Here is a 72,089-nt window from a genome sequence, read left to right as displayed (position 1 = left end):
CTATCTATGAGTATAGCAGAATATCATTAAGAATTATTTTATTATTACTTTTAAAATACAAAGAAACAACCATAACAACAAAAATAAAACAGTAGTGTTCGCTTTTACCCTAGGTCTCTGGACTATCTGGTTTCAGGTTCTTTGTGACTCAAGCAGTATTAGGTATGGGTTCCACCTTATAAAGTGGGTCTTATGTCATTCAGATATTTGTTGGTTACTTCCCCAAGTTTTGTGCCATTATTGCCCTAGCATTTTCTTATAGGCAGGGCAAAAGTAGACCAAAGGTTTGTATCTGGTTTGTGTTTATGTTTCTTTTTTGGTAGTCTTCGCAGTACCTTTCTGCACCAAGGAAACTAGATGATGGGGGCAAAGTTTCTATGTAGCCCAACAACTCAATGTTCAATGGATTGGGTGCATGCTGTCTTCAGCAGTGGACAGTTTACTGAGTGTTTTTAAAGAGAAATTTATTATCTTAGCTACCACCTGGGTTGTTTGGGAATTACCATGAGACTCTTTGCACAAAAACTCAATTGGATGAAATATAGTCCTGGCACTGGAAGCTTCATTTTATGATGAGAAATGTTCAATAGATGTTCTGTCTCAGTCATTGTTTGGAAACTTCAGAAGAATTGTCTTCATGTACAACACGGAGTTTCCACTCTACAAAGATTTCATACAGCATCTCCAAAACCCTTATTCTATCTGTCTTTCCCCACATTCCATGCATCAATCATACCTTCCTGCTCCCTTCCCACCTGATCCTCTCTTTCACAGGCCTCCTAACTCTGGTTCCAATCTATCCATAAAATTTATTCTATTTCCCCCTCCACGTGTCCTAATAGATCCACTTGTCCTAATAGATTCTTCTACCTTCTCTGGGCCTACAGATTGTAAATTGCTTATCACTTATTTAGTGGTTAAAGCCAGATATATACCACAGTAATCTATTTGGGTCTGAGTTACCTTACTCCAGATGATGTGTTTCCTACCTCCATCCATTTGCCTACAAATTTCATGATGCCATGTTTTTAATAGCTGAGTAATACTTCATTGTGTAAGTGTACCACATTTTCTTTGCTCATTCTTCTTTTGAGGGGTATCCAATGTTGTAAACAACAATGTTTCTGGATATTAGGAGTACAGCAGTAATAAATATGGTTGAACAAACGTCCTTGTGGTATGGTGAAGCATCTTTTCATATATGCCCAAGAATGGTGTCACTATATTTTGAGGTAGATCAATTCCCATCTTCCTGAGAAACTGCCATACAGATCTTCATGGTAGCTGTAGATGTTTGTACTCCTACCAGCAATGTATTAATGTTCCCCTTATTCAATATCCTCACTAGTACTCACTTGTGGTTTTGATCTTAGTCATTCTGACAGGTGTAAGGTGAAATCTCATAGTAGTTTTGATCTTCGTTTCCCTGACAGCTAAGGATGTTGAATATTTCTTTTAAGTTTCTCAACTATTTGAGTCTCCTTTATTGAGAATTCTGTTTAGATCTGTACCCCTTAAATTGAATTGTCTGATTTTTTTGATATCGAGTTTCTTGAGTTCTTTATGTATTTGGGATATTACCAACTCAGTTTTTATCAGCTCTTAATCTAGCACTCAATCTAATCCCTGACAAATGTTATTCAATTTTAACCATGTCCAAGAAGAATTGTCAACATTTCCCTGGATCCCCATAATCAAAATATAAAATCTACCCTCTTCATCCTTCCTGCTTATTAAGCATCTCCACTTCTAGTATTCCTGTAACCATCAACCTATAGGAGGATTTGGTTTTAGTTTTGCAGTTCTGGCACTAGAAAAGCAGCTTTTAAACTAACATGGAAGTAAGTGAAACTGTTTAGTGCTCTAGGAAGGGTTAGTATCAGGAAAGTCAAGAACCAGAATTTGAGAGGGAGGAGAAGGAGGAAAAAGCAACAGGGAACATCAAGAAAGTTATCACAGCTGTGGAGTGGTAACTTTGGAAGAATAGTGACTTGAAAGCCAAAGATAGACAGAATTCAAAGGGGACTGGTCAGTCATAAATTTTCAGAGAGAAGAATGAGAAAGATCTGTAAGGCACCTGAGAACTTACATGTTTCCTAATACAGCATCAGTATTGGGATGTCCACAGATACTTAGTTTTTGGAACTCAGAAGTAAGTGACAGGTAAAGTTTGTTTGTTTGTTTAAAAAGGAAAAGTGAATTATATATGAAGCCAATACATTACAAGTGAAACAAACAACATCAGCTTTTTTCCTTTTATCTATTGTTTGTAAGTAGTTTTTAATTATCAAGTCATTCAACATATAAGCAAAGCATCTTATTAGTAGGCTCTAGGCTTCTCCTTTTTTATCTCATGTAATATCACTGTGTTGAATCTGGCGAGACTCATTCACTAATCCAATTGCATTCTCCAAATAATATTTGGTTATTATGTAGAAAATTCATCAGTTTTAAGTTTAAGCTATCTTGGAGTTACAAGAGGTCATAGGATATTATCTAAATCCTATATATTTACGCATTGGATTCAGAGTCGGGTTGATGGTAATGTCATATGCCTGTAATTCTAGTTCTTTGCAGGCTAAAGTAAGAGGATTGTATTATTGAGGCCAGCCAGGCAACTTACCAGACCCTGTCTCAAGAAACGAACAAAAAGTTAAGCAAAATTCACCTATATGAATGTTGTAGTATCAGTACCTATTCCATAGATATTTACACTTAGGCATTGCTTTCCTATTAGCATACGATTCAGATAACCCAGACATAGTACTTGTCTCCACACTTGACTAACACTACAGTATGTTGACCATATGTATAAATGAATAAATAGTTAAGTACTAGTTGTTAGGTTCAAAAGAATAAAAGCTTAATCACTAATTTGAAATTACTATTCATTTACAATATTTTATGGCTTCTTTTGTTGAGTTGCTTTACTGCTTTAAAACCAACATGTCCAGTGTGTGCATTGTTATGTTAATCTGCATGCCAGAGCTGGACTGACTATGCCTGGGCCTCTGTGACCCAAGCAAAGTGGTGTCACTTTCCAATCAATGAAGAAAAATGCACGGTCTCCATGTGCTGACTTTGCGTCCTGGAGCTCAGCCAGCCAGACTGTCAGTAGCCTTCAGAGGATGCAGACGGTTCATTTAATCTTGAAAAGGTCTTTGAAATTAAAATATAAATGAAGGTGGGGGTAAGAGGGAGACAAAAGAGATGAGGCTTTAAAACTGATCACTTGGTTAGATTTGACTGGTAACAAGTATTGATTTTTCTAACAGAAAGCATGTATTTAAAAATAATACTCACAAAAGTCTTAGTTAAAGTGACTAGATACCTGTTTGAACAAATGAAATACCTTGAATGACTGATTTTATCTGAGTGAAACATCTTAAGTATATATTAAAATATATATTCTTGTATTTCTTTATTACCTACAGTGTGGAGCTAAAAGATGAGATCCTCTTTGCTTGCTAGAAATTGAAGACAAGTTTTCCTATACATGCTAAATTCTCCAATGCCTCAAATCACCCTGTTGGTAGATTGAGATAGACAAGTGTGGAACCAAACTCCATGCAATAATATCACCTATTTAGTTTTTACTGGCTGAGTTGTGCATAGAATGTACTTAGGAATTCACCATTGTCTCTCATCCATGGGGAGGAGGAGCTCCCTAAGAGTTTACTAATATCAAATTGATAGAAGTCTAATATTTAATGCACATAGTTTCCTCTAAATATTTTTCAGAGATGCAGATAACTTTCAAAGCACACAACAGACTTAGATTATTTTAGTATTCAGATGAAACACTAACTTTCCATCTGTTTGCTTGCAGAAATTGATGAGGAGAAGATGGAGATAAACACTTTACCAAGTTTCCCTTCTCCATTTCTCCTTCCCTCTCTGTCTTCCAATTACCCCCGTCTCTTTCAGTACTGGGGATGAGTCCCAGTGCCTCAAGTATTCTAGGGATCTTTATTTGCCCATCTTTATTTTTAAACCAGTGTTGAACAAATCAAAAGTGCAGTAGCCATGAAAGTTTTAGCAGAATAGGTTTTCTCCTTTTACTGTGTCAAATTAATTTCTGTAAATGCTGTGTCCAAAGACTTTACAAGAAGACCCATAGTACAGCCATGGTACACATGGATGAGCTGATAACATGAAACCAGAGCATGGAATCTTTTCAACACATCATTAAAAACAGATATTTCTTCCAGTGATGTTAGATTTAACAACAGAAAAAAATTTCTATGCATTGTGTAAATAAATTGATTGAATTATTTCTAAATTCCACATAATAACTTTCACAATGATCATCTAACAGAGGAAGAACCACAAGTTGGTGTTAAATAACTTGCCAGGGGTAATACAGGTATGACATAGACATTTTAAAGTGTATATTTCTATACATTTTAACATTGGATAAATCACAAAAATTTGTTTGTTTAGAAATTATTAAAAGTTTGCCCATTGTTATCTTTTGATGTCATAAAACATTTTGAAGATTTCGGTAATAGTATCCACATATCCACAAGGTTCTCAATCCTCAGATACTAAGCCTCATGTGCAAAAAATAAAAATTAAAAAAATTAAAAAGCCCTTTTCAGACAATCCTAAATACATATACTTCCTCTAGGGAAATTAAACACTAAGCCCTAGTTATAGTGTGGAATGATAGAAGTGGTCAGACTGTAGTGCTGAATAAAGACATCTTGAGAAATCAACAAAGAGGGAGGCATGCCTTGGGCAGCTTCTGTGTGCTTCACTTTGGGTTAATTTGGGGAAATATGATACAGCAAAGAAATAGTTAAGATGGGAAGGATGTCAGGTGCTTCACTGATTGACTCCTACTGTCCAGACTTCCCTTTGCTTTGACCTTATGTTCTTTATCTCATCTTCTACATCATGTTCTCATCAATATAAATCAGGGAGAATTTTCACTGTTTTGCAGGTTTGTTTGGTTTTTTTTTTTTTTTTTTTTCATTCTAAATATAAAGCACTCTGATCTCCTTGAGAAAGGTGCTACAGGACGATCAGAGAGGGATTGACTAAAATTAGAAATATCAGCACATTCACATTTTTTCCCCAATAGTTTGGTACTTTTGACAATGTACTATTTTAGTGTATCATGGGGTTTCACAGTGATTGTAAATTAAAGCTTTCCTTACATAGACTGAAATGTGCCTGACTTGGTAAATTCTCAACTTTCTGAGAACTCCATTTTAGGGAATCAATGTTAACTATGTTTAATTTTAACCTCAGTGGCTTAATGACTGAAATGAATACTGAAAATAAGAAATGTGAGAGTAGACATGTAGATGAGGCCACGGTGCCTGGTGAGTGAAGGAGACCCTTCAACTACCAATTGTAACTAATAATTTTGTCTCAGACTGAAGGAAACAGGCCAAATAGACAATCAGATGCTGTAACTCTCATTCTCCCAATGAACCTGGCTTGGAAGTGCTAACTACAGACCCAGAGCTAACTGTTTTCTGTTTTTACTTTTTAGTAAATATGGGCGTCAGACGGATCCTGAAGGAATGTTTTTCAGCAAGTGTATATTTGCTTTATATCTACTTAAAGTAACCCATTTTACTTAAAATTAGAAATACATTCTTTGACTTTCAAACTTCAAAATTGGCATTTGAAAACACAAAATTGTTTATTGGCCCTCTTTGCAGGATAAATAAATGTCTGTTCAGCCCCATTAGTTTTAAACCCATGATTTAGGATTCTTTTAAATGTGCTAAAATTAACAAGACTTAACGCTGTGGGTACAGAAAATGACAATACGAAATAATAAGTCATGCTGAGAATTGGACATCTGACAGGATTTCAATTTTTAATCTGGCCTCTCAGTTTGGGTGATCCTTTCTTTGTGGCAACAGATCAGAAAATATTTGCTTGTCAATAAACGTAGGCAGTTGCTGTACCATGGCAGACCTGGGTAAGCTTGGAATTTAGAAGGTAATGCCAAGCCAGAAGAATAGCTGGAGAGAATATGGTTTGATTTTCTAAACCACCAAGTGATTTGGTAATTGTAGTTTATATTGGCAACTGAATTCAAGATGTCACAGTTTAGTACACAGTGAAGGTCAGTTATTACTTCATTATAATTATCCAAGGGCATCATTATACTATATTTGATTGAGTTTCTTTTTTTTTTAAGAGCTTAAGAATTGTAAATGCCTCTCACTCTGTATTACATGTGTGTGTGTGTGTGCATGAAAGTAAATAAAATAAAATGATAAATTTAAATCATGTGTGGTATTCACAATATTTAATGTTAAAGTTAACTTTCATTATCTATGCATAAATTATCTTAAACAAGTTTGTGGGTAACAATATATAACTAATTATTTTATGGATATAGCTTTCTAATTAAAAAAATAAACTTTTAAAAAATCATTGAAATTATAATAACATAACCTACTCAGTCAATTAATGTAATAATTATAACTTAGGCTTTCTATTACTTAATATCAAACCATGTAAAGTCACTTCTGAAGTGACAAAAAATATATCTCCATTAAAGTCTTTTTAAATTTGAATAAATGACATAAGGTGGATCTCTTTATAGCATTATTGAGCTGTATGAGAACTTCATTTTAATGGAAGAAGGGGTTATATAATTAACTGTTCTCATTGATGTGCATTGGTTTATTATCACCAGACTGTGAATGAAAAGATCAAGGATGTTTCAAGGTAGGGAATGTTCACAATTTTAAGCTTAAGCAACAATGTGAAGGATATTTACCAATCTGTGAGGATAATCTTGATTGTCAACTTGATCAGATTTGAAGGTATAAGAGATTAGTAAATGTTCCCATGGGTTTGTCTGAGATTTTTATGTCCAGGGATGATTAACTAAAGAGGAGCAACTCTGAATGTGATAGGGGTAGGTCTTAAAATAAGAAAGGTGGATAGGAAAAGGGCAGCAGACCTTTTCTCTTTGATGGTGGTCCAGCATTAGAGCAGTTCCACCCTGACCTGTTCTCCATGCTGGCATGAACCATGATCTTCATTTTCTTCCTTTAGGTTGTTTTTTAATTTAATTTAATTTTATTTTATTTTATTTTTTGCTACTTAGTCACATCAAAAAATATCTAAATTATTATCCGGAAGAGAGTCATGATAACTACCAACTCAGGCAGTTTGGAAGTTTTCAAAACTGTTTTGAGAGATGATTGAGAAGTGGTTTAGTAATTTCCAGAGTGGCCAATAAATGATTTAGACAGGAAAAATGATACTATATTTTATCAAAACCAACTGTCTGCCTTACGAATGTATAGAATGTTCAGTTTAAAAGTGAGGGGTTAACCAATTGGACTGAGGAAATTTCAAGATACCCCACAGTGTACCGATAGTTTGGCATCTCTTTCTTGTCAAGTTTATAAGTGAGGCTTAGGTGAGAGGTAAGGAAAAGTCAAGGAGAAAATGTTAAACACTTTGCAGTTTTCCAGGAAAATAAATACATGTAAGGCTGAGGCTGAGGAAATTGTGATGGCTAAGATGATTAGAGCAAGTAAAAAGAAGGTAAGTGCTTAGCAGTGTGGCAGTGAGAGTGACATCTTAGTGGTCCTGTGATTAAAAATAAGAAGGTACTGGTTAGTTCATTGTTGTTCCCAGAGCTCGTGTCTCTAGCTGCATATGTATCAGAAGATTGCCTAGTCAGCCATCATTGGAAAAAGAGGCTCCTTGGTCTTGCAAACTTTATATGCCCCCAGTACAGGGGAAACACCAGGGCCAAGAAGTGGGAGTGGGTGGGTAGGGGAACAGGGGTGGGGGATGGTATAGGGGACTTTTGGGATAGCATTTGAAATGTAAATGAAGTAAATACCTAATAAAAAATTGGAAACAAAAAGCAAAAAAGACCAAGAAGGTAAGGTTTTTACCTTTATGTGGAAAAAAACTCTGCTTTGAGAAGAGACCTTTGGGATTCCTTGTCCACACAGCACCTTGCAGGCAAGTGGTGGTCCATGTTCATCCATTCAGGCATTGAAAATTTTCTATAACTGTGGTTCAGGGTCTTGCCACTGCTTTTCCTGGAGACATAAATGCAATGATATCCTCTCAGACCTGAAAATGCAATAGAGATGATGTTGTATAGCCTTCCATCTAGATTTCCGAGAAAGTAGAAATGAGACACAGATTCTGTAGGCTTCCCTGGGAAGATGAGCTATGAAATTTTGAAGCAGAAGTTGAAGATGCAATAAAACCTCCAAGAAGATGGAGATGTCAGGAATCTAGAAGCTCTGCTGACAATGACACAGGCAACGAGAATTTGTTTAGAAGACTTATGTGAGCTACAAATAGCAAGAATATAAGGTCAGCTGCCCCAGACCTCTAAGGCTGACATCCCATCAGAATGTGCCTTTATGATATCGTTAATATATGTATTTATTTTTGCTCATAATCCTCATTTTTATACCCCCATTCCTCATTTTTAGAAGGAGAATGTTAACTCTGCAGTACCAAGAATATGAGTCTCCTCTCCCCTTTTTGCACAGAATGTCACTGCTAAAAGTCTGCCTTGAATTTCAAAAAACTTGAACTTTGCAATAATGTTAGCCTTGTTAAGACTTGGGGATTCTTTAAGCTGGAATGTTGTGTTTTGTGTTGTTAGATAGATTTGTGTGGACCAGATGCTTGGGAGTTAAGGTGAACTTCTGATGCTTAATTATACTCTCAGCATTTTTGGTTTGAGAGAGGACTAAAATATTTTCAAAGCACACTTCCATTTGTGTCACCAAGGAAGAAAATTCTATCCTGATGGTGGGTGAAAGCATTTCACAGCCTGGACCAGCCGTTCTCAAATTTTGGTGCCTTTGGGGATTGAATGACCATTTCACAGATGTTGTTAAACACCATCAGAACACACAGATATTTACATTACAATTCATAATAGTAGCAAAATTATAATTATGAAGTGGTTTATGATTGGGAGTCACCACAACATGAAGAACTGTATTAAACTGGTAGGAAGGTTTAGGAAGGTTGAAGACCATGGGTCTGGAGACATTAGTAAAACAAGTTGTCAAGGAGACATTGCTGCTTTTTCCTGTTTCCTCTCTGCTCTTGGGTGAGGTATTCTGCTCTGCCATCTCCTTCCCACCATCACTGATTAAAATTTCTGAAACTGTAAACTAAGACAAATAACTTTTCCTTTAAGTTGTTCACTCTGGTATTTAGTCTTACTGACTAATATAATTATTTCACACACAGTTCTAGTCATTGGCAAAACCAACTAGCAGCAGAAGGATTGTAGCACAGAATTTATAACTGCCAACTTGCCTGCATTCAAATCCTGTTTCATGCTACCATCATTTGATTGGCATGTGTGCTGGGTAGCTTTTTGGCAACTGGAGACAAGCTAAAGCCATCTGGGTAGAGGAGAGTTTAATTGAAGAATTGCCTTTACTGCATTACCTGAGTGTAAGTCTGTGGGACATTTTCTTAACTAATAACTGATGTAGGAGGGACCAGCTGTCATGAACAGTGTCATCTCTAAGCAGGTGGTGCCGAGTGTATAAGAAAGCAAATTAAACACACCATGGATAGTAGTCTAATAAGTAGTATTCATCCACGGTCTCTGAATCTAGTCTTGACTCTAGGTTCCTTTCTTTAGCTGTAGACCCAGTTTCCCTCTATGATGGATAGTAAGTTGTAATATGAAATAAATTTTCTCCCCTGAGTTGCTCTTGGCCATGGTCGTAATAACAGAGATAAAAAGCAAATGTAAATACTATTTTGCAATATTGGATTGAACTTTGATTTATTCTCAGTGGAAAGGCAAACTGTCTGAACTGTCACATTTTAGAAAAAGGGAGGAGGAGGAGGAGGAGGAGGAGGAGGAGGAGGAGGAGGAGAAGAAGAAGAAGAAGAAGAAGAAGAAGAAGAAGAAGAAGAAGAAGAAGAAGAAGAAGAAGAAGAAGAAGAAGAAGAAGAAGAAGAAGAAGAAGCCGCCACAGCAACAGCAGCAGCCAGGGTTTCATAGCAAGACCCTGTTTCAAAAATAAAAGAGGAAATCCACAAACAATAATACATGTTTTTAATTTTGTAAAATTCTTTTTAAAATTGTAAATGTTAGATTGAGGCCTTAATGTGAAATATAAAATGCTGAAACAGAAGAAAACAGAGGCATACTGCAAAGTTTAGTGGAAGGAATAGCATTTCTGACTAAATTCAATTTACTCAAGAATTAAGGCTGGGAAGACAAGTGGAACTTCCCAAACTGAAAAGTCTCTGTACAATAAAAAAAAAAAAAAGGTCAACAAAATGAAAAGGAAGCCCACAGAGGGAGAAAGAATCTTTACTATCTGTAGCAAGGTAGATAATCTGGCAGAAGATTAATATCCAGAATATACAAATAACTCAAAACACTAATGGTCAAAAGAAAAAAAACAAAAAACAAAAAAACAAAACAAAACAAAACAAAAACCCAAAAACAATCAAAGTCCCATTTAAAAAGTAGGCCTAAGATTTAAATAGAGAGATCTTGGAAGAAGAAAGTAATGGTTAAGGATATCACAAAAAAATATTCTTCATCCCTAACAATAAGGTAATTGCAAACAAAAAATCATATTTTATTTTACCATTTATAATGTCAAAGATCAACAAAATAACAAACAACAAATGCTGGGGAACACTACTGAGCTCCAAAGATGAAATCATGAACTTTGCAAGTAAATGGATAGAACTAGAAAGATCACATTGAAAAAAGCTAATCAAGACTTAGAAAGACAAACATTGCATGCTCTCTGCCATCTGAAGCACAGAGCTCCAAAATTTCAGATGTGAGCATATATACTGGAATAGCTAGGAATGTGAAATGGGACCACTGTGAGTAGAGAAAGACATCTAGAGATAGAGATGAATACACATGCTATAAAGAGGGGAATGAGAAAAATGGGGAGGAGAACTTTATATGGAGGAGAAAGAAGAGATCTATTAAGGGAAAGAGATGCAGGAGGAACAAAGCACAATGCGAATGTTTGAAAAAGCCATAGGAATTGTGGTGATTTGAATATGCTTGGCCCAGGACGTGGCGCTGTTCGGAGATGTGGCCTTGTTGGAAGAAGTGTGTCACTGTGGGATGGGCTTTGAAATTCTCTCCATAGTAGCCTAAGAGATAATCTTCTCCTGTTTGCCTTTGGAAAAAGATAGAGAATTCACAGCTCCTCCAGTATGCCTGGATGCTACCATGCTTTTTGCCATGATGATAATGGACTGAATCTCTGAACCTGTAAGTCAGCCCCAATTAAATGTTGTCCTTTATAAGAGTTGCCTTAGTCATGCTGTTTCTTCACAGCAATAAAATCTAAACTAAGACAGGTATTTGTGTTAATTTATGTTTATTTAAAATTACATATAATATATGTAAGTTTAGGTCTATACATCTATCTATCTATAGGTGAAGTTATGCCTTTTGGGATTCCTTCTAAAGACCTAGACTATCTAACAAAAACCTCAGCCACTCATGGTAAACCTCTCTTTTCAAGTCATTGTTCAGAATAGCCCAAGAGGTACCCAAAAGAATATAAGCCATTGGTATTGCTCTTGACTTCTTTCAGAACTTAAAGGTAAGAACAACTCTGTTGATGATATTTGAGACACCAAACTTAGAGAATTTGAAATGGAACTGACACAGAGACCTCTTCTCCACAGATTAGAACTTACAGTTTCTGATTATGTTATGAGAGAAGACAAAAGTCTTTGCAATATAAAGCTATGAACCACAACAATGACCAGTGTGGCAATATAGCCTCAAGAGTGAAATAGTGAGACTTACATTTCCGGGATAACCAGCAGGGATCTAATTGGAAATAAGCCTTGTTCAATGTAAGGAATTCTTGCCTAGCACTCTTACCCTAGCCACTGCTAGCTGATGAGATCATGAACCTTAGAGGAGATCTAACTACTACCACCGTTATAAACTAGTATAATTCCCAACCATATCCTTAACACCTATCCTTATTTTCACAGAAAAAAAATGGAGTACTTTTTACTCCTCGTCAATGAAGTTTTTGGTTTGTTTTTGTTTTTGTTTTTGTTTCTGTTTTGTGGTTGTGTGTGTGTGTGTGTGTGTGTGTTTGTGTGTGTGTGTGTGTGTGTGTGTGTGTATGTGTGTGTCAAATGAAGAGCATCACAGAAATCTACCACTGAACAAAATAGAGATAACACCTAACTGTGGGTTCCCCACCCCCTTAGGATACTTCTACAAGACAACACTTACACACAAGGATACAGGAAAAATATGGGAAAGGGAACAGAAACAATGTAAGAGAGCCAAGGCACCAGGAAGTCTGCTGCAAGATAGTGTCTTGCATATCTGATAGGGAATTGCATCCACAGTATCTGAACAATATGGTTGCCCAAAAAAGACCTGTACATTATTTAAAACTTCAATATAGATGAGGGAACTCCCACAAGCCCCTTCCTAGATGAAATACTACATGTAATTGATGGCTGCTAAGAGAGGAAAAAAAATCAGCTTTCTCCAAGTGATCTTCCTTAAACATGTGTGCATATTAGCAGCTTCAAGAGGTGGTCATTGTCTTTTTAAAAATAAAATCCCAAATGTTTGATTTTACCAAATGAAGTTTCACGAGCCTGCTAGTGCAGAAAGGCAGAGAAAGCACCCAGTTGGCCTTCCTCCTCTACCAAGTTCCCAGAACAAAATAAAACAGTTCACCTTTTCCATACTGTCTTCAAACCCCTTCCAATAGAATGTCCCTCCTTTCTACTTCCTGAGAGTCACTCTATTCATCCTCTTGACTTAGTCTTACACTGTTTTCTCCCCATGTTCACCTCCTGTCAACTGGTTTCTTGCTCCCCCTCTTTTCCTATAGTTGACTTTATTCAATCTTGTTTGCAATAGACAGAAATCTCTTAGATTAAAAGTATATGCTAGGGGTAGACCACACCAAGACTAGAGACAGGATTTTCTAGTATACAATCTTGGGGTTCACAGTGAGATCAAATATCCTAAAATGGGCATGAAGTTGAGATGAAGTAGTTGGGAAACATGGGAGGAGTTGAATGTGGACAGTGTGGGGTAAAAATTGTATAAACACTCTTGTATAAAATTGGAAAAATAAGGAATGAAAATAACTGTTAAAATCATATAAATTATTCATTAATATGATCTCCAAAACAAAGATAAAATATCTTTTCAGTCAGTCCTGGTTGGTTAAGAATTTCTCCACTTATTAGCTTTGTGTGTCTTGGCTCTCTCTGCTTCACTGCTGGGTCTCTGTATCAACTACTCTCATCAACTGCGAGTGAAAGGCTCTCTGAAGATGATTGGGCTAGGCACAGATCTATGAGTACAGCAGAATACCGTTAGGATCATTGACTTTTTCCCCCAGTCATGTTTGCTTCTATCCCTGGTCTCTGGGCTATCCAGTCACCAATTCCAGACTATCCAGGCAATGTTGGGTATTATCTCTCTCTCTCTCTCTTGGCTTGGGTCTCAGATCAGTCATTGGTTGGCCACTCCCACAAGTTCTGTGTTACCATCCCCCCACCACCACATCTTCCAGGTAGGATAGATTGTGAGTGGATGGTTTTGTGGCTGGGTTGGTGTCTCAGTCCAATCAGATTTGGCATTCCTCCTTGGTAGGGTCACCCTTGAAGATTTGAGTTTACACTGCACAAATTTTCTACATTGCATCCTAAATTCTCTCTAATTCCTGTCTTTTCTCCCAAGTTCATACTTTCTTGCTCTATTCCTCTTCCCAAACATCCTCCCTCCTATTCCCACCCCCCACCTGCCACATTCCAGCCCAAAAAAAATCTATTTTATCTTTCTTCCCAAGGAGATTCATGCATTCCTGTCTAGATCACTCCTTCTTAATTAGCCTCTCTGGGCCTGTGGATTGTAGCATGATTATCATTTACATAACAGCTAATATTCATGGATAAGTGAAGATCTATCACATTTGTCTTTCTGGGTCTGATTTACTTCACTCAGGGTGATTTTTTTTCTGGTTGCATCCATTTTTCTGCAAAACTCCCCAATCATTTTTTAAACTACTGAGTAATTTTAAAATAGTTACATGCTTCAAATATTATTCAAGTATCTCACATTTTATGAAAATCACTCCAGGATATTGTTAACTATTCAATAAAGGATTTGGGAATATGAGTAAATTATATTTGTTTATCATATTCACAGTCTTTAAATTGGATATATCACACATAACATGTAATGAATCTGTTATGCCAAATATAGCATTTACTTAATCAGAATAATTTGTTTCAAGCATTTTGAGAAAAATGAATTTTAATATTTTGTAAAGTCAAAACAGTGTGATTCTATATTTAAGTATATATATATGTGTGTATATATATATATATATTTGTGAATATATATTTTGTGAATATGATTACATGCATGTTTATGTCTATTTATCATTAAAATTTCCTAGAATTCTTGCAACTAAAGTAGGAAAAATGGCTCTGAAAAGAAAGATCTATTTTTTATTGGACTATAGTGACAGGTGTATGTCACAAAATGTAACTCCATGACAATATTATCTATATGTCTAAGACTTTGATAGCATTTCCCTATAGCTACACTTTTATTGGTTGATTGGATTGGACATTTCCTTTTCTGCCTCTTTTTGTTTCTTTACAGCACCATTAAACTGGAAGTGAGGGATCCAGGAATTGCTTTCATACCCAGAGCATCGTACCACAATAATAACACTCAGAATTGTGTATAATTTTTGTAGCACTTTGTTACATGTATAAAACATTAATCAGAAATCCAGAAGACACAATCTTCTTTTAAATATAACATTTATTGATTTCTAAAGTTAGTGGAAATTTTCTGAGGAAATGGTTCAACTTGCCTTTCAGGAGACTGAATAAATTTCACGACATCTTCAATAAATCCCGTTGGGGTTTCAGAGCCAACAGTAAACAAATTTCAATGCACTTCGAAGTACCACATCTTTTAAAATCTTTTTAGCATTTCATGTTGCCCTTAAAGTTCTTAGTTATACTAAATATTCTAGGTGATTATGACTATTCTGCTGACAGTTATTCTGATATAATCATAGTAGATTCTACATGTACACTGCTCCTTACTGGTTAAAAGATTAAGACTCTCTTATTTCTGTAACATCAGACAATTTTTATCATATTGGCCATTCAGCTCAGCTTTGCAAGCATCCTCACACATATGCCCTAATGTCAGAATTCCCTCAGGAAAATAACTGGATTTCTAAGGAAACACCACACTACACTATTTTTTTTTAATTGGCAACATACTGATTTCTAGAATCACTAATATCTACAAAATATTCTACATAAACAATGACATCTACACATTCCATTCAAAAGTACATAAAAGATTCTCTAAATTACATCACAACCTGGGACAAATATCTTCACAAATTCAAAATGATTGCTATAAATTCATGTGGTCTACATGATCATGATGCATAATGATACATAAAACTGACAGCAAACAAATCTTTAGTAAATGTTTAAACTCGTGGAGATAAACCAACTCTTTAGAGAAAGATGAATAGGTCAAATAGGATATCAAAAAAGAAAACAAAATCTTCAGAAATTAAAAGAAAATGAAAATGAAGCACAATAAAAGTTCCTGGACATATTTAAATCAGTTCTATAAGAGAAAAAAACTCATAGTTCTAAGTGCTTACCAAAAAAAAAAAAAAAAAAAAAGAAGAAGAAGACTAAAGCACAAATAAATGACATAATGATGCACCTCAAAATTTGAAAAAATGATAACAAACCAAATCTAAACCCAGTCAATAGTTAATAATAAAATTCTGAGCAGACTTTTAAAGAATCAAAGAAAAGGATATAAAGAATCAATGAATCTAAGAGTAGTTCATTGAAAGATAAATGAGACTCTTGACCTAACAGAAAGAGACTATTTCTTGTTAACAGAATCATAAAGGAACAAGAAGCATTACCACATACCACAAAGAAATTCAGAATATTTAAAAAAAATACTTTTTCAGCCTATACTCCATTGAGTTGAAAAATCTAAAAGTAGATAGTTTTCTAGATTCATCCAAACCATCAAAATTAAACCAAGACAAAAATCAAAAACCTAAACATACCCACAAAAAAATGAGATTGAAATGGAATAAAAAGCATTCTAACTAGAAAAACTCCATGGCCAGATGGATTCACAGCTGAATTCTCCCAGACTTTTAAAGAATATCTACAACCAACTCTTCTTACATTTTCAAACAATAGAAACAAAACGAATATCTACAGCCAACGCTTCTTAAACTTTCCAAAACTCCTACAATTCCAGTATCTTTATAATACCAAAATTCTGTAAAAAGAAAACAAAACAGAATTTAAAAAAAAAAAAAAACTACTGGCTAGTATCCCTGAAGAATATAGATTCAAAATTGCTCAATAAAATACTTGCAAACAGAATACTGACATATATCAAAAATGCTATTCATCATGATCAAGTTGGTGTTATCCCTGAAATGTAAGAATGGTTCAATGTATGCAAATCAATAAATATGCATACACACACACACATATACACACACATACACATACACACTTAAAGACAAGATTCACATAATCTTCTCAGTATCTTTAGAGAAAAACCTTTGACAAAATTCAACATGACCTCCTGATAAAAGTACTACAGAATATAGAAAAAATACTTCAAAATAATAAAAGGTATGCATAAGAAACCCACAGCCAATATAATCCTAAACAGAGTAAAGTCAAAGCAATCCCAATAAAGTTGAGACTGTCACAGAGCTTTCTATCCCTAATCTTTTTAAATATTGTGCTCAAAGAGCTACCTAAGAGAGTAAATCAAGAAAAAGAAACTAAAGGAATAAAAATAAAGAAGTCAAACTGTCCCTATCTAAGATGAGATGATTCTATACATTAAGGGCCTCAGTGCCCCTTCTTAGAATTGGGAACAAAACACCCATGGAAGGAGGTACAGAGACAAAGTTTGGAGCTGTGACGAAAGGATGGACCATCTAGAGACTGCCATATGCAGGGATCCACCCCATAATCAGCTTCCAAACGCTGACACCATTGCATACACTAGCAAGATTTTATCGAAAGGACCCAGATATAGCTGTCTCATGTGAGACTATGCCGGGGCCTAGCAAACACAGAAGTGGATGCTCACAGTAAGCTATTGGATGGATCACAGGGCTCCCAATGGAGGAGCTAGAGAAAGTACCCAAAGAGCTAAAGGGATCTGCAACCCTATAGGTGGAACAACATTATGAACTAACCAGTACCCCTGAGCTCTTGACTCTAGCTGCATATGTATCAAAAGATGGCCTAGTCGGCCATCACTGGGAAGAGAGGCCCATTGGACACACAAACCTTCTATGCCCCAGTACAGGGGAATGCCAGGGCCAAAAAAATGCGAATGGGTGGGTAGGGAAGTGTGTGGGGGGTATGGGGGACTTTTGGGATAGCATTGGAAATGTAATTGAGGAAAATATGTAATAAAAAATATTTAAAAAATTCTACCAGAAAACTTCTAGAAATGATAAACAAATTCAACAATGGGGCAGAAGACAAAATTAACTTGTACAAATCAGTAGCTCTTCTATACACTAACAATATATACACAGAGAAAGAGTCCATAGACACACGCCCATCCCTAAAAGCATTAAAAAACAAACAAACAAACAAAACAACCACAACCACAACAATAATGGCAACAACAACCCACCAAGGTGTCTTCACATACTCTTTTTTATTTTCTTAGATATTTTCTTCATTTACATTTCAAATGCTATCCTGAATGTCCGTTATACCTCTCCCCACACTGCTCCCCAACCCACCCAATCCTGCTTCCTGGCCCTGGCATTCCCCTCCTAAACAAGGAAATAATGATCTCCACATTAAAAATCTTAAACCTGCTGGGCATTGGTGGCATACACCCTTGATTCCAGCACTTGGGAAGCAGAGGCAAGTGGATTTCTGAGTTCGTGGTGGCAGGCCTAGTCTACAGAGTGAGTTCCAGGACAGCCAGGACTACACAGAGAAACCCTGTCTCAAAAAAAAAAAAAAAAAAAAAAAAAAAAAAAAAAAGAAAAGAAAAAACAAAACAAAACAAACAAACAAAAAACTTTAAACCTGTGAAGATAGAGATAGTGAAAGATAGAGATAATGAAAATGGAAAGATGCCACATGCTTGTTATTGGCAGTTAATATTGTGAAAATGACCCTTCTAACAAAAGATATTTATAGAATAAGTGCAACCCCTATCAAAATTCCCACCTCATTCTTCAATGAAATAAATAAACAAGAACACCACCACCACCATCAACACCAACAACAACTACAATTTTAAGCCCTAGCCTAAAATTCCTTCAGAACTATAAAAGACACCAGATAGGAGAAACAACGCTGAACCATAGGAGCAATGTAGGGACATTACCACCCTACATCTTCAGCTATATTACAGAGTCATAATAATGAAAGCATGATGCTACTAGCACAAAAAAGACATGTAGACCAGTAGAAAAAAGTCAAACAACCAGAAACAAATGCACATAACTTCAATTATTTAATATTTGACCAAGATTTTTAAAAAATGTACTGTAGAACAGAAAGCATCTTTAACAAATGGTACTAGGAAAATTTGATGTTCACATGAAAAAAAAATGGAAATAGATCTATATCTATCACCGTGTACAAGAAGTAAGTCCAAATATATCAAAGGCATAAAGATGACTGGAAACACTGAAACTGCAAGGAGGAAATATAAGCAGAACCCTATATGATAGGGGAGTGGAGAAGAAGTTTCTAAATAGGACCCCGTTTCTGATATCCCAATCACATTTCCCACAGAAGACCCCTGCTCTACTGGAGGCCACATCGGCACTAGGAACCCCAGGTAAGACATGACTCACCACCCACCAACATTGGTTAGGGCCCACCAAGCTGTCCCCAACAGCACTCCCTTCCATCAGGCCCATATCCCACACAACAACTCTAGCAGAAGATCACTGCTCTACTGTGAGGAGCAGGTGTGGCAGCAGTCCCAAAGGCGCCAGGGACTGCAGCTAAGTCGTATGACTTGCACCTGACTTCCTCATATAAACCATAAACATCTTGAGAGCTGCGCAGGTGTACCAGGATACAGGTGAATCCGTTTTGATGGAGATATGCCCCTGCTGCCCTGATTAGCTGAAGCTGCGTGCCTGGTGAGGTGGCGTGGCCTGCTGTGCGTGGATGAGAACTGAGAGTATTTAAGAGTGAGAGGCCCAGGGTTTCGGGGGAGATATAAACAAGGGAGACATAAACAAGAAGAAACAGGACTGAATAAACGTGTGCAGAAGGATCCTGTTGCAGCGTTGTTCTTCCTGGCCAGTTGGGCGCGCCCAAGACTCTACCAGAAGCCAAGTTGATACTTGGAACCCTACAAGTTTGTGGTAGTTTGACTATGCTTGGCCCAGGAAGTGGTACTACTAGGAAGTATAGCCTCATTAGAGTAAGTATGGCCTTGTTGGAAGAAGTGTGTCACAGTGAGGGTAGGCTTTGAGACCCTCCTTTTAGCTGCCTGGAGACAGTCTTCTTCTATTTGCCTTTGGAACAAGATATAGGATTCTCAGCTCTTCAAGTGCCTTGCCTCCTTGGATGCTGCTATGCTTCCAGGCATGATGAATATGGGCAGAATCTCTGAACCTGTAAGCCAGCCCCAATTAAATGTTTGCCTTTGTAAGAGTTGCCCTGTTTATGGCATCTCACCATAGCAATAGAAAGCCTAACTGAGACACGATCACATAGATAATTAGAACCCCAGAGGACACGGCATTATTCAGAATCCCAGGCATCACGCTAGTACCCAGAACCCCCAAACCCCAGAGTATGGGACAAGTGGAGCTGTGTCACCAGACAGAAAAACTGGTAAGGTGGGAGAGATTAAGTAACCCCAGCAATTTTATAATTGAGAACAGTAGGCATTTGAATTTGCTCTCAAACAGATTTCTGTCCTGGAGCACGTGACCATGACAGCCCCCTAAGAGGACCAAGGCAACCAACCGGTCAATTGGCATAGAGCCCAAAGTTCTCCATTCTAATGATGTATCTTGACGCTTCCCTTCCTCAACATTCCTTCCTGCAAAAGGTATTTAATGCTTAGTACACCCTGAGTAAGACATATGCATCCATTTTCCACTATGAGTAAACAGCTTGTACAAGCGAGGACTGTCTCCTACCTCAAGGACTGCCCACTGGGGAAGCCTTCCTAATACAGAGCTGTGTCTAAGACTCCCCCAGAAGGCCTCACCCCACTCCAGTCACTCACCCTAATCTAAACCGGAATTCCCTGGCGCCAGGTTCATCACAGGCCCCAGGGCTCCCATTCTCAACTCTTTGAAGTTCCCCGTGGTGTCTGGGTGCCCAGGAATATGAGACCCACAGCCTTGGCCACAACCTATGTCTTTTCTCACCCAGAGTAAAACAGGCTGGAGCCTCTATCTCAGGCTATAATTTGCCTCCCATGAGCAGCATGTGCCTGGTACCCGATGGCAGTGAGGGAGGAATGTACATAGCCTAGAGCCTCTGTACTTGCCCAGACCCCTGGCCACAGTGGCATTCTGACAGCCAGTTGAAATGAAGACCCATATCAGAGGTCGTACAGACCATCAAAACCCCAGAAGAGACACCCTCCTGTATGTGAAGACTCACAGGTCACTAGAACCACAGTCATTCAGTCCAGAAGAACAGAGAGGAAACAGAAACCAAGGGGGAAACATTTAGAAAAAATATCCAACAAAGATATCAGCACCGAAACCTATAATTACCTCAAACCCAGATGCCTAGAGGCTAGGATAAGAACACAGTCAACAACAGTTCAGACAGTATGGCAACACAGGAGTCCAACTATCCTATTACAGCAAGCACTGGATATTCCAATGCAGCTGAATGATAAAAAAAAAAATCAACTTTAAAACCACTTTTATAAAAAGGATAGAGGGGCTTAAAGAGGAAATGAATAAATTCCTTAATGAAATCCAGAAAATTTTAAACAACTGAAGGGAATCAATAAAACTGTTCAGCCCTAACAATGGGAATAGAAGCAATAAAGAAAACACAAACTGAGGAAGTCTTGGAGATAGAAAATCTAGGTAAATGAACAGGGACAACAGACAAAAGCATCACCTTGTATATCATCTAGCATAGAATACAAGAGATGAAAGAATCTCAAGCTTAGAAGATACAGTGGTAGAAATTGATATAGTCATCAAAGAGAATGTTACATTTATAACATTCTTGACTTAAAAAAAATCAAGGAAATCTGGCACACTATGAAAAGAACAAATTTAAGAATAATAGGGATAGAACAAAGAGAAGATTCACAGCTTAAAGGCTCAGAAAATATTTTCAACACAATCATAAAAAAATGTTCATGACGTAAAGAAGGAGATACTTATAAAGGTACAATAATGTTATAGAATACCAAATATATTGGATCAGAAGAGATGCCATCTCCAATAATTAAAAATTAGATTTCTCTAGAAGAATCTAACAGTAAATTTCTTTCTTTCTTTTTTCGAGACAGGGTTTCTCTGTGTAGCCCTGGCTGTCCTGGAACTCACTTTGTAGACCAGACTGGTCTTGAACTCAGCAATATGCCTGCCTCTGCCTCCCGAGTACTGGGATTAAAGGTGTGCGACACTACATCCAGAGAAATGCCTCTTTCTTAAGAGCATTTCTCTTGTAGGTAGAATGTCCTGCAGTAAATGGCCAGCACAAAATGAACTCAATGTCATCTTTGTGAGTTCTTTATTTTGTAATGTTAAGTCAGAAATCAGGGTTCTTTGCTTGCTTGTTTGTTTTACTTACAGGTCCTTTGTGTGTGTGTGTGTGTGTGTGTGTGTGTGTGTGTGTGTGTGTTGTGTGTGTTAACTAGTCTTGTGTTTTTATGGTAATACTATATATGTGAAAATGTATATCTCTGCTTTTATATGTGTTTCTTGTGCTTTTTCTTTGGCTTCTTTTATTGTATACTCTGTCCTATTCAGATTTGGTTTTATGTTTGTTTATTTTATTTTGTTTTCTAAGACAGGATTAATGTTAAATTTATAACATTCAAACTCCATCGGGTGGGAAGGAAGTGTTTGAGAGCAGTATGAATCTTTGAGAGGTAAGGTCTAATGAAAGGTCATTGACTGCATGGTACAGAAGACCATGTTCTACACTTCTTGAATTCTATTTAGGGACCTGTCATAAAGGAGCAAATGGAACCTCCCTCTAGTTCTCTCTGCTACCTACATGGAAATGTGACCTCAGGCTCCAACATTCTCTCTCGGCATTGCCCTCTGTTCACCATGAGATTCTCACTTGATCTGAGCTCTTCTCCATGACTTTGAACTGCCAAAATCATGAACAGAATAAGCCTCTTTCTTCATAAGTAGGCTACACCAGATGTTTCATGATAATAATGAAAGAAACAAACAAAGAGAAACAAAAACCAAACAGATCTGGCCAGTGAAATGATTTAGCAAGTTTAAATTTTAGAAAGGATCAGTGTTCCTATGGATAATGGAAGGGATGGGACTCAGCAAAATGGGAGAAGAGTTAGCCTTGGAAGGCAAGCAGCATAGGGGATGGAAACTTGAATAATGTTTAAAGGTATGAAAAAAAACCCAAAAGACTGGATGAACATAGATATCTATGAACTTGGTTTTGAAGATTCTTGTCTCAGCCTAAGCATGAAAGGAAATGCAAAAGCAAATGAGGGGAGGATACAGGTATGGGGCACTCTGTGATAAAATCCCCGAAGGACCATGGTATATACATGTTAGGCACCAACATTATAACATCAACACTTAAACCGTGTGGCCAAAGAGACACAGTATAGTTTTTAGAATAGTGGCAGTACCCGGGTGCATAACACCAAGAGGGCTGATTCTGCCCATCCCTTAATAACATAATACCTTCAACTAAAGAGTTTTTCCAGGAGGAAAGTTCACTTTGGCCTTGGTGAACATTTCAGAAAGGCTTTAAAAATCTTATCTTTGTAAGAATATACCTAAGGTCTCTAATGAAACAAGTATGTGGTGACTAACTTAGGATGGATACAAGAAAGGATTTTAAAATTTTTATACATGTGTATTTTTATTAGTTCTTTCAGAATCTCATGCAACGCAGTTTTTTATTATATTCACCCTCCCACAACTTTTAAGAATATAGAGATTTTCTCAGACTCTAGAAATAGTCTTTGATGGGGTGTCATCCAAATTAGTTAGTCACCTCATATTCTTGCTGCTGGGCTGTCCTGTCTCTCATGCAAGAGTGTTAACACAGTGAAGGACCTGTGCATCAGAGAGTGACCAAGGTTCACTTCTGACATGCATCAAACCCTAATGAAGATATCACCCCTGAGGAAGCTGGCTCAGTAGGACCCAGGGACCACAAAGCACAACAAATACATACACATAACATGAGCTATTATTATAGAGTACTGCCCTCTGGCCATAACATTCAATGTCTTCAATATAGCAGCTGTGAGATTCCAGCTACTCCCTTTTAATCCTCCTAGCTATTTATATAATTCTGAATTAGCTGCACATAGCCTCATGGTTTCAGAATGTGCAGATTGTGAAATATTAGTGGAAAGGGTGATCTCTGTCTTTATAACTATGGGAAAGTTGTCATCCATACAGAGGTGAGGCTTTTCAGTGATGTGATTGCTCAGGGATCAAGTATGCTCCTGAAAGCAACCCCCTCCCCATGCTCTACAGTAAACTCATTAGCATTCCCAAGCTGAGCACTGATGTAATCATACTGTAGATTGTTGTTGGTGTCCTAGCCTGAAGGTCAGGGAGAGTAGAAAGTTTATATAATAGCTATACACTGGAAAATGAATATTTTCACTTAACAATAACTTGTATCTTTACTTTCCTTTTTCTTTTCATCTGTTGGGTACTCACTATGTATCAAGCTTCGGATACAGTGTTACTGAATTTAATACTATTGAATTGCTTATATTTGATCTTTTCTACTTAAATATATCTCAGAATATTTTAGGTTACACATTATTACAAGATAGTGTGATTTAAAAAATTAGAACTACTGTAAACTGCTCATATATAATTCCTCCATTTGTGGGAAGATTTTAACTTTAAAGTAAAAATTTGTATTTACTCTAAATATTATTTGTGGTATGCGTGGTATTTGGGAATCAGCTGTGGTTCCTCCATTTCTTCCCTCTGGGTGTCCAGGCCCTGCTTACTAGTCTGGAAGGATAAAAAGGAGTCTAGAAGGGTTGGGTCTGCAGAATGCCACTCCTGTGAGAGTGAGGGTGGAAGGTAGGAGCTGGGAGGTTGGAGCAAAGGCCTTTTCCAAGGAATGCCTTCTCTTGGGATTTTAGTGTTACAGCTCTTTTAGAGGAAGGCTTTCTCTGAAGATCTTCAGTGAAACAGCTGGTGCTCATATGCTTTACTGGGGTGGCCAAGGGCTATATATGAACCTTGGAGAATAGGAAGGAATTTTTAGGGTAAATGTTATTCATTACCTTGGGTTTAAAGTACTGAGAATGCCTCATTTATAAGGAGAGACATTCCAGAAATTTCAGGTACTTGCTGAGCAGGTTGTTATCCATAAAGAAGAAGTTAAACTTTTAGTATTATTAAGGACTACAGGACCTTCCTCAGGTAGAAATTGGGGGTTGGGCTCTCCAAACAAGGTCAAGGAAAGGGAAGCCCTGCTGGAGGAAGGGAGATCTCTGTATAGCTCACAAGCTTTTTGACCTTAAGTAGCAGAGTTTCCAAACAACTAGTTATATTTTACATACTGACAGTGCTGCTTTTTACATTTTTATTAAAAGTATTTTCATTGTTTTAAATGTCTGGGATTTAGAACTTTTGTATTTGTAAAATAAGGAAGTATTGGCTTTTATTTACAATTCTTACTGAAGAAAAATATCTTCAGATGGACTTATATAGATAAAATCTCATCTACTTCTTAATTACTGTTTACAAATTTTCAATACAGAAGCATTATACCAGAAAAACACTTCCTAAACAGAGGCTTGGGTTCATTTTGATCATTAGGTAGTGTATGCATGATTCTCATAAAGAAGATTTTTAGTGACTATGACTGAAAAAAAATCAAAGAAAGGATCAAAACCCAACACTAGCAAGTCAATCGGGTTTTTTAAATCCCCACAAAGACTTCTTTCTTCCACTCTTTATTAACAGGCTACTCTCAGGAACAAGAACCATCAACTCATAAGGGTAGAAAAATGGCATTCAGGTGTACTAATTAGCCTTCTAACTGCTATCGTCAAATATCTGATAGAAATAATCTAAAAGAGGATTTATTTTACTTGTAGTTTCAGAAGGTTTTGAGCCATTAGTCAGCTGGCTAGACATCTCTGTGCATGAGTGAGGCAGTATTCTATTGTACAGGATTAAGTGGCAGAAGCTGTTTACATTGTGGCAAGCAAGAAGTACACAGCATCTGATAGCTATTGTGGATAATATTATCTTCCTCCAAAGAACCTTCATAGTGACCTGGTCCCACATGCCAGGTAGTCCCACGGATTCCAGAAGTTACCAAATTAGCACCAGCAGTTAGGAACCAATTCTTCAAGAGCCTTTGAAGAAAACACACCATATGTAAACCATAGCAGTAAGTTTGTCAGCTTTCTTCTTCATTCTAGGAAAACCTTGATCAATATTTGCTACAGACATTCAGATTGTCTCTGACCATACTGTACCTGCTATGTAAAGGGACTGCTCTAACTACTGAGTCGTGCATTACATTTCATCTTTGATCTGCCTTTCTTTTTCACTCCATCCTCCTAGTTCTGTGGTTTACTTACAAAATCCTGCTACAAGGTCTGTGTTTTGTAAAACCATAGGGCGCAGAGTCCGTGGAAAACCCCACAGTCCCTAGAGGACTCTCCACAAAATCTTAGGCTCATTGGTGAATAGAACACAAGAAATGTTCCAATCCAATTGTCAAGGGCCTGTGACAGCAGGAACAAGGACACCAGAACACTTCCTAAACAGAGGCTTGGGTTCATTTTGATCAGTTCTGGTTTACATTGGTTTCAAACAGACCAGACAGCTCCACATAACTCAAAGGAGACACCACTTCCAGGCACTGTAACATACGCAGGATCTTAGGACAACAGGATCCCAGGATAACAAGAGCTGTGTCACAAGTATTTCAGGGTCTCAGAGGAGCTTGACTGCCAAGAACTCTGACATACCCAGAATCTCAGGTTCACAGGAGCCCACAATCTAAGTATCACAGAGAAAGCTGGACTCTGAGGAGTTCTGAATCAACTGTGATTATATGAAGGACAGGCTCCAATCAGAAACATTGAGGGCAGCAAGCACTTGAGATGATCAAATGGCAGGAGGCAAGTATAAAAACAGGAGCAACAGAAACCAAGGTTACTTGGCATCATCAGAACCAAAATCTCCCACCATAGCAAGTCCTGGATACACCATCATACCAGAGAAGCAAGACATGGATCTAAACTCACTTCTCATGATGGTAATGGAGAACTTTAAGAAGGAAATACAGGAAAACACAGGTAAAGAGCTAGAAGCCTTTGAAAAGCCTTTGTAGAAAACACAAAAATCCCTTAGAGAGTTGCAGGAAAACACTACCAAACAGGTGATGAAATTGAACAAAACCATCCAGGATCTAAAAATGGAAGTAGAAAAGATAAACAATAAAGAAAACCCAAAGGGAGACAACTCTAGAGATAGAAACCCTAGGAAAGAAATCAGGAACTATATAAGAGATGGAAGAGAGAATCTCAGATGCAAAAGATTCCAAAATGCAAAAAGATCCTAACTCAAAACATCCAGGAAACCCAGGACACAATGAGAAGACAAAACCTACAGATAATAGGAGTAGATGAGAATGAAGATTTTCAACTTAAAGGCACAGCAAATATCTTCAACAAAATTATAAAATAAAACTTTCCAAATCTAAAGAAAGAGATGCCCATGAACATACAAGAAGCCTACAGAACACCAAATAGACTGGACCAGAAAAGAAATTCCTCCCGACACATAATAATAAGAACAGCAAATGCACTAAATAAAGACAGAATATTAAAAGCAGTAAGGGAAAAAGGTCAAGTAACATATAAACGGAGGCCTATTAGAATTACATCAGACTTCTCACCAGAGACTATGAAAGCCAGAAGATCCTGAACAGATGTTATACAGACACCAGAGAAAACACAAATGCCAGCCCAGGCTACTATACCCAACAAAACTCTCAATTAACATTGATGGAGAAACCAAACTCTTCTATGACAAAACCAAATTCACACAATATCTTTCCACGAATCCAGGACTTCAAAGGATAATAATGGAAAAACACCAATATAAGGACAGAAACTACGCCCTAGAAAAAACAAGAAAGTAATCCTTCAACAAACCTAAAAGAAGACAACCACAAGAACAGAATCCCAACTCTAACAACAAAAAATAACAGGAATTAATAATTACTTTTTCTTAATATCTCATAATATCAATGGACTCAATTCCCCAATAAAAAGACAGACTAACAGACAAGCTACACAAACAGGAACCAACATTTTGCTGCTTACAGGAAACCCATCTTAGGGAAAAAGACAGATACTACCTCAGAGTGGAAGGCTGAAAAATAATTTTCCAAGCAAATGGTCTGAAGAAACAAGCTGGAGTAGCCATTCTAATATGCAATAAAATTGACTTCCAACCCAAAGTTATCAAAAAAGACAAGGAGGGGCACTGGATACTCATCAAAGGTAAAATCTTCCAAGAAGAACTCTCAATTCTGAATATGTATGTTCCAAATGAAAAGACAACCACGTTCATTAAAGAAACTTTAGTAAAGCAAAAGCACACATTGCACCTCACACAAAAATAGTGGGAGACTTCGGCACCCCACTTTCATCAATGGACATATCCTGGAAACAGAAACTAAACTGAGACACACAGAAATTAACAGAAGTAATGAAACAAATGGATTTAACAGATATCTACAGAACATTTTATCCTAAAACAAAAGGATATATCTTTTTCTCAGCACCTCATGGTACCTTCTCCAAAATTGACCATATAATTGGTCACAAAACAGGCCTCAACAGATACAAATATATTGAAATTGTCCCATGCATCCTATCAAATCACCATGGACTAAGGCTGATCTTCAAAAACAACATGAATAATACAAAGCCAACATTCACGTGGAAACTGAACAACACTCTCCTCAGTGATAATGTGGTCAAGGAAGAAATAAAGAAAGAAATTAAAGACTTTTTAGAGTTTAATGAAAATAAAACCACAATATAACCAAACTTATGTGACACAATGAAAGCATTCCTGAGAGGAAAACTCATAGCTCTGAGTGCCTGCAAAAAGAAACAAGAGAGAGCATACACTAGCAGCTTGATAGCACACCTAAAAGCTCTAGAACAAAAGTAAGCAAAATCACCCAAGAGGAGTAGAAGGTGGGAAATAATCAAACTCAGGGCTGAAATCAACCAAGTGGAAACAAAAAGAACTATTCCAAGAATCAAAGAAACCAGGAGTTGGTTTCAACCAAGTGAGGAGCTGGTTCTTTGAGAAAATCAACAATATAGATAAACCCTTAGCCAGACTAACTAGAGGGCACAGGGACAGTATTCTAATTAACAAAATCAGAAATGAAAAAGGAGACATAATAGCAGAATCTGAGGAAATCCAAAACATCATCAGATCCTACTACAAAAGGCTATACTCAACAAAGCTGGAAAACCTGGATGAAATGGTCAAATATCTAGACAGATACCAGGTACCAAAATTAAATCAGGATCTGATTAAGGACCTAAATATTCCTATATCCCCCGGAGGGCATCATCCTGAGTGAGGTAACACATTCACAAAGGAACTCACACAATATGTACTCACTGATAAGTGGATATTAGCCCCAAACCTAGGATACCCAAGATATAAGATACAATTTGCTAAACACATGAAACTCAAGAAGAATGAAAACTGAAGTGTGGACACTATGCCCCTCCTTAGAATTGGGAACAAAACACCCATGGAAGGAGTTACAGAGACAAAGTTTGGAGCTGAGATGAAAGGATGGACCATGTAGAGACTGCCATATCCAGGGATCCTCCCCATAATCAGCATCCAAACGCTGACACCATTGCATACACTAGCAAGATTTTATTGAAAGGACCCAGATGTAGCTCTCTCTTGTGAGACTATGCTGGGGCCTAGCAAACACAGAACTGGATGCTCACAGTCAGCTAATGGATGGATCACAGGGCTCCCAATGGAGGAGCTAGAGAAAGTACCCAAGGAGCTAAAGGGATCTGCAACCCTATAGGTGGAACAACATTATGAACTAACCAGTACCCCCCAGAGCTTGTGTCTCTAGCTGCATATGTATCAAAAGATGGCCTAGTGGGCCATCCCTGGAAAGAGAGGCCCATTGGACTTGCAAACTTTATATGCCCCAGTACAGGGGAACGCCAGGGCCAAAAAGGGGGAGTGGGTGGGTAGGGTAGTGGGGGTGGGTGGGTATGGGGGACTTTTGGTATAGCATTGGAAATGTAAATGAGCTAAATACCTAATAAAAAATGAAAAAAAAAAAAGAGTCTCCCAAAAATAACAACAACAACAACAAAAAAGCCCAGGACCAGATGGTTTTAGTGCAGAGTTCTATCAGACCTTTAAAGAAGAACTAATTCCAGTTTTTCTCAAACTATTTCACAAAATAGAAACAGAAGATACTCTACCCAACTCATTCTATGAAGCCACAATTAATCTGATATCTAAACCATATAAAGACCCAACAAAGATAGAGAACTTCAGGTTCAATTTCCCTTATGAATATCGATGCAAAAATACTCAATAAAATCCTTTCAAACTGAATCCAAGAACACATCAAAATGATTGATCATCCATAATGACCAAGTAGGCTTCATCTCAGGGATGCAGAGATGGTTTAATATATGGAAATCCATCAGTGTAAGCCACTATATAAACAAACTTAGTGACAAAAAACACATGATCATCTCTATAGATGCTGAGAAAGAATTTGACAAAATCCAACACCCATTCATGATAAAAGTCTTGGAAGATAATGCCAGGCTCATACCTAAACATAATAAAAGCAATCTACAGCAAACCAGTAGCCAACATCAAAGTAAATGGAAAGAAGCTGGAAGCAAGCCCACTAAAATCAGGGATTAGACAATGCTGCCCACTTTCTCCCTTCCTATTCAATATAGTACTTGAAGTCCTAGCCAGAGCAATTCCACAACAAAAGGAGGTCAAGGGGATAAAAATTGGAAAGGAAGAAGTCAAAATATCACTATTTGCAGATGATATGATAATATATATAAATGACCCTAAAAATTCCACCAGAGAACTCCTAAACCTGATAAACAGCTTCAGCGAAGAAGCTGGATATAAAATTAACTCAAACAAATTAGTGACCTTCCTCTACACAAATGATAAACAGGCTGAGAAAGAAATTAGGGAAACAACACCCTTCAAAATAGTCACAAATAATATAAAATAGCTTGGTGTGCCTCTAACTAAGGAAGTCAAAGATCTGTATGATAAGAATTTCACGTCTCTGAAGAAAGAAATCAAAGAAGATCTCAGAAGATGGAAAGATCTCCCATGCTCATATATTGGCAGGATCAATATAGTGAAAATGGCTATCTTGCCAAAAGCAATCTACAGATTTAATGCAATCCCCATCAAAATTTCAACTCAATACTTCAACAAATTAGAAAAAGCAATTTGCAAATTCATCCGGAATAACAAAAAACCTAGGATTGCAAAAACTCTTCTCAATGATAAAAGAATCTCTGTTGGAATCACCATTCCTGATCTAAAGCTGTACTCCAGAGCAATTGTTATAAAAACTGCATGGTACTTGCCTTAGTTAGGGTTTTACTGCTGTGAACAGACACCATGACCAAGGCAAGTCTTATAAAAAACAACATTTAATTGGGGCTGGCTTACAGGTTCAGAGGTTCAGTCCATTACCATCAAGGTGGGAGCATGTCAATATCCAGGCAGGCATGGCGCAGGAGGAGCTGAGAGTTCTATGTCTTCATCCAAAGGCTGCTAGTGGAAGACTTACTTCCAGGCAACTAGGGTGAGTATCTTATACCCACACCCACAGTGACACACCCATTCCAACCAGGTCACACCTATTCCAACAAGGCCACACCTTCAGATGGTCCATTCCCTGGTCCAGGGATATACAAACCATCACAGTACTGGTATAGCAACAGATGAGTAGAACAATGGAAAAGAATTGAAGACACAGAAATGAACCCACACAGTTATGGTCACTTGATCTTTGACAAGGGAGCTAAAACCATCCAGTAGAAAAAAAGACAACATTTTCAACACATGATGCAGGCACAACTGGCAGTTATCATGTAGTAGAATGAGAATTGATCCATTCTTATCTCCTTGTACTAAGGTCAAGTCTAAATGGACCAAGAAACTCCGCATAAAACCAGAGACACTGAAACTTATAGAGGAAAAAGTGGGGGAAAAGCCTAGATATGGGCACAGGGGAAAAATTCCTGAATAGAACAGCAATAGCTTGTGCTGTGAGATCAAGAAGTGTCAAATGGTATCACATTAAATTGCAAATCTTCTGTAAGGCAAAAGACACTGTCAATAAGACAAAAAGGCCACTAACAGATTGGGAAAGGATCTTGACCAATTCTAAATCAGATAGGGGACTAATATCCTATATATATATATATATATATATATATATATTAAGAACTCAAGAAGATGGACTCCAGAAACCTAAATAACCCCATTAAGTAATGAGGCACAGAGCTAAACAAAGAATTCTCACCTGAGGAATATGGAATGGCTGAGAAGCACCTGAAAAACTGTTCAACATCCTTAATCATCAGGGAATTGCAAATCAAAACAACCCTGAGATTCTACCTCACACCAGTCAGAATGGCTAAGATCAAAAATTCAGGTGACAGAAGATGTTGGAGAGGATGTGGAGAAAGAGAAACATTCCTCCATTGTTGGTGGGATTGCAAGCTTGTACAACCACTCTGGATATCAGTCTGGTGGTTCCTCAGAAAATTGGACATAGTACTACCGGAGGATCCTGCAATACCTCTCCTGGGTATATATCCAGAAGATGTCCCAACCGGTAAGAAGGACACATGCTCCACTATGTTCATAGCAGCCTTATTTATAAGAGCCAGAAGCTGGAAAGAACCCAGATGCCCCTCAACAGAGGAATGGATAGAGAAAATGTGGTACATTTACACAATGGAGTACTACTCAGCTATTAAAAAGAATGAATTTATGAAATTCCTAGGCAAATAGATGGATCTGGAGGGTATCATCCTGATTGAGGTATCCCAATAACCAAAGAACTCACATGATATGCACTCACTGATAAGTGCATATTAGTCCAGAAACTTAGAATACCTAAGATACAATTTGCAAAACACCTGAAACTCAAGAAGAATGAAGACCAAAGTGTGGACACTTCACCCCTTCTTGAACTGGGAGCAAAACACCCATGGAAGGAGTTACAGAGACAAAGTTTGGAGCTGAGACAAAAGGATGGACCATCCAGAGACTGCCCCACCAGGGGTTCCATCCCATAATCAGCTACCAAAGGCAAACGCTATTGCATATGCCAGCAAGATTTTCTGGAAGGACCCTGATATAGCTATCTCTTGTGAGGCTATGTCAATTCCTGGCAAACACATAAGTGGATGCTCATAGTCAGCTATTGGATGGAACACGGGCCCCCATTGGAGGAGCTCGAGAAAGTACCCAATGAGCTGAAGGCTTCTGCAACCCTATAGGTGGAACAACAATATGAACTAACCAGTACCCCCAGAGCTTGTATCTCTATCTGCATATGTATCAGAAGATGGTGTAGTTGGCCTTCATTGGGAAGAGAGGTCTCTTAGTCTTGCAAACTTTATATGCAACTTTTTATGTACAGGGGAAACACCAGGGCCAAGAAGTGGGAGTGTGTGGGTAGGGGAGCGGGGGTGAGGGGGGTGGTATAGGGGACTTTGGGGATAGCATTTGAAATGTAAATGATGTAAATACCTAATAAAAATTGGAAAAAATAATATATACATTGAATATTTTAATCCCATTTTCTCTTCTGTTTATAACCACAGAAGTTAACACACATAATCTGAAGATTCCTAGCACTTATATGAGCCACTGTATTATCTTCCTACCAGCACACTGAACATAATCCTGGGACTACGTATTTTGAATCCCACAAGAACAGCTAAAACATGAACAGAATACATGACTATATCAATTCCCTCAACTACTAACCCAACTAATGAGTTTCTACTACATGAAAGATCACTCACTGAATTTGAGGATAACAGGATAGATAGACATAAAATAGCAAATCTTAAATTATTATTTTATTGCTAGACTGTGAAGGGTTAAAGGAGCTAACCCTATAATGCCATGTGTGATAGCTACTACTATAAAGTATAAAATACTATAAAGTATTATTATGGATTTGAATGACTACTATAGTGACTTCATTGATTTTTTTAAAAAAAGGGAGAGAATGTGTTATAAAGAGGGCCAGTGATAACTGCATGTATCTGACAGTGAAGACCATAGCATTCCTGGGAAACTAGGATACTGTGATAGACTGATGTGAACTTTGATGTGAGTGGACATTGATAAGCAAAGAGAAAGGCGGCCTGAACCTTTGAGAACTTGTTGAATCTTGGCTTTTTGTTGAGTCATGGCTTTTTGAACTGTGATGACTTAGGATTTCACAACAATAATGGTCTGAAGTCACTAAAAGATCTCAAGCAGCAGGTGGGACTTCACATTTCACTGAATGTTTCATTTATGGAGGAAGCTTTTTGCTGTACCATAGAAAAATGATGCTTCGGGCAATCCAATAAGGGCTGTAAACTGGCATTTAGAGAAAAAAAATATGGGCTCCTAATATTAGTCCTTAAGGTATTGTCTCATTTAGAGATTCATAGCAATAAATATGTTAAAAAATGATTAGAATTCTAAAAGTAGCTTCCAGGATCACAGAAGAAGAAAAATATCAGGAAGATGTTGTCTTTTCCCATGAGGAGATACTGGAGATTCTATATAGATTCTACAGAATTCTGTGTTCATCACAACACTATACCAGAGAGTGTCACAGAGTTTCTGACTTAGACCTTCCTAGATTTTATAGATAGTTTCTAATGTATATTTAAAACAACTGGGAGGGCAACTTAAGTGTTTTCTAATGTGTCAACTTATAAAATAGATTATATAGATATTATAGGTAAAGCTTAAAAGTCTTATTATTTGTGGAGGGGAGGGGAAAATGAATCAATTAGTTAAGAATGCAATTTGATATTCATATATTTTTACGTTCTGTAAAGCCCTCACCTAGAGAACTGAGGTTCCCCTCTATCACCTATTCTTTAAGCCCACTATTATGGACCCTAGATTCTTGACATACCTCTCTATATATTTGATTACTCATGACCTATAAGTCTTTAGCCTGGGTGCTACTCTTCTTGAATGCTTTTTTATCACATTTTCCTCTTTGTCAATCTCTAGTTAAACTCTTCTTTCCTGACAAAGTAATTATTCTTACCCATCCCTATTCATATCTGCCTAACCTATAGAAAACGGATATTTGGGCTCCGAACCTGAAAGTACAGTAGAGTAGCAGGAGAATGTTCAGGTGACCTCGAATGTCTCTACCCAAGAGGTGATGGTATGTGAGATGTGAGAGGATACTGAAGTCTGGAGTAAGAGCAAAGTGAAGGAGTGGGGAGAACATGTCATTTACATTGGAGCAGCAAACAGTGGAGTCAATGTTGAGAGCCTGCTTATGTTAAGTGAGCCCAACATCCTTGCTAACTGAGCCCCAGCATCACCATAATGGGAGCTGCAGCAACAGGAGTTAGAAGAGAAGATGCACAAGGATACAGATCTTTTCAACAATGTTAGGAGATTTGGGAATACAAGTTGGAAAAACATGTGGTAAAAGACTCCAGGGATACTTGGGAATTTTACATCATCTTTCTTGACAATGTTAATATGGGCAGTATTATTGTTTCTACATATTGTGAAACAGAAAACATATATAGAAATACCAAGCTATTGTACAACCACTCTGGAAATCAGTCTGGCGGTTCCTTAGAAAATTGAACATAGTACTACCGGAGGATCCAGCAATACCTCTCCTGGGCATATATCCAGAAGATGTCCCAACCGGTAAGAAGGACACATGCTCCACTATGTTCATAACAGCCTTATTTATAATAACCAGTAGCTGGAAAGAACCCAGATGCCCCTCAACAGAGGAATGGATAGAGAAAATGTGGTACATTTACACAATTGAGTACTACTCAGCTGTTAAAAAGAATGAATTTGTGAAATTCCTAGCCAAATGGATGGACCTGGAGGGCATCATCCTGAGTGAGGTAACACAATCACGAAGGAACTTATACAATATGTACTCACTGATAAGTGGATATTAGCCCAAAACTTAGGATACCCAAGATATAAGATACAATTTGCTAAACGCATGAAACTCAAGAAGAATGAAGACCAAAGTGTGGACACTGTGCCCTTCTTAGAATTGGGAACAAAACACCCATGGAAGGAATTACAGAGACAAAGTTTGGAGCTGTGACGAAAGGATGGACCATCTAGAGACTGCCATATCCAGGGATCCACCCCATAATCAGCTTCCAAACACTGACACCATCGCATACACTAGCAAGATTTTGCTGAAAGGACCCAGATATAGCTGTCTCATGTGAGACTATGCCGGGGCCTAGCAAACACAGAAGTGGATGCTCACAGTCAGCTATTGGATGGATCACAGGGCTCCCAATTGAGGAGCTAGAGAAAGTACCCAAGGAGCTAAAGGGATCTGCAACCCTATAGGTGGAACAACATTATGAACTAACCAGTACCCCTGAGCTCTTGACTCTAGCTGCATATGTATCAAAAGATGGCCTAGTCGGCCATCATTGGACTTGCAAACTTTATATGCCCCAGTACAGGGGAATGCCAGGGTCAAAAAGTGGGAGTGGGTGGGTAGGGGAGTGGGGGGGAGGGTATGGGGGGCTTTTGGGATAGCATTGGAAATGTAATTGAGGAAAATACGTAATAAAAATATTAAAAAAAAAAGAAATACCAAGCTATAGTAGAGGTACTTATAATTGCTAAGGCTTTTGGAAGCAATTAGGTTATGACAATGGTAATATGGAAAAAAGATCAACATTCATATTAAAATGCTGTGGGAGCTATTAAAAATGTACCAGCACGTTCCTGCACTTGAACCTCTGCCCCTGTGGCCTGGCCACCATGCACTGGAAGGCAATGACCGACCTGTTTTTATCTCATGGAGATTCTGACACAGAATGTCACAATCTCTCCTCCCAGCTCGATAGTTTCCCACTGGTGGGTAGTGACTATGCAAACCCTCTGCTTCCAATCCCCCACAGCTTTGTGGTGCACATCAAACAAATCTGCTTTGTTGCTGTACCATTCTCTCTTGAACCCAGAAGAGCTGTGCTGTGAAGGAAAACACAACACAAACTTAGTTCAGAAATGACAGTAACTCAATCACTGGGTGTAGCAACTAAAATCTTAATCTTGTAAGTCTTATTAAATCTAAATCCTCAGGTGGTGAATCCTGACAGATCTATCATTGAAAGGAGGAGACACTCATAGTTATATCTTGTCTTCATGCTATCCCCACCCAAACAGATATTTCCTGCTTCCTTTCTTCTTCTATCCAATCTGGAAGTCCTGCCTACGCGCCCAGTGATTGGCTCCTTTATTCATTAAGGGATGGATCACAAGAAGTCACCTGAGTACAAGACTATTCCTCCTTTGCAGCCCCTCCCAGGAGAGCAGAATTAGCATCAAAATACAAGCAACCCCAGGGCTATCCACAACATTAAAGAGGCAAAAGAGAATTAGAGCTTTCCCTTGGTTCTCCATCTTTGTGAGTTTACACTGAGAAGTTGCCATGTCTAGGGTAGGAAGTCAAATTTTCAAGACACCACCAGTGTTTTGCTTTTGAACTATTCACTTTCAGAAATGTGTGAATTAAGTCTAGTATTTATATGTCATGGAGCCTTTGACATTTTGTTTTAACAATCCAGGATAAATTCATCAGATTTGAGTTGTGTGAAATACAATTCAGGTAGTGACTTAAGATTTAGGGGGTGAATTTCAGGTTTGTAAATTGGAGTCAATTAATGAAAGCTATTATGAATTCTGTGAAAGTATATCAAGCTCTGGCAGGACCAAAGATTACTCTATGAACAGGACTTAGACTACCATTCTACCTCCTGTGGCACAAGGGCTCTGACCTCCATAGCCCCAGAATATAAACTCTTATGGTCTAAGAGGCATTATCTACTGTGATTCTGATCAGCTGGCATATAGATTCCAGTGAGTCTGTGGTTTGGACTCTTGCCTGAAACAAGCTCATGGAATCTAAGGACTCACCATGGTGTTATCTCTTTGGTTTCAGTGAATGGCCCTACCTGCAGTTGTGTTGCCACATAGTTAAAACAGGATCACTTTAGTAATTCCATTTGAAAACTAACAAGCTTCACCAGTCCTGATATCTGAACTTCATGTAAACATTCTTCTTAGAACACACACACGCACACACACACATACACACACACTGCAATAGAATTAGGAGAAGAGGAAGTCAAAACTAAAAAAAAAAATCTTGAAAAAAAGAATGTAACAAAGAAATATGTGCAAAATTCATTGGAAATTTATGGAGGGGAAACCGGGAATATTTGAAATGTAAATAAATAAAAACACAAAACAACATCAAATATCCTAAACTAACCAGCTGCTCTATATTAAAATTGAAATTCACAGAGATTGCTTAAATATCTGAGGAATAATCCAATATCTAATAAAAATTCAACAAAAATCACTACAAAATAAACAAAAATAACAAACTGGATACTTAAACAGGGCCTAGCATTTTGCTGCATACATGAAACACACCGGTGACAAAGACAGAGAATATTTCAGAGTAAAAGTTTGGAAGATAATCTTCCAAGCAAATAGTCCCAAGAAACAAGCTGGAATAGCCAATCTAATATCAAATAAAATCAAATTTCAACCAAAAGTTATCAAAAAAGATAAGGAACTAGACTTCATACTCATCAAAGGAAATATCTACTAAGAAGATCTCTCAACTCTGAACATCTATGATACAAATGCAAGGGCACACACATTCATAAAAGAAACTTTACTAAAACTCAAGACATACAATGCACCTCACACAATAATAGTGGGAGACTTCAACACCCTACTCTCAACAATGGACAGATCAGGGAAACAGAAACTAAACAGAGACACAGTGAAACTAACAGAAGTTATGAACTAAATGGATTTAACAAATATCTATGGGACATTTCATCCTAAATCAAAATAATATACCTTTTTCTTGGTACCTCATGGCATCTTCTCCAAAACTGACTATGTAATAGGTAACAAAACAGTCCTCAACAAATACTATAAGACAGAAATAATTCCATGCATCCTGTCAGATCACCACAGACTAAGGACTAAGGCTGGCCTTTATAACAACAAAGACAACAGAAAACCCACAAAGACATGGAAGCTGAACAGTGCCCTACTCAATGATAACGTGGTCAAGAATGAAATAAAGAAAAAAAAAATAAAGACTTTTAGAATTTAATGAAAATGAAAGCACAGCATAATTAAGCTTATGGGACACAATGAAAGCAGTGCTAAGAGGAAAACGCATAGCTCTGAGTGCCTGCAAAAAGAAACTAGAGAGAGCACACACTAGCAGCTTACCCGTACACATGAAAGCTCTAGAACAAAAAGAAGCAAATACACCCAAGAGGAGTAGACAGTGGGAAATAACCAAGCTCAGGGGTAAAACTGACCAAATAGAAACAAAAAGAACTATATAAAGAATCAACCAAACAAGGAGCTGGTTCTTTGAGAAAATCAACAAGATAGATAAATCCTTAGTCAGACTAACAAGAGGGCACAGGGACAGTACCCAAATTAACAAAATCAGAAATGAAAAGGGAGATATAGCAGAAGAAACTGAGGAAATTAAAAAAAAAAAAAGATCCTACTTCAAAAGCCTATATTAACAAAACTGGAAAATCTGGATGAAATGGACAATTTTCTAGGCAGATAACAGGTACCAAAGTTAAATCAGGATCAGATAAACCATCTAAACAGTCCTAAAGAAATAGAAGAAGTCATTAATAGTCTCCTAACCAAAAAAAGCCCAGGACCAATTGGGTTTAGAAGAGAATTCTATCAGACCTTCAAAGAAGACCTAATACCAATACTCTTCAAACTATTCCACAAAATAGAAACAGAAGGAACACTACCCAATTCGTTTTATGAAGCCACAGTTATTTGAATACCAAAAACACACAAAGACCCAACAAATAAAGAGAACTTCAGACCAATTTCCTTTATGAATATCAACACAAAAATACTCAATAAAATTCTCCAAAACCAAATTCAAGAACACATCAAAAGGATCAGTCACCACGATCAAGGAGACTTCATCCCAGGGATGCAGGAATCAGTCAAAATACCGAAATCTATTAACAAAATCCACTACATAAACAAACTGAAAGAGAAAAACCATATGATCATTTCCTTAGATGTTGAAAAAGCATTTGTCAAAATTCAATATCCCTTCATGTTAAAGGTCTTGGAAAGATCATGAGTTTGAGGTCGATACCAAAGATAGTGAAAGCAATATACAGAAAACCAGTAGCCAACATCAAACTAAATGAAGAGAAACTTGAAGCAATCCCACTAAAATCAGGGACTAGACAAGGCTGCCCACTCTCTCCCTATCTATTCAATATAGTACTCAAAGTCCTAGCCAGAGCAATTAGACAACAAAAGAAGTTCAATTGGCTCCAAATTGGAAAGGAAGAAGTCACAATGTCACTATTTGCTAATGATATGATAATATACTTAAGTGAACCCAAAATTCCACTAGAGAACTCCTAAACTTGATAAACAACTTCAGCAAAGGGACTGGATATAAAATTAACTCAAACAAATCAGTAGCCTTCCTATACTCAAAGGATAAACAGCCCAAGAAAAAAATTAGTGAATTAACATCCTTCATAATAGTCACAAACAATATAAACTATCTTGGTGTGACTCTAACCTAACAATTGAAAGATTTGTATGACAAGAAATTCAAGTCTCTGAAGAAAGAAATTGAAGACCTCCAAAGATGAAAGATCTCCCATGTTCATGGATTGGCAGGAGTAAAAATGACCATCTTGCTGAGAGCAATCTACAGGTTCAATGAAATACCCATCAAAATTCCAACTCAATTCTTCATAGAGTTAGAAAGATCAATTCTCAAATTCATTTGGAATAACAAAATACCCAGGATTAAGAAAACTCATCTCAAAAATAAAAACTACATGGGATTGGTACAGTGACAGGCAGATAGATCAATGGAGTAGAATTGAAGACCCAGAAATGAACCCACACACCTATGGTCACTTGATCTTTGACAAAGAAGCTAAAATCATCCAGTGGGAAAAAGACAGCATTTTCAACAAATGGTGCTGTTTTAACTGGTGGTCAACATGTATGATTCTAATTGATTCATTCTTATATTCTTCTGCAAAACCCAAATCCAAATGGATCAAGAACCTCCATATAAAACCAGATACACTATGCCAGGCAGTGGTGGTGCACACCTTTAATCCCAGCACTTGGGAGGCAGAGGCAGGCAGATTTCTGAGTTTGAGTTCAACCTGGTTTATAGAGTGAGTTCAAGGACAGCCAGAGCTATACAAAGAAACCCTGTCTCAATAAACAAAACAAAACAAACAAACAAAAAAAACTAACAACAACAACAACAAAAACCAACAAAAAAACAGATACACTAAATCTAATAAAGAAAGCGGGGGAAAACTTTGAACACATGGGCACAGGGGAAATTTTTCTGAAGGGAACACTAATGGCTTATTTCCTAAGATCAAGAATCAACAAATGGGACCTCATAAAATTGCAAAGCTTGCTCTTTTCCTCTGGCGCGCCACCGACGATCCTATTGTCATCATGGGCCGCCGCCCCGCCCGGTGTTACCGATATTGTAAGAACAAGCCATACCCAAAGCCTCGTTTCTGCGGTGGTGTCCCTGATGCTAAGATCCGAATCTTTGATTTGGGACGGAAGAAAGCGAAAGTTGATGGAAGAAAGCAAAAGTTGATGAATTCCCACTTTGTGGCCATATGGTGTCAGATGAATATGAGCAACTCTCTTCTGAAGCACTGGAGGCTGCCCGTATTTGTGCCAACAAATACATGGTAAAGAGTTGTGGCAAGGATGGCTTTCATATCCGACTGAGGCTCCACCCTTTCCATGTCATCCGTATCAACAAGATGTTGTCCTGTGCTGGGGCTGACAGGCTCCAGACAGGGATGCGTGGTGCCTTTGGGAAACCCCAGGGCACAGTGGCCAGGGTTCAAATTGGCCAGGTCATCATGTCCATCCGAACCAAGTTGCAGAACAAGGAACATGTGATTGAGGTTCTGTGAAGAGCCAAGTTCAAGTTCCCTGGCCGCCAGAAGATCCACATCTCAAAGAAGTGGGGCTTCACCAAGTTTAATGCAGATGAATTTGAAGACATGGTTGCTGAGAAGCGGCTCATTCCTGATGGCTGTGGTGTCAAATATATCCCCAATCGTGGTCCTCTGGACAAGTGGAGAGCCCTGCATTCCTGAAGGCTTCAATAGTTCTCTCCTATACCCTACCAAATCTTTCAATAATAAATCTCGCATCAAGTTCAAAAAAAAATTGCAAAGCTTCTGTAAGGCAAATGACACTGTCAATAGGACAAAAGGGGAACTAACAGATTGGGAAAAGACCTTTACCAATCCTAAATATGACAGAGGGTGAATATCCAATATATATAAAGAACTCAAGAAGTTAGACTCCAGAGAAACAAACAAGCCTATTAAAAAACAGGGAACAAAGCTAAACAGAATTCTCAACTGTAGAAACTCAAATGGCTGAGAAGGACCTAAAGAAATGTCCAACATCCTTAGTCATCAGGAAAATGAAAATCAAAACAACTCTGAGATTCCACCTCACACTAGTCAGAATGGCTAAGATCGAAAACTCAGGTGATAGCTGATGCTGATAAGGATGTGAGAAAGAGGACACCCTTCCATTGCTGGTGGGACTACAAGCTGGTTCAAGCACTCTGGAAATCAGTCTGGGAGTTCCTCAGAAAACTGGACATAGAGTATTACCTGAGGACGCGGCTATACCACTCCTGAGCATATACCTAAAAAAGATGCTCCAACATGTAATAAGGACACATGCTTCACTATGATCATAGCAGCCATATTTATAATATCCAGAAGCTGGAAACAACCTAGATGTCCCTCAACAGAGGAATGGATACAGAAAATATTGTACATTTATACAATGGAATACTACTCACCTATTAATATTGACTTAATGAAATATGCAGGCAAATGGAGGGATCTAGAGAATATCATCCTGAGTGAGGTAACTTACTCACAAATGACCACACATGGTATGTACTCACTGATAAGTGGATATTAGGCAGAGCATGGCATAACCAGGATAAAGGAAGACCAAAGAGTGGATGCTTCAGTCTTACTTAGAAGGGGGAATAAAATAATCAAGGGAAGTAGAGGGTGGGTGAGACTTGGGAGGAAGGGAAGTGGGGGAAGGGAAAAATAGGGGGAGAATCAGGTATGGGAGGAGATGGAGGAGATGTACAGAGAGTCAGATAATTGAACAGAGGTATGTAGCAATGAGAGACGGGGATCTGGGGGTAGCAACCAGAAAGTCCCAGATGCCAGGAAAGAAAGAGCCTCCTAGGACCCCACGGCGATGACATTAAATGAAATACACCCACAAAGTAGAGGGAGAACATGTCAAGACCATATACAGAGGTTAGACATGGCCCCTTGGTTGAGGTATGGGGACACTCACCCATCTCCAAAATTTTAACATAGAATTGCTCCTGTCTAAAGGAAATACGGGGAGAAAGATTTGAGCAGAGACTGAAGAAAAGGCCATCCAGAGACTGCCCTGCCTGGATATCCATCTCATGTGCAGATACCAAACCCAGACACTATTGCTGATGCCAAGAAGTGCTTGCTGACAGGAGCCTGATACAGCTGTCTCCTACGAGGCTCTTCCAGATCTTGACCAATACAGATTTGAAGGCTTTCAGCCAACCATTGGACTGAGCACAGAGACTCCAATGGAGGGATTAGGGAAAAGATTGAAGGAGCTGAAGGGACCTTATTGGCCATCAATGGGAAGGGAGACCCTTGGTCCTGTTAAGGCTTGGTGCCCCAGTGTAGAGGAATACTAGGGTGGTGAGGAGGGAGTGGTAGGTGGGTGGAGTAGCACCATCATAAAAACAGGGTAAGTGGGGATGGAATATGTGGTTTGCAGAGGGGATACCAGGAAATAGGGTAACATTTGAAATGTAAAGAAAAGAAAGGAAAAGAAAAGAAAAAAGAAATAACCAAACATACATACTTGATATGAAGGAATTGGTCAACTAAATATAAACTGTCACAGAAAGTGTCATGAACAGACAAGACCATGCAGAAGAATAAATTTTATGGATAGAGGACATAGTGGAGATGATAATATTAACAGACATATAAAGTGGAAGAATTACAGAATATGAATGAAACTGTCAAGGAGTCTGGCATACATTTAGCAGACCAAACCTGAGAATCCATGGTGTGGAAAGTGGAACAAAGATAAAATCAAAGGAAACACACAGACTATAAATGAGGCTATAGGAGAAAATTCTCCAAACTTAGAAAGTGAAGAAGATATTGAAACATAAAACAAACATTAAACTGCAAATGGATATGACTATAAAGTAAAAATGGAGTAGGTAGCTGATTGGAAATGGAAAGAATTATACTGAGTAAAGTCATCAGTTCTTTCTTAGACACAATGACTAAGGCAACTCTTATAAGGACAACATTTAATTGGGACTGGCTCACAGGTTCAAATGTTCAGTCCATTATCATCAAGGCAGAAACATGGCAGCATCCAGACAGGCATGGTGGAGGAGGAACGGATAGTTCTCCATCTTCATCTGAAGGCTGCTAGCAGAGTACTGGCTTTCATGAAGCTAAAATGAGGGTCTTAAAGCGCACACCCTCAGTGACACATCTACTCCAACAAGGACAGACCTACTCTAACAGTGCCACACCTAATAGTGCCCCTCCCTGGGCTGAGCATATACAAGCCATAACATTTCACTCCCTGGCCCCCATAGGCTTGTTCAAACACATGATTCTATGGGGGCCATACCTAAAGATAGCATAATGGAAAACACACTTAGTCCTACTTCAAAAGTCCCTATAGTCCATGGCAGTCTCAACAATGTTAAATGTCCAAAGTTGAAAGTCTCTTCTGAGATTCATCCAATCACTTAACCCCCAAAGCAAGACAGGAAACCAAACTCCAAACTCTGCATCTCCATGTTTGATGTCAAAGCAGCCTTCAGATCTCCAAGATCCTTTACATCTTTGTTGATGGCAACAAACTTCTTTCTCCTGGCCTAGTTCTACTTCTGTTAGCAGCTTTTCTCAGTAGATAGCTCAAGGCTCTGGCATCTTGGGATCTCCAAGGAAACTTCATTGGTTATAATTTCTTGTTTCAATATCTGTGATCCACACACATTCTGGGCTCCTCTAAAGGGCTACTATCACTTCTCCAGCTCTGTCCTCTGTAGCACTCTAAGCTCAGGTTGATCTACACCACTGCTGCTGCAGTTCTTGGAGATCATCCCATTGTACTGGCATATCCAATACACTGTGGTCTTCTGCTGCACCTCGGTTTCACCAATAGCCTCTCGTAGGGTCTTTTCATGGTGCCAAGCCTCAACTTTTCATGACCCTTTCACTCCTGGGCCATCAACTGCAACTGAGGCTGCACCTTCACCAATAGCCTTCCATAGCCTCTTGCATTGCAAAGCCTCAGCTTCTGTTCATGACCCCTTCATGCCTTCAAAACCAGTACCACCTGGTTTTGAATTCTTATACATTACCAAGTACAACTGCAGCACAAGATATTTTGGCTATCTCTGGAAGACAGCTTCTTTGTACTCTCAGAAAATACTTCCCAGAAGATTTCATGCTGGTAATGCTGGTCTCTTCTTAATCACCACTAATTTCTTAGTTCCAGCAAACAAGCATCAATTGTACCAATAGTCCCTTTTATTCCAGACTCATAAGCCAAAGCCATGTGGCCATACCTGCCAAGTTCTGCTGCTTGCTGGGGCTGGAACATGGCCCCCTTGTTCTATTACATTGTCACTATATTTCTATTTTCCAAGACCTTCACTGCCTAAACTTGGCTGTTCTGGAACTTGCTCTGTAGGCTGACTTTGAACTCAGGAATCTGCATGGCTGTCTCTTAAGCACTGAAATTAAAGGTTTGGTCTACAAAGCCTGAATTTAAGGTTTGTTTTTTTGTTTTTTGTTTTTTTCACCTTGAATTTGTTCTGTTCTAGACTGGCCTTGAACTCAGAGATCTGCTTATCTTTGCCTCCTGAGATTAAAGGCTTGTACTACCAAGTCTGAAACTAAATTTAGCTGGGTGGAATCTTGCCCCAAGGTTACTACTCCTTTAATTCAATTTAATATTCTTGAACAAAGGATTCAGCTCCAGTTCCCTTCCTGGTGCCCCTTTAATCCTTGAACTTTATATACTTTTATATTTTTCCTTTCTTTGCTTGGTATACTTGTTTTAAAATGCTCTTCATGAGACTTAACATGAGAACAAAGTCTGTGATGGGCTTTTCTTAGACTTCCTTTGTCAGTGCAATTAATCTGAGTCTCTTCACTTTAACTCAGGTAAATTCTTTGGACAATGGCAAAAGGCAGCCACATTCTTCACCAAAGTATCACAGGAACAGTCTCTTGGCCACATACTAAAATCTTTCTCCTCTGAAACCTCTAGAACCATGCTTCCACAGTTCAAATCACCCTCAGAAGCAAAGTGTTCTTTATTCCTAATAGGATATCCCATTAAGCCCCATTTAATGCATTGACGGCTTTCCAAATCCAAATTCCCAAAATCCACATTCACATTCTTCCAGACAAAAGCATGTTCAGGCCTATCACAGAAATACCCCAGTCCCTGGTACCAACTTCTGTCTTAGGATTTTACTGCTGTGAACCGACACCATGACCAAGGCAACTCTTATAAGGACAACATTTAATTGGGGCTGGCTCACAGGTTCAAATGTTTAGTCCATTATCATCAAGGCACAAACATGGCAGCATCCAGGCAGGCAAAGTGCAGGAGGAACTGAGAGTTCTATGTCTTCATCTGAAGACTGCTAGCAGAATACTGGCTTCCAGGCAGCTAAAATGAGGGTCTTAAAGCCCACACCCTCAGTGACACACCTACTCCAACAAGGCCAGACCTACTCCAATAGGGTCACACTCTTTAATAATGCCACTCCCTGGCCTAAACATACACAAACCATAGCAAGTTCCTAAAAGACAAATTACATGTTCTCTTTCAAATGAGGCTCCTCACATCTAAATATTTTGTTTTATGTGTATAGCACAGAGTATATATAGACCCTAGGACAATAAAGATAAGTCATTAGCAGGGGGATGAATTTAAGAAGCAAAGATAGTAGAATAGAGGTGAAATAAAAGTAGAGACAGGAAGTAAGGCTCAAGAACATGTTTAAGCAGGTAGTAGAGTCATGGGGATGATGAAATTGGGTACCAGGTCAAGGCTTAACCAAAACCGAAACTTGCATGAAGAAGCAACTTGAGAATGATCCAGCAATACATATATATACATAGAGAGGGAGAGAGTAGTAGTAATAGTAAAACATATGTAGTTTTAAAGAATAAGGGCAAAACATATGAACATATGGAGCTGAAGATTTAAGGAGGGATGAGGAGAAAGTATATGTGGAAAAAATGGGATGGTTTAAGAAAACTACCGTTGTATGAAGAAGGCTTTTTAAATACCATTAGTTTGTAAACTAACTTAAAATGTATTTTAGAGGGTTTTTAACAGAAGTACTCGACATTAGTGAACAATGATACTGCCAAAAGATGAGTTATTAAATGAAAATCTCAGGGCCAGGGTCAGGATATGATTAGTTGGCTAGAGAAGCCCCAAACAATATAAGTAATTGCCATTGCTTGTAGTTGTCCATCATAACTTTATGTTAAGACTGTTGATGACAGTGCTACATACTTTTGTTCAGGACACAAAGAAAACAGTTGTGAACTGGTCAGGAGAGTTTCCTGACCAGGTAACACTAATACTGGATTGTGTTGTATAGGCGATTGGAAGATAAAAAGACATCAATGGCCTTCTAAGAATTGGAGCCTGTATGCTATAATAGCAGTCTTCTAGTTAAGGTGTGACCACTGTTGCAATAGAGGCAAGACTTTTGAGGAGTAATCAACTGCTTTCTTGGTTGGATTGAGTCCTCCTCCCCATGAGGGGATTTATGCCTGGTTCTGGAAACATGTTCAAATCTACAGCTATGATACTCATAGGCCATGTGGAAGAACCTATTTATGCTGATTTTCTAAGTGTTCAATTTGTCAGACTGCCTTCTAAACATCTCTGTGTATATCTATTGATCTACTGTGACTCTTGATCAGAGAAGCTTCTTTATAGAGGGTGGTTAATTCAGAAATAGCTTGCTGTTCAACATGTTGAATGAGTGACTATGAGTGCTGAGCTATAGATGGAAAATCTATATCACATTTCATGTTAGGACTCAAAAGACATGATGAAAGATGAGTGTAGAAAGAATGTGTGAGTAGGAGGATGGGGAGTGCTTTGAAATTCTGTCCTCTGAACATGACATGACTCTTGCACACATGAACTCAGTACAACAGCAGTTATCTACACACACCTTCACAATATCAAGCCAGTTAAAAATTCAAGCATAGAGGGTGGAAGGGCTCCCAAAACACCATCTTAGGTGATGAGTGTTGGTTTTAACAAAATCTCAAACATTCTATTTTACCAATGAAGACTTGGCAGTCAAATGCTGGGGTGAAAGGCTGCTATCTCAGAGAGGCAGAGAAAGCACCCAGGTGTAGTACTAAGAAGAATGGATACAGAAAATGTGGTTCATTCACACAATGGAATACAACTCAGCTATTAAGAACAAGGACAGCCTGAGTTTTGCAGGAAAATGAATGGAACCAGAAAATATCGTCCTGAGTGAGGTGACTCAGACTCAAAAGGACGTACATTGTATGTATTCACTAATAAGTGGATATTAAAAAAAATACAGAATACCCAAGATACAGTCCACAGACCTCAATAAGGCCCCAACAAGGTTAAGGGCCCAAGAGAGGATGCCTCAGTCCCACTTGGGAGGGAGAAGAAAGCAACCAACTTGGGAGGGAGAAGACAGCAACCACAAGAGGGAGGGAGGAAGGGAAGGATCTGGAAGGGAAGGGGGAGAGAGGATGTAGGGAGGAGGAAGGGGAACCTGATCTGGTATTGGATGGGGGGAGAAGGACTGAAGCCTGGAGGGTCAGCAGAAAAAATGGAAACATGAAGCCTAGGGAGTTTGGTGGTTGTGGGGACACTTTAGAATGTAGCAGACCTGGGAGGGGAGAGACTCTCATGGCTCAAAGAGAAGGACCCTAGATAAAATGCCTTACAGTGAGTAGAGAGAATTTTTAAGGCCCGCCTTCAGTAGAAAGACAGGGCATCAAGCGAGGGATAAGGTTGCTATCTCACAGTCAAAACTCTGACCCATAATTGTTCCTGTCTGAAAGAATTACAGGGATGGAAATGGAGAGGAGCCTGAAAAAAAGAAGGTCCAGGGACAGGCCCAAAGTGGGATCCAGCTCAAGGTGGAGGTCCCAAGGCCTGACACTATTACTGAGGCTATGGAGAGCTCACAAAATGGGACCTATCATGACTGCCCTCCAAAATACCCAACAAGCAGCTGAGTCAGATGCAGATATTTGCACCTAACCAATGGACAGAAGCTGCTGACCCTGTGGTTGAATTAGGGAAAAGCTAGAAGAAGCTGAGGAGGAGGATGACCCTGTAAGAGGTCCAGCAGTCTCAATTAACCTGGACCCTCAAGATCTCTCAGACACTGGACCACAAACCAGGCAGCATACACCATCTGATATGAGGCTCCCAACACATGTACAACAGAGGACTGATGGGTCTGGGTTCAGTCAGAGAAGATGCACCTAACCCTCAAGAGACTGGAGGGCCCAGGGGTTTGGGAGGTTTGGTGGGTTGTGGGTGGGGGTAGGGACATCCTCATGGAGACAGGGGAATGGGGAGGAGGTATGGGATGTGGAACAGTCAGAACATGAACCAGGAGTGAAATAAAGTCTGGAGTGTAAAAAAGAAAGAAAGAAAGAAAGAAAGAAAGAAAGAAAGAAAGAAAGAAAGAAAGAAAGAAAGAAAGAAAGAAAGAAAGAGCAAGAGAGAGAGGGGGGGGGGAAGGGAGAGAGAGAGCAAGAGAGAGAGGGAGAGAGAAAGAAAGAGAAATTTTTAAAAAAGCACCCACATGATTCCTCTTCAGTCAACATCCCAAAAGGAAAAAGACTTCTCTACTCTGTCTCAAAAAATAAAATAAGATAAAATAAGATAAAATAAAATAAAATAAAACCTCTTCTCTATATAATGAACTCTATGTTCATTTCCTGTGAACTTGTTTCTTGCTTTGTCTCTCTGCCTGTGGTTGACTTTATTTAATTCTATTTACAATAAACAGAAAGCTCTTGTATTAAAGGTGTGTGCTACAGCTAAGCCACATCACAACTAGAAATAGGGCTTTCCAGTAAATAACACAATCTCAAGTGTTCATATTGTGATCAATAACCTGCAACAAAAACTATTACTAATTGATAACTACCAGAGGAGGAAGATTCCCTTTTCTTTTAGGAGAATTGCCAGTGGTAGATTTCCCATGTCCAAGTAGATTCCACATTTCTTGGTAGATTGTTCCACAGCTGTGCACGTACTAGCATCATTAAATGGACTCCATGGGTTAAAACCAATAAGCAAATCATAAATCAACCAATCAATCAATCAATCAATCAATTTAAAACTAGTAATAGATTTTTGAGGAAAATGTGATGAGCATCTTGGATGGAGTCAGAGCAGATGGTAAGAACTGGATAAGATAGAGAAACAATGTATAAATTTATGAAAATTTCAAAGAACTAATAAAAATAAAAATAGGAAGGTCTCTAGGATCCATCATAGTCAAGATGTTATAAATACAAAGGAAAGAACAAATTCTAAATTCTGGTAGAGAAAACAACAACAAGCATAAAAATCCAAAAGAGCAGATAGTAAAAGATTTCAACCTCTGAAAGTAAACAAATAGGAATCAAAAATACCATATTCCATAAAGATATCTTTCAAGGTTGATAGAGAAATGAGAATATTTCCATACAAATTAGGGGAATTCATAACAACTAAACATCAAGCTCACATATAGAAAATTCTTTAAATACTTAACTTGGAAGAGAAAGAAAGACATCTTTCTTCATAAGAGTACACAAAATGTATCCTCCATGAAAGAATTAGATGGACAAACAAGACCCAGGAAATAACTATCTGTATCTATCACAACAAATAAGCAGGTTCCCAAAATAAATATGGGATTTAAAAAAGGAATACCAGCAATTCAGCAAAACACACCATCATCCAACAAATTTAAAAGAAGCATTAATTCTTTAGTAACCTTAAATATAAATGACCTCAACTAATGACAAACATGAAGCAGATTAGATAACAAAACACATCTATATGTTGTCTCCAAGAAACACATTTAGCTTGCAAAGATATCAAATAGACTCATTATATAAAAGAGAAAAAACAAATTACCAAAGAAATGGGAGCCATAGATCAGCAGACATGGCTATGTCTGGTATAGAATATTCCAAACCAAAACTAAGAAGTGGTAAACATGAATGAATAAATACTAATATATGTTAATTATGTTAATTAACAAAGAGATCAATTTCTCAAGAAGATAAAACATTTGTAAATTTTTCCATCAAAGATGGGATTCCTCAGTTTCATACTGGAAACACTAAATATCATAAACTGCCTTATACAACAAAAGACGGGACTTCATCCTTAGATAAGTTTTTCAAACTAAAATAAACCAAGACAGTTCAAAATACACCATTAGTCAATGTGGCTTAAGCTACACTGAATGTCCTAACCAACCTAGGAAATACAAACCAAGCTTCAGAAAATAAAAACAAATAAATTTTCTTGTGTGCCATCAGATCATAATATAATAAAAGTGAAAATTAGAAAAGAAAATTTACAGAAACTTAAAAGGAAATACTTACAGGGTAAACAATACATTTTTGGATGAATAGTGGGTTATGCAAGACATCAGAGAATTTAAAACTTCCTTGAGTCAAATGAGAACGCAATCTATCAAAACCTACGAGATACAGCCAGGGTAGTACTAAGAGGAAATATTTTAGCTATTACTATTCATATTGAACAAATCTGAGGTATCTCAAATGAACAACCTAATGATGATATGTCAAACTCTCAAAAGAGAAAGAAAGAAAGAAAGAAAGAAAGAAAGAAAGAAAGAAAGAAAGAAAGCCAACAACAATAACAAAAACAAAAAGAAACAAGAATCCACTATAAATTATAATGTGAAAGCCATAATAAAATCATGATTTTGAGGAAGAGGAAGAGAAGTCTTTTAAGACTTTTTATTTTAAGAAAACAAAACACATGTGTTTTAAGATGATCTGTTTTAGATTTTTCTGTTATTAGAACTATTGAGAAGTTATAGAATTGAACCTATGTTTCTTTTGAGTGATTTTAGGTCGAAAGAGATAGCTATATTAATATTTCACATGTGTATTATTTTACAATACTTCTAAAATATGTTTGCATGTACCATTATTATTCTTACCAGTATTTTACATAATGTGAATGTTTAGTGTTACTAATTGAACTTTTTGTATCGTGTTAACAACAACCAACTACACTAAGTATTTCACACACACACACACACCCCACACACATCACATAGGGCTTTCTAATCTCCTTTATTTTTTTGTAATACTATTTTTGGCTTCTGCTAATTTGTTCAATTTCCTATTCCTTTGAAACTCTCTGGAATTCATGGGAAACAAAACAGTTGGATAAATATCCAAGTGTCATTTAACCTTATGAGGTTCACATCCTGAGTGATTTGATTACTTCAGCTATTCCACAGACTCACAATGCAAATAATGGCGACTATTAAACAGTCTCAGGAAGATTCATTTTTTTTTCTAGACAAGTGCCATTAGTTACATGAAGATCGCAAATATTATAATACCCTTTAAGAGGTTTAAAATGTTAGCAACTGGCAATGTACACACATGTGTTCACTTGAGCATTTGAGCAGATTTACAAGCTCCAGTGTTTTGATATTGCAATAACTTCTCTGTCTTTCTTTTCTATAACTATTGATATTTAATTCAGTTACAAGAAAAAAGGGGGGAAAGTAGAAATTTTCACATGAAAATTTGCCTTTCAACAAAGTACTTTTTCACTGAGAATGATTCAGTGGCTAGTTTTGAAAGAGTCTTTAAAACTATGAAAATACAATTATGAAAATGAGTTTATACTCTCTGATAAATAATACATTATAGGTTAATAGTTATATAACCATGCTTATATGACTATTACATTCTATGCTTAGGAACCATAAAATGGAACATATTATCCACCCAAGTTTGCAAACTAGACCAAACTGTCTAATTTAATTTAGACAGAACAGGACAAAAGGAAGAAAAAAAGGAAAATGAAATATGTAGGCAGATGGGTAGGTAAGGAAGAATAATGGGAAGGAAGGAAGGAAGGAAGGAAGGAAGGAAGGAAGGAAGGAAGGAAGGAAGGAAGGAAAGAAAGAAGGAAAGAACTAGGGCTTTGCAAAGATGCAGAAATGTTTAGTATACATAAACTAGAGTAAGAAATCAAACAACTAGGATCTTTGCTAAACCTGAGAATTGAAAAACATTAGCATCTTCCTTGGCACAACATGGTTTTCAAATCTATATGACATCGCTTGGCTCCATTTTTAGTCAGCATAATTTTGGCTTCTATTCTTGTGTGGATAACAGCCAAATTCAACTGTCTTCTATGTCCAATCCTAGCATCTTTGTTCAGTTCTTCGACTGAGATTCTGTTTTAAATAGCCTGAAACATTACTATAAAGAAAGATTTTCCTGTGCAATTTGAGGTACCTTTGTGAAATCATATAGTTATCATCTGAAGCTTTGTTTCCAGTTCAGTAGTTTGGAGAGTGTAGCTTTCTTTCTATCACTTGCTTCAAGATTTCCATGCCTGCTTTCACCAGAGATTGCTTTGATTAATATAATTCTCTTTATGCTATGATTTCTTTTGCTAGTCACTGCCCTTTTTGATGAGTGAAAAATGCAGGTGTGAGGTTTCTCAGAAAGGCTAGGCTTAAGATCAATGAATGCTTTCTCATCTTTACCACAGCAAACTGCCTGTAAAGCTGATGTTTTATTTTCTGGACCTAATTGCCAACAGATCCATCATGCAACCTTCTAAAATCTGAAGGTGGTTTGAGAGGCAAAATTTGCATCACACAAGTGAATCCAAGAAATGATGGGCAGAGGGCAGAAGAGCCAATCCATTTTTTAAAGTATCTTGTTCTGTGACTCTAGCTTTGCACCTGATACAGACCCATGGTGGTACTGTCACCAAAAGACACTCATGACCCTGGGATTCTGTCTAATCAGTGACTCCTTTGACTGTCCCACTCAACAGAGTTAGTCAATTTTCAGCAGAGTTAACCTGCATATTACCTAATGGTTGCCAGTCACTATCCTGTGCTATTCTATCAAAGGATCAGTTAATTCACTCATTAACTAGTCTTCTCTGTAGACTTTTTGGTTTGGATTTTGGTTTATGAAAATGGGTCTCACTGTGGATTCCTGGATGGGCTGGTACTGACTGCAAAGAGCAGGCTGGTCTGGAAATCACAGAGATCCAACTGCTTCTCCCTCTACAATGTTGATACTAAAACAGTGCACCACCAGCCACTATACCTGACCTTCTAAAAACATTTTTAGTATTTTATGCATGAGTGAATAGATCTCAGTTGAAGAAATATCACTTCCTAGCTAAATATAAGTAAAGAGATTTAAAGTTTAATTACTTTGTTCTGATATATTCCAAAGATTGTTTTCGAAAGTTATTGAATCATCTAGTTATACCGATCATATGCATACAAAACAAACAAGCAAACAAACAAAGCTACTATTTGGAGTATTCTCACAGTTTCCCCATAATAGGCCTGCAGAAAATCCAGTATTGATTGATACCTGGGATACTTGAAATCCATTAGGAGGTAAAGACATTGAATCCTTTATATATTATTCATTCATGGTATATAAAAATGCTTTATCTTTTCTACTTATAAATTATATTTTATGGCCAACGGTTTAACTTTGGCTATTTTCACTCCACGAAGAAAATTGAATAGATATAAACTATAAACCATAGCAATGAGTTATAATTGAACTGTAATTGGATCTGACTACTGATGTTTAAAAATAAAAAAGACATGCAAATTGGTATGCCTAGTTAAATCAAATAATCATAAAGAAAATAACCAGATCGATTTCTAGCAGTATTTTGTGATTACTTGTCATAATGCTAACTCATCTTCATGCTGTCGCTATTACTAAATCACAAAGTATATTTACATTTTGGAATATGTTATAAGTAAGTGTAAGACTCTGACGTGGTAACAAGAACTAAGATAAATTGCTATTTCTATACCTGTGTGCTTTCTGCAAAGTGCAGGCTTCAGCTTTCCATTTAGGGTTCAGCTATGGAGCGATAAGGTTGATATGGAAATAATTTTGTCACTCTTACACATGAACCTCTATCCCATTTATACATGTGTCCAGTCACATGCTGGAAAATGCTTTGGCAGACCTAACTTATATAGTCTTTGTGTGAAACAGATGATACACAGATATAAGATGTAAGGTTAGAGCATTGCAGAGGAAATGCCCAGTTTTTGTACAACTTAAAATCCATGTCATATTCCATGGCCAGAGACAAACTAAACAATAGAACAAAGCAGGAGAGTATGTGCAAAGATGATGGACACAAGCCCATAAAAACAACTGCTGTGACCTTATTGATTCCCGTATGTGAAACTTTCGCAAAACCATAAAAATCATTTTAAATGCATCAGTTTGCAAATGATCATCAACAGGTAAATGGTTCTACTTAGTTATGACACAGCATATGATCCTAGAACAGAATGGCCCCTATGTTATCTCTTTCCTCATAAGTGAAGAATGGCTGTAATTGACACACCTGTTCTTGGAAACCAGCCTGAATGAACTCCCCAAACTGTACGATGAAACAGACAAACAAACAAACAAAAAAGAAACTTCTTTTTGATATTGCTACATGTAGTCAAGCTACTTTATACTGACAACAATATTAATATTACTGTTCTCAATGATATGCAAACCAAGGACATTCTAAAAGCAAGCATTTCTTTGAAACATTTATTGGGGAACTAGTAAAATATCTTAGTAGTTAAAAGTGCATTCTACTAATCCTGATGACCGAAGTTTCATGGAACTCATATGGCAGGAGAGAACGCCTAATAACTTCTTTTCTGTAAAGGGCATAGTACACACACCAAGGACTTTATAGACTTGCAGCTGCCTTCCTAAATTCTCTGGCCCTTGCTTCTCTGAGGATTACAGCAGCAATTCTACTTATTAATCTTCAATGTGCAGATCACCTGGGTTTAGTCAAAATTAATATTCTAAATCCACAATTCTGGGTATGTCTGTTCTGTGAGATTCCACTTCTAACATTGTCCCTGATGCTGCCCACATGTGATCTGAAGATGACATTTTCAGTTGTAAGGAATTACATTTTCTCTCTCTCCTTTTGAGAGGCAATATGCTTCTTGAGGACAGGGACTGATACCTCTGGGTACAATGTTTCACACAGTAAATATGAGACAGTTTTATGAAGCCTTTAGCACACCCATTTCTTAATTCTTCATTTGCTTCCCCTACAAAAATGTGATATTGATCTTCTGTAGTTCTTAGATGAGAATTCCAAAAGTGAAATATTTTTCTAAGTAAAATTACATATATAAATATAGATCAAATATATTGGTAATATATAATTATATATATATATGTAACATGCATATATATGCATGTGTTTTCAATGTGTTCCTCAATAGCATTGTAAAGCATATTATAATGAAAAGTTGACATTGTGTATGTTTGTAATTATGTGCACAAGAACATGGAAGCCAGAAGTAAATGTTCCATATCTTCCTTGTTATAGAGAGAAGGAAGAAACAGGTACATGGTGCAGACTTAATAATGACTCAGTGTGAAAGGGAGTATAACTCAGTGGTAAAGCAGTTGTCATCTAAGTGCCCTGGCTTTGATGATCAGCACTGAAAAATAATCTATACGCCATTCTATTTTTTGAAATATGAGTTAACCCCAATCATCATAGAACAGTAAAACCAATGAATGTACTGTGGGTAATCTAGATTCTTGCTTTTAATCCAGAAACAGTATTAACCGTTTTAAAAATCAAGAAACACAAAATATTGTGTGTCTACTCTGTGTGTGTGTGTGTGTGTGTGTGTGTGTGTGTGTGTGTGCGTGCATGTGTCTACGTGCATGTGGAGGCCAGAGGTAAATGTCACATGTCTTCTTAAACGACTTCTAAATTAGTTTTGGAGGGTGTCTTAATAGAACTCACTAGTTCATCTAGCTTGCCTAGACAGCAAGTGCCAGGAATCCCCTGGTTTCTGCCTCACCCGCACTGGAATAACAGAGCCCTGACGCCTTTATTTGCTTGAAGATTCTGAGGACTAAGCTCGGATCCTCATGGTTGGCAACTGCTTTATGAACTTAGCCATTTACCCACCTTCTCTTTTGAATCCTTGATTTGGTTGACGAGTATTCCCTCTTTTTTCCTTTCTTCTTTCCTTCCCTCTGTCTTGTCTAAAAGAAAATAAGTAATGGAAAGCATGGGCTCTGATTTAAAATTAATAATAAAAAATGATGGAAGAAACTAAAATCCTAAAGAGTAATAAATGCCATTTTCCTTAATTTGTTGGTAGTGATATGTGTGTAAGTATGAAGCTGAATGGTTTTTATCAGAATGTTTTCTGAAGCACTAAGCACTTCTAGATGTTGAAGGTGAGGAATGACAGCTCATATGTACTGTTGAGTACAAAGACAGCACAAAAAAAAAAAAAATAACCTGGCTTCTGGATGCTTTATCTTAATATACCTATAAATGCCATACTGTATTATAGCTTCTTTGTGCTTAAAATGTTTCCCACTGTTGTACAGGGAAGCTCTGTCTGCTTTCTTATGATTTCCTCATGAGATTTCTTCTTTCTCCTTCATTATTGGAACAATTTATATTTCAGAATAAGCCCCAACTGCTGCCTGTGGCAGTGTTTTTGTGTACATTTTAACATTACTAAGTTTCATTCTATCAGTTATCTATACTGACTAAGATACTGTAATATAAATAGTAACAAAATGTTTATCAATGTCACGGCCATTTCATATTTCATAATTTTGAAAAATAATGTCACATTTAGAATAACACTCATAATCAATCATAAACATAGCAAAAACCATATATACCAACATGTATCATAATGTTATCAATACTTTATTTTTTAGTCTTTAATGATAATCAGGTAGTGCTAAATGTCTGATTTGCTTATATGATACTCAGTACATTTTTATTTTTAATTATTCTAAATTATGTGTGCTGTACATTAGCTAATGAGACCATGCACAGTCCCATTTAGTATTATATTACCATCAAATTTTAGGACTCACAAGACAACTTCTCAAAGATATAGTAATTAAGCTCTTAGGAAAAAATATTCCAAGTTGGAATGGTTTGGTTTATTTGATATAAATAAACTAAATATTTCATACACTATTTCTAACATCACTTCAGAAGCAAACAATGGCACCTTGTATTTTCCAGAATTTCCAGGAAATTCTATACTATAGAAATCCAAAAAGAAAAAAAGGAAAAGAAATGGCCATTTAAATCACAAGCTTCAAGCCACAGCCTTGAGCTGCAGTATATCTGAATAGGTATACTTTTTACAGATACTCTTCACATGGCAGCATAGTATTTATATGAAAGGTAAAGATGCAACACTCACTCGAATATTCAGAAGAAGCATAAACAACGTTTATGACGTGGCTACCATATGAATGTCATTTTATACACATATCGCAGAAGTTTGCTTGAAATCTGAAAAATCATCATAAACTGTAAGGAAAACGATTTTATCTTTGCAATGTTTAGGAAAAACGAATGTTGTTCTCAAGGATAAGTTGGGAGGGGGAAGTGGAGGGGTTCCAGGAGGAGTTGGAGAGAAGATTGGGGTGAATATCATTAAAATATGTTGTATAAATGCACGGAATTCTCAGGGGATAACTAAGAACTATATACAGCAAAAAAAAAGGTTATAATAAAAATAGCATATAATATAAACATTTTTAATGAAACAAATTGTAGTGAAATATTTGATGATTAGATAGGGATTGCAGAAGCTATACTAGTAATAGTAATCACATTGATGGGGGAACATTTCAAACTTTCATTGAAGAAAATGGCTTAAGCAGCCTGTTCCATTGCAGCCCTTTAGGCTAAGGAATGCAACCAAGAAACAATTTACCATGCAAAAAAGAAGAACATTAAAATTGGATAAATATAAAATGGCAAGAGAAACCTGGTTTTCAAGTATTCAGAAGGCCTCCATTGTTGAGATTATTTGTTTAGTCTTAAACCTAGTATTGTTTTAAGAATTTGAGTCTGTATGCAGCATCTCTGGGTGCCTCAGAATTCCTTCTGTGAATTAATATTTGTATTATATTTTTCTGTGTATATTTCATATACTATGATAGTATATGTTCAATCCAGTGTAAAATTGGACTCTAAGATTTAAAATGAGAGAAAATGTAGTATGAACTTTAAAGGAAAATATGTTTTCATTATTTAGCCCTAGTAAATGACTTCTTCTTCATTAAAGTCCCCATGGCTACTAGTGGCCACATGCTGCAGAGGTACATGTGATCGCTCACTGAAATTCCTCTCCTTGCCAATGAACGCCCACAGCTGTTTGGCTCATTGGTAAGCAGGGAAGGCAGGCTCTTTTGCAGATCATTTTAGCATATGAGACATATTGACATGAATATAACATATGTGCTACAGCAATACTCTTCTGCTAACATTACGACAAGATGCAACATAAAATCTTCAATTGCGTATTTCTGCATGTGCTTGACTCTTGTTTACTGTCTCTGATCCAAAAATAAAGAGGACTTTTATTATGAAGATACATTTCTAATATCTTTTGGGTTTAAAAATAATGAAAAAATAATGGATAAAACCCGACATTATCTTACCATTGCTCCAAAAATCACAAGGTAGCAGTAATGGTAATCCTAGTTGAATAGGATTTTAGATTTCTGGGGCAGGTATCCAGAAGGAGAGCATTGACAGGCACAGATTTATCAAACACACAAAGCAAGGAGACGCCATGCTTATTGGAAAACAAGGCAAAGGTTTGCTGCTCTCACGAAAGCATATTTAGAGCTGAGTTCACTCTGAAAGAAAAGACAGATAGTTTTCTCTTTCTCAAGTGGAATGTTGTGATTATTGGTTAATTTTTATTTATAATTTAAAAGGTATAACATTAAGGGTTTTAAATTACAGATTTCTTTTTTATATTATTATTTAACATAATATTTTATTGGCACACATAAAAATGATCTCCTGCAGAAATATTTTACATGCCTCTTTTGCATTCTGTTTCTTGCATACATATGAGGATCCTCAATACCTTATCTAAAACAGTGTTATGATTCTACTGAGTTTTTTCATATCTGCACACAACTGGATATTCACTATAATTTAGTTTCACAAAACTATGATTAACTACAATGTTTATACAAACTTCAACAATATGTTTCTTCATTACTGCAATATTCTACATAAGACCTTAGACCAGAGCATAAGTGACTCTTGCATTGGACAGACCCTAGAAGTCAGAAGCAGATATAAAAGATCAGGCTTCAGACAGCAACCAAATGAGAAAGCAACATTGGACTAGAGCATGGGCATGCATTATTTCAGCTGCACTGGGAATTTCAGACTAAGATTTATGTTTTCACTTGATCTAGTTAACTATTATTTTATGCCTTGTATATAATAATAATCTTACTTGTCCACCCTTACTTAAGTTTAAAATCATAATATACATTGCAATCTGACCCATGCAGGAGAAAGTGTGAGAAACTGAGAAGGACTTAGTTCTAGGTTCCCTGGGGTAGGGTGAGAAAACGAGGAAATATTTTTGTATACACCAAAATCTGAGGAGAGATGCTAGGACAGTGAATATTCTACAATATGCAGTAAAACCTCTCTTGGTAAAGAGTTGATGTAATGTGACAACCCCCCTCTCTCTGTCCCTCTCTCTCTCCTCTCTCCTCTCTTGGCATTTATTTCTCCCCTCCCTCCCATCTCTTCCCTTTTCTCCTTTTCTCTCACATTGTTTCTCCTCTCTCTCTCTCTCTCTCTCTCTCTCTCTCTCTCTCTCTCTCTCTCTCTCTCTCTCTCTTTCTTTCTTTCTTTTTCTTCCTCTATCCCTTCTAGTATCTTTCTCTCTTTTCCTCTTTCTTTCTCTTGCCTCTCCCCCTCTCCTCCTCACTCAGTTCCCCCTTTTGTTCCTAGTCAGAAAGGTGAAGCACTGTCTGACTTGCTGACTAATATATTCTAGGTATGCAGATCTTTAGGAATTATCAGTTCTTTAGCATCCAGTCATGGAAAATATCAGATAGACTTTGCCTTCCTGGAGCCGACTTGACAAAAAAATAAAATCTTAGAGATAAATGAAAAACAAAACAAAACAAAACAAAACAAACAAACATACTATCTATCTTTGCTGTAGAACTGAATTTTGCAAGGGGGTGGAGGTTGGCGGCCAAGAATCTGCTGGTAAATCCCCATGCTTTCTACAAGATTCCTCCTTGTAAGGTCTCCAAAGCATTCACTGGAGTTTTACTGAATTATTGAGACACACCTTTTTGGGGTCTTTTTACTCCTGATGTGCTCAGGAAGTAAAATCTTTACAGTGAATCTGTTTTAGGAATAAAGAGATTCAAGCCAGGCAGGGAGGCAGAGGCAGGCGGATTACTGAGTTTGAGGCCAGCCTGGTCTGCAGAGTGAGTTCCAGGACAGCCAGGGCTACACAGAGAAACCATCTCGAACTCCCCCCCCAAAAAAAGAATAAAAAGATTCACCGAAACCCCGTTTTCAATCATGTGAACAATAGGATACTTCCCCCAGAAGACTGATGCAGATTAATTGGATAATTTCTTTGGGTCAGAATTGAAATAGCAGTTGAACCTCAGCTTCAGTCAGGAACTCCACAACTTTCAACCAGCTATTTGTTGCTCTGTGGAGTTGTTTTCTTGCCAAGGAGCCTCTGGTGCCATTACACAATTTTGTGCTGTGTAAAAGCAGAGACCCCAATGTTTGGGCAATTCTGCAATCTGCCTAGAGTCTCTGGCTTGCTTTGAGGAAAGATCTTTGTTACTCTTTCAGTGAAGTGGCCTTAATGAAACTCCATTGCTGGTGGCTAAAGGGCTTCCTGTGTCTAGTTACAACTAGAGGAGGAGGTTAATTGAGACCCTCCTCACTACACCCAGGGGAAACATTGTTAGCTCCAGGAGAATTTGGTTTCTGGAAGTATATATTTGCACAGATTTCATACTGAGATATCCATTTCCAGTGGGATAAAAGGAAAAACTTTTTTGAATTGAAACAATAAGTCTCACATGAACAATACTTTATGTGATAGGCATGACTAATCTAAAGATAAGTATTTCAAAAGAAAGGAACGTGTCAATTCTGGCCTATGTGGTAAAGCATAAAAACATGGGAACACTGAACACTTAGATAAGTGTGTATCATATATACCTATTCATAACTAATAAAAACAACAAAATTACTCTCACTGTCAGCAAGAGACAGGTCAGAAGAAGAACAGAGCATGTACTGCTCTTGAGGAGGTGTTGAGCTCATTTCCCAGCACCTATGCTAAGCACCTTACAACTCCCTGTAACAGTTCCAAGAGATCCAGTTCCTCTGGCCATTGCAGCTACTCAACACTCTCTCTCTCTCTCTCTCTCTCTCTCTCTCTCGCACACACACACACACACACACACACACACACACACACACACACAAAACCACAAAACCACAGAAACAAACACACACATACCTATGCACACACTATTAAAGATAATAAAAATAAATCTTAAAAATATGATTATTCCCCCACTGCTACACACGTTTGTTCAACTTCCTGACCCTCTACATCTCTCCCCTGTAGCAGTGGAGAATAGGGAACTGGGAGTAGCCACCAGAAAGTCCCAGATGCCAGGAAAGAAAGAGCCTCCTAGGAAACAACAGGGATAGCATTAGCTTAAATACACAACATAGGGGAGGGGAAACGTGGAGAGATAATATCCAGAGGTTAGGCACGGCCCCTGGTTGAGGGATGGGACCATCCACCCTTCTCAAAATTTTAACCCAGAATTGCTCCTGTCTAAAGGAAATGCAGGGAAAAAGAGTGCACCAGAGATAGAAAGAAAGGTCACCCAGAAACTAACTGTTCCACACTGAGATCCATCTCACAGGCAGCCACCAAACCCAGACACTATTGCTGATGCCAAGAAGGGCTTGCTGACAGAAGCCTGATGTAGCTGTTTCCTGAAAGGCTCTGACAGAGCCTGACCAATATAGATGTAGATGCTTGCAGTCAACTATCAGACTGAACAAGGGAACTCCAAAGGAGGAGTTAGGGAAAGGACTGAAGGAGATGAAGGGGAGATGAAGGGGTTTGCAACATCATAGAGGAAGAACAACAATATCAACTAACCAGACCACCCTGAGTTCCCAAGGACTAAACCAAAAACGAAAGAGTACACATGGAGCGACCCTTGGCTCCAGATACATATGGAGCAGAAGATGGCCTTATCTGGCATCAATGGGAGGGGAGGCCCTTGGTCTTGTGAAGGCTTGATACCCCAGTGTAGGGGAATGCTAGGGCAGTGAGGCAGGAGTATGTAGGTGTGTGAGGGAGCACTGTCAAAGAAACAGGGCCAATGGGGGATTGGATAAGGGTTTTTTAGGAGGGAAACTGAGAAGGGGGTAACATTTGAAATGTAAATAAATAAAATAACCAATAGAAAATGATGATCAATTGAGAGAAATCATCCTAGTAAAACAAGATGAAGTTAATTTTCAATCTCTTATCAATCAATGGAAACCATATCTACCTGTTTTTATCTGAACACATACACTAGTGCCACTGGCTGACACAATCACACACAGACATACACACACACATTCATCTTCAAAGTATTTAAAAGTTCATATATGAAATAATGGTATAGAATATATAGATACAGATATTATCCTTATTTTATGCTATTACCCTGAATGACGGTTTTTCAGTGAGCTATGGTATTTTTTAAGAATATACTTATATGTTACTCTGATTTTAATCTAGAGATATTGATTTTATTCAGACAAAGTCAACTTCAATTTAATTTCATGTGAATGAATCCTTTGGGCTTTGCACGAGCAACTGTTTGGTGTTTTGTTTTGGTTTTTGTTTTTTTTTTTAAATTAAAACAAGAGAGATAATTTTATAATACATCCCACCAGATCTTAGGAAAATAATTTGAGTAGCACTAGACAAATATGTATATGTGTGTGCTCATATATAATTACTGAACACCATTATATCTATATGTACAACTATAGATATATTCACATAGAGAATTGATTGTGTTATATATTTCTTGTCTGCAAACACCTATTAATTTTTAAACATTTGGCTTTAATTTGACCATACAGTCTCATCCAATGTGAATGGTAACTGGTTTCTATCCCATCTGCAACAACCAAGTACACTAACAAATTGTTCTCTTTTATCCTTAGTTCTAAACTTTATGTGAAATTTTGATATGCAATTATTAATCATATATTCATAATATGCCACATTGCAATATTCAAAATCATGAAGATAGATTAGATACAGGCAATGACTGAGAGTCTTGAAAGTAGATGCTCTTCAAAAGAGACACACATGCATGTGTTGACACAACAGTTTTACACCACAACTCACAGGCCTCTCTCTGATCAGGAGTTCCTTGATGTACCATGTTTGCCTCACTGAAATAAACACTAAAAAGAAGAGATTCACCAAATTTAGTGATAAGCTTTCATGTATTTTCCAAATATGCAAATTCTGATTTTCTAATTCAGCATAGTAGCAAAAAGGCTTGTTTTCAAAGTTTCACTTATCAGGACTGCCTGCCCATCTCTAACATTTTGACTTCTTCAACTCAAATAACGAGTCAAAACTCAAGAAACAATTGTGAGTGCAATTAAGTTTGGTATGCCAGTCTTACATTAAGGTCAGAACAGAAATGAAAATTAGAGAAAGTGCCAAATTTGACTGATCATTGAAATGATAATAAAACCTCTGATTTTAAGTTTAACTGGTGTATAGTAATTTAAACCTCAAACTCTTATAGACATAATGTTTTGAAATATTGGAATGATTCTTTTCTTTTAGTAAAATAGAAACGATTAGACAAGTATAAATCCACACTTTTCTTACATATCTAACTTTGGCTGTATAAATACTTATCTTGTGAAACTGCTCCTGACCGTTCTCAGATTAGGTCTTTTTATCATATATATTAACCTGAGTCAAATGCCTATGCCAGTCATTTGTTTTCAATAATCTTATGCTGGCAAGGGCAAATGTTCTTTCTTACTGCTAGAGATATTCTTTAACATAATTTTATTTACCTTTTAATTCTTTCTACCATTTTTATCTATCCTATCACTAAATCTCTTTCACATATCTAACAAGGTTTTTTATCATATGGGTGAACATATCTAAGTCTTGACATATTATGTCCTGACTTTTATCCAAATCATGTTATTTTGCATTGACTAATTAATTATCCCACCAAAACCACGAAATATGTATGATGTATCTATGCATATATGTGCATATATATCATACAAGCACATGTATGTATGAGGTCTGTTTTATGACATTGAAGAGTCACCAAAACAGACCGTAGAGAGCCAAGTTACACTTATTACATAGTTATTTCCTCTGTTTGAAATATTCTTTAGTGGAGGGAAGGAGTGAGGTTCACAAAACTTGCAAGAAAATCAAGAGCTCCTTGGAAAGTTACAAGGTTAGAGAGTCAACCCCCAACACACACACACACTCACACACACACACACACACACACACACACACACACACACACACACACAAAAGGTTATGAAGGCAGTATACAATCAGAGGAAGAGGAAGGCATTTACTGTAGCTGATTCAGGCAACTGCAGTGATGCAGAACTTATGAGTCTTTAACCATGCTACCTTGGAATTCTGTGATAAAGCTACCTGTGAGTTCCATTTATCCTGTCCTCATTCTTCACCCATGCTGCTATGGGTAAAGTGCTTAATAATCTCCTTGTATTACCAAGCTTGCATTGGCTTTATTATGTCTTTGATCTGTTATTTTCCATCTGTATCTTAGGTGACTAGGAAGTCACAGAACAATCCTGGAGCAAAAGAAAACCATGAAAGAGGAGCCTACTATGAATATGGATTGCCCCTTGATGAACTTGTTAATAATTAATAAGTAGGGGAAGAGAAAATATGATATAAATACATAACATGAAATTCTCAAAGAATTATAAAAATTATTTTTAAAATATTTTCAGAGATTATTAGAAATGTCATAGCTACAAGGATATTGTAGAGTAGAGGACTAAAGAGAAAGTTTCTAAGGAGAAAAAAATATCCAATCAAAAATAAAATGAAAAATTTCAAATACAGAAAGCATTTTTGAGAATAAACTTTTTCTGAAATGAGAGCAAGCTATAAACAGACATTCTGAATATGCACAAATGCTACCTAAGAAGTGTGTGCAAGTGAGAGAGCTTGGGTTTTTCATTCTTAAAAGAACTTTTAAGTGTAATTATGAGATAGCTGCATATTTGTGAGGTAGGTGAAAATTTTCTCCTCCAAAATCATGGCACAAAGTTTCTTCTTTAATTTTAAATGTCTACAGCAAAACATTCAAAGTATCAAAAATATTAAAATAATAAATGTCCTAGCTGTGAAAAGAAAAGTTTCCAAAACTGGAGAATGGTTTTGAGGCTAAAAGGGATGAAAATCAAGCCAAGATGATCAACCTCAAGATGGATAAATTTAAAGAAAACCACACTTCAATGAATTATCGTCCACTTAAAGGCAGAGAGAAGATTTAAAAGTATCCAGAGATTATGAGTTCTCACAGATACCATGAAGAGGTCATATTCAGAGACATGACAGTATGGCAAATCACTTATTCTCAGTAGTTACAATAAATGTGATTGGGTATTGAAATGGTAATCACTTTTGAAAGTATCAATGTAGAATCGTGTTCATGGACTATGCTCTTCATAAAAGAGGCCAAATGAAGTAATTACATGAGCTTAGCAGATTCACATTGAAGAAATACAGAAGGAAGTGCCATGGGCATATAGACTTAAGGGCCTTTAGAGAGAAATACCAAACAGCAAGAGAAGGTAAAATGAACACAGACCAATTGGGAGAAATGGGCAATCAATAGTAAGATACTGGGTTCAACCCAAGTAATCAGCAATGAGACATGATTCAAATGAACAGAATCCCCAGTGAGGTTCATATTCATTAGACTAGATGTCAAAGAAAACCACATAGAGCATAAGAGAAACATATTAAATATAAAGACACATAAATATTCATAGATAAAAATGTAAAAAGAGACACTATATGAGCTCCAAATTAAAGTCTAGCTGTGTCTATGTTACAGACAAAAATAGGTCTTACTATAAGTGGTCTTGATAAAAATAGAGAAAAATGCCAGCTCATGGGAATTTGTAATTTTAAAATCTCTCTCTCTCTCTCTCTCTCTCTCTCTCTCTCTCTCTCATTACCTTACAACCACCTAACTTATCATATATTCATATAAATAAAAAGCCTGGTAATATAATAGCTATTATCAAAGTAATAATATTAAAACTACCAAAGTCCAAGATCCTTTCTTATGAGGGTTCTTGAGATTAGGTGAGGGATATCTTTTCAAAATTCCTCTTCCTCCTGCTCTGCCTTCTACATCTCCCCCTTCCTCACTCATCTCCAGCTTCTTCTCTGTCAGCTGTTCATTTAAAATTGTGATTTAGAAAGTGGAAGTTGTTCCAACAACAACACATGGTCCACTATGTTCATAGCAGCCTTATTTATAATAGAAACTGGAAAGAACCCAGATGTCCTTCAACAGAGGAATGGATAAAGGAAGTGTGGTACATTTACACAATGGAGTACTACTCGGCTATTAAGAACAATGACTTCATGAAGTTCTTAAGCAAATGGATGGAACTAGAAAATATCATCCTGAGTTAGGTAACCCAATCACAAAGGAACACACATGGTATACACTCACTGATAAGTGGATATTAGCCCAAAAGCTCAGAATACCCAAGATACAATTCACAGACCACATGAAGCTCAAGAAGAAGAAAGACCAAAGTGGGTGCTTCAGTCCTTCTTAGAAGGGGGAACAAAATACCCACTGGAGGAAATACAAAGTGTGGAACAGAGACTGAAGGAAAGGCCATTCAGAGACTGCCTCACCTGGAAATTCATTCTATATACAGTCATCAAACCCAGACACTGTTGTAGATGCCAAGAAGTGCTTACTGACAGGAGCCTGATATAGCTGTCTCCTGAGAGGCTCTGCCAGAGCCTGACAAGTACAGAGGCAGATGCTCACAGACAACCATTGTACTGTGCATGGAATCTCTTATGGAGGAGTTAGAGAAAGGACTGAAGGAGCTGAAAGGGTTTGCAACCCATAGGAAGAACAACAGTATCAACCAACCAGACCCCTCTGTGTCTCCCCTGAGCTCCCAGGAACTAAACCACCAACCAAAGAGTACACATGGAGGGACCCATGGCTCCAGACATATATGTGTCAAAGGATGGCCTTGTCAGGCCTCAATGGGTGAAGAGGCCCTTGGTCCTATGAAGGTTTGATGCCCCAGGTAGGGGAATGACAGGGTGGGGAGGTGGGAGCAGGTGGGTGGGTGGGGGAACACCTTCACAGAAGCAGGGGAAGGGAGATGAGATAGGGGGTTTTGATGGGGGAGGGCGGTGGAAACTGGGAAAGGGGATAACATTTGAAATGTAAATAAAGAAAATATGCAATTAAAAAAAAAAACAGAAAGTGGAAGTTGACAATATATAAGGTGCCAGAAGCATAAGGAAATTTGATGTGTTTGTTTTGTTGGTTGTGATTGATCCTATTATATTAATTATCTGAAAGAACTTGTTTGGAAACTAGATGTTACGAAAATTATGTCTATCATATATTAAAATACTTATATTCAATGTTAAAAAACAGTCAATTGACAAAATATTTGGAAGTTCATAGCATCTTTAATTATCTTCTATGAAATCTACTTTTAAACTTTTTCTATTAAGGTATCTCTCTTGTTTTTTATGAATTAATTATAATCAGACAACACAGGGGCTACATTCTTATATTAGGTATAAATTGGTTATATTGATTGTCAGTAAAACATTCAGAAACCAGGATGGACTAGTTAACTTACAATAAACATGGTTGATTTTATTTACTTGCAAGTAAAAAAAACAATGAAATTTTAACCCATATTAATAATAATTTTCCCTCATAGTCGTTTGATGTTTTCTGTATCCCTTGTGTCTCCTTGTCTCCTCTCAATAGGTAAAGTCTTATCCTGAAACAAGCACAAAAGCCAAAAAAAAAAAAAAAAAAAAAAAAAAAAAAGGAAATAGAAAGAATTCTTCTACTGTGGATAGGAGACTAAATTCCTTATCTGGTTTCTTGTTCTTGAAGCTGAGCACATCAGATTTTGCTCATAGTAGTGATAATACCCAAGCCTCAAGCTCTTGTTTCAGTCTTCCTCTTATCTCAGAATTTCATCCTTGGAACCTTTTCCTAACATTGATTCTGATTATTACTTTTTATGTGTCTATTTTACTTAATTCCCTTATTTGTTTATTATTTACTATACGCTCTTTTAGGTTTTGTTTCCAAAGTAACCAAACATTTAGAGTTCAGAACAGAACAACTTTCACCATTTATTAGTCTTACATCCTCTGAAATCTAAACCCCAGCAAGGCATATCCTTAATCCTGTATGAAAATTTCAAATGTTCCATGAAGTTCTAGACTTTTCTATCTGCTACACAGTTCTGTAGAATTGTCTTTCTAGTCAGTGACCAAGAGGCAAATTTACCTTTGGAATCTTTGCCATGATTTTCCAAAAATCCTACTCCAGCTCAAAACTCAATTTCAGGTGTGTTGCATAATCCAAAGTGGCAGTTGTCTAGTTATTTTTCTGGTCATAGCCTTTACATCTTCAAAAAGGTGCCTACTAGAATTTCATTTCAAAGTAAAAAAAAAATTAAAGGCCAAGTAATTTTTTAAGTACAAGAGATGTACTTAAAGAGAGAAATTCAATGGTCCAAACTCTGAGTAATGCTACATCTTAAAGCTTGTTCGAGAAGTTAAATAATTAATATGGTCACAAGAAAGGTTAATCATCAATGTATAATAATCTATTTACTCGTTTTTTTTCTCTGACATATACTTTTGTACAGTAAACCTTAAAGTGTTCTTTCCCTTTTCATGTTACTGAGGGTCAATCCCCTGTCTCAACTGTCCATAGTCCTCATGATACTGTGCACCACTATTTATTCAGTGTATTTTTAATTTTTAGAAGAAAATCTTCTTGCTCATTCATCTTTCATCTTTGCATTGTTCTCAATTATGATCCAGTTATCCTTAAATATTTAGGGATTAAAGGAATTATGGATTGTATTTTATTCACAAATTAAGTAAATGAGCTACCTCACATTGTATATTTAGCGTTTTTCTTAATATTTATTAATATACATATTATCAATGTCTTTGCCCATAAGAATGTCAGATACTTGGAAACTTTTTAATGCACACAATATAAATTGCAAAATACAAACTTCAGCAGAGTGAGTAGTTCTTCATCATCTACAACTCTGCAAGTAATTTACTTTCATAAACTCACCAATTAGATACTCATGATACTGCAGGCTTTTCTCCCCAAAATAGACATGACTGTCTCATTCTAGGAGACCATCTACATTTTAAAATCTGTTATTATTAGAATACAAATGAAGCTCATTGATGTCTACAACCCTTAGGGGACAACCAAGCTCATCGCAAAGAGAAAACACTGAAGTATTGGCACAATAGTTCTCTCCAGCTAAAACTGTCTGAAAAGCAGAAGTTGCTGTCGAACAGTTGATGTGTGCTGGCAAGAGTTCTTTGAAACACTTGAATTGCCTCTTCCTGCAGAATGTCTAGCATGTCAAGCTCTTGGTTTCCTGGGGGAATCTAGTATTCTATCAGTCCTTTCATAATTAACTCAAGGTAGTCCAAAGCAACAAGTTCCTGATGACAGTAAGATGAAAATCCAGGCAAATGTGGTAAAATGAGAAGTTTTATAAGAGAAGTGAGAACTCAGGCTAAGGCACTGGAGATATGAGGCAGGATTTTCCTTTGCAACAAAAGTTCACTTACTTCCTGAACATTACATTTATATGATCTGTGTCTAAAATGCTATTCCTTTAAAATAGCTAATCTTTTCTTATTAGTCTATTGTTAATTATTCACTGAGATCAAATTAGGGGAATTAGCTTAAGTCTGAATCCCGATCATTAGAAATTATTGTCAGTTTTGTAGAATCAGGATTCTGCAAATGTAAATCTCTTGTGGCATTACCTATTCGCTACAAGGTTGTGCAGAATAAACTAAATGTTCTAGCTATTTCATTATATATATATATATATATATATATATATATATATATATATACTTTCTTGTAGAATGCAAACCCACATAGTTGCAGCGAAATAGAGAATAATCCTCTGTAAATTCTCTGTAAATTAAGCAAGGATGCTCTTGATGATCTGGTCACACCAGCTGATCATCACTTAGAAGAAATGCAGCACAGCAATTGACTGTCATGAAGATTAGCATCCATTTGCTTAGCTAATGAGTGCCACATGCATAGCATATCCAAAGCCCATGCTTTAAAAGGTTGTATCCATTTTTATCGTCACATCTGGAATCACATCCAGTGTGGTATACAGCTGCAGGACTGCTTTCTGTGTTTGTGGTCTGTAATCAGTCTTGTTAATTTTCAGTTATATTCCATATATACGGATGTACTTAGAAGTATGTTATTGACATCTGGAAAGTTTCATTTCTCAGGTGTTTATAAATGTATTGCACCATCACTTTTCCTCTTTGAACGTTAGTGCATCTTCTGTGCTAATTTTGACATGTGTAATATATGACTATAGCTAATCCTCATAGGTGGTGATGTAATTAAAGTTTGCAGTACAGCAACAAGTGACTGCTTTAAATAGATATTGTCAACTACCAAAGAGTCGCATGACTTCATTTTGTCCCTTTAGTGTTATTAAGATAAGTGAAAGGAAGAAAGAAAGAAAGAAAGAAAGAAAGAAAGAAAGAAAGAAAGAAAGAAAGAAAGAAAGGAAGGAAGGAAGGAAGGAAGGAAGGACGAAAGAAAGAAAGAAAGAAAGAAAGAAAGAAAGAAAGAAAGAAAGAAAGAAAGAAAGAAAGAAAGGTCCAAACATTGAAATGAATAATTAAAAATAGCCTTTGCCCCATTTAATTGAAATACATGCGTGCATATTTTTGAAAAATGTCTAAATGATGTGTCATGATATGTTCAGTATCATCTTTCAAAATAAATCCTGCCCCTCAAGGAT

The 72,089-nt window shown here is 37.3% G+C and overlaps 1 pseudogene; it reads left to right on the top strand.

The window, feature by feature from the left end:
- Positions 41,065-41,838, top strand: Gm7476 (predicted gene 7476; annotated as a pseudogene).

The sequence above is a fragment of the Mus musculus genome, chromosome 12 (genome assembly GCF_000001635.26).
Source record: "Mus musculus strain C57BL/6J chromosome 12, GRCm38.p6 C57BL/6J".
NCBI lineage: Eukaryota > Metazoa > Chordata > Mammalia > Rodentia > Muridae > Mus > Mus musculus.
This window is presented reverse-complemented; position numbering and strand designations above follow the sequence as displayed.